The 60,948-nt window shown below is 36.9% G+C and overlaps 1 long non-coding RNA gene across 3 annotated transcripts; it reads left to right on the forward strand.

Moving 5' to 3' along the window:
* The first annotated feature begins 17,444 nt into the window (after positions 1–17,444).
* LOC107974074 (uncharacterized) lies at positions 17,445–59,724 on the forward strand. Of its 3 annotated transcripts, XR_010156531.1 has the most exons (5): positions 17,445–17,536; positions 21,716–21,878; positions 49,918–49,994; positions 51,377–51,490; positions 58,834–59,724. It is a non-coding gene; the product is annotated as an uncharacterized LOC107974074 (long non-coding RNA). The 3 variants fall into 3 exon arrangements; XR_010156530.1 differs by lacking the exon at positions 58,834–59,724 and having other exon boundaries at positions 51,377–51,673; XR_001716619.3 differs by lacking the exon at positions 58,834–59,724 and having other exon boundaries at positions 17,456–17,536; positions 21,826–21,878; positions 51,377–51,673.
* The last annotated feature ends 1,224 nt before the right edge of the window (positions 59,725–60,948 follow it).

Below are 60,948 nucleotides of genomic sequence, written 5' to 3' on the forward strand. Positions count from 1 at the left end.
TTTATCTTTGTTATTTGCTATCTATCTACATTTTTTTCTGAACTACTAGGAACAAATTACATACAACATGACCCTTTACCTATCAATGCTTAAGTGTGTATTTCCTGAGAATTAGAATATTCTCTTGCATAACTACATCGCTTTTAACATTTAAGAATCTACTGACACTATTGTAATTTTATCAACTGAACAAAGACCTGTGTAGCTTTTGCTTTGTTCTGTTTTGTTTTTCAGTACTTTCAGTATAGGATCCACTCTAGGATCACACAGTACATTTAATTTTCAGGCTTCTTGAATCTTTAATCTGGAAGAGTTTCTCAGCTTTTACTTTTTATAACATTTTTGAAGAACATTTCCTTCCAGTTAATAAAAGGATCATCACTTGGAGTTTTCCTAATGTTTCCTCAGAACTAGATTCATGTTAACATTCTTAGCAGGCATATTGATTTGCATACTCTTAGCAAGAGTGCTACACAAGTCGTTTTATGGTCTTCTTAGGATATCATATGTGGAGACATATCATGTTCATCTATTTTCCGTGTTAATATAAATTTTGATCACCTGACCAAGGTACAGTCCAGCTACTCCAGTGTGTAGTTTTTTATTCTCTTGCAATAGATAAGCAATCCATATGGAGATACTTCAAGACTGTGCAATATCCTGCTCTACATAAAAATTTTCCCCTGTGATTTATCACTCATCCGTGATTCTTGCATGAACTGATCTTCATTGTGATGGTTGCACAATGATGACTTTCATACTCCAGCATGCCCTGCACATTCATCAGTCATCACTCACCTTCTACAATGACCAAGAGCCCTCCCTTCTCCCCAGTTATTTACTCACATATTTATAATCAGCATGTACTTATGGATTCCTATTTGTGCAAAGTTTCTGAATTTATTACTATATTTACTTATTTTGATTCTCAAACTTACCAATGCTTGGCCTGTGAGCTCCTGGGTCTTTGTGACTTATCCCAGATTGTATATACTCCTTAATGTAATGCATGGTAGGACCATGAAAACCAATGTTTCTCAATGTCTGGTCTCTCTTTGTCCTGCATATATCACCCAGGGTGCTTACAAATGCAGATAACGTCTTCGTACTCAAACCTACTGGACCAGACTTTTTGGGGATGGGCAAACTCAGATGATTTTTATGAACAATAAAAATCAAAGTCGATGACATAGATAAGGACAGAGAAATCTTACACCAGATGGAGTTACCAGGCAAAGAACACTTTTCCAAGACGAATGCAGTAGGGGTCAAAACTATTGTTACAAAGGATAGAGATTAAACTCAACTCTGCTGAAACAAAAGGAGGCAGGAATTTTAAATGCTAGGGTGAGCTTACGGAAAAGTACTGAAGGATTTTAAGAAGGAAGTTGGTCAAAGTGATTAGATGGTTTCTATTCTCTAATTGGCACTTATCCTAGTTAGGTTCCTATCCTCCCATAGAGACTCAGAGATGGGCCCTATTTTTCTTGATTACGCTTAAAAGGAAGGTGCCCAGATCCTCGAGAAAGACATTACTGGGTTGGAAAAGATTTATATCTCAAAGGAGCAAACAAATAATTTACAATCAGAAGTTTTCTAGTAAGTTCTCTAAAAAAGGGAACTTAGGGGCCCACAGTCAGGAAGAATTCTGTCTAAAGTTTAGCCAAACTGGGTGGAATGGTAAGGCTCTCTTGGCCAGTCTCCACAAAAGCAGAGACTAAGACTATCTTGTTCATCTCTGGATTTCCTGTGGCTAGCTCAGTTTCTACCCTGTTGTAAGCTCTCATTAAATACATATGAAATGAATGAATAGATTAATTGTTCATTTTATGATCAGAGTCATCAGGGAAATTGTATTTTATTTGCAGAAATTTACTTAAACTCTGTAGGTGTCCCTCGGTTTCTTTAGGCAATATTTCTCAACCTGTTCAAACTCTAAAAATCTCCTGGAGGGCTTCATAAGAATCAGGTTCCAGAGCTGTACCTAAGATTTCACTAAATTAAAATGTCAGGAAGTAGAGAGGTAAGTATCTGTATTTTAATGCAATTTAAAAATGCTACCGGAGAGATGATTTAAGCATCCATTTCCTTAACATCTCAGCACCATAGGATCATATTTTAAAAGCCTCAACCTGTATTTATTTCAATAAGATGTCAGGTGACTCTATTCAGCTCAAATTTAAAGAAAGGATTCAGTTGCCATTTCCAAGCATGAGGGTGCCTGTGGTGTTATTGAGAACTGGTCTTAATCATACCCTCTTCTGCTGTAGCCTCCGGTTTTATGGGAAGCATAAGATCAAGTCCTGCTGAGATTTTAAATGCAGCCTCCGCTACTGCTGTGTTCTGAAACCTAGAGGCGTTGAGCTAGTAGCATTTGTATCAATTACTATTAAAGTAAAAGTTTGGCACAACCACATCTCTTGAGTAAGCATGTAATGAAAAAAAAAATCACAAAATGCTTTTCTCTGAACACATTCTAGATTCTATCCCCAGGATGGTGGGCAACATTTCATCCTCGAGAGGCTATGGCACATGTCCCTTGTTTGTACCCCTTGAAAACTAGTTGGAGAAATTGCCTATATAATTATTTCGACTGGGATTAAAAAGAAAAAATACCTGCTAATCAGTATCAATAATATAACTCTTACAGAATTGATAAGAAAACCTCTAAATCTTGCATTACTGTGAAAATTAAAGTTTTATTCAAAAGCTGTAGGGATTATAATAAGAATAATTTCCACTGCTGGTTAAGAGCTTACTAATTTCCAAGCATGCCTCTAAGTAGTCCTTATGCATCATCTTATTTAATAATCATAATGGCCACATAAGGTAGATAATTATTATGCTCGTTTTACAGATAAAGACACTGAGTCTCAAAGAGCTTAATTAGCTAGCTCAAGGCCATATTGCTGGTATTAGGTTGGTGCAAAAGTAACTGTGGTATTTGCCATTTTAAAAAAAAGTAATGGCAAAAACCACAATTACTTTTGCACCAATGTAATACATGCGGAAGCAGAGCTTCAAATGCTAGGAGCTGTCTTCAGAGTTAGCACCAACGTAATATTTTTAAATGGTGGTTCTCAATCAGAGATAATTTTGTCCCAGAAGACATTAGCAAAGTCTGCAAGCTTTTTGTTTGTCAAAGGGAGAGTTAGAGGGTGTGTGTGCTATTGGCGTCATGTGGGTAGAGGCCACGGATGCTGCTAACCACCCTGTAGTACACAGAACAGCCTCCACAACAAGTAATTATCCAGCCCAACATATCAATAGTACCAACACTTAAAAAACCTGGCACATTGGAAAATAAAGCCTTTTGAGGTTGATATTTTATGAAGTATACGTTATATATACATATATGTATATATTATATAGAGTTTCCTGAGAATTGTTCATGCCGTTAAAGAGGAAAAGCTATACTGTCGATTTCAAGCTCTATGTAGTAATAGAAACCTGGAGAGAATGCTGAAAAACTAGATTCCTGTGGAACATTAAAAATCTTTAATTTAGTTAAGTATTTCATCAAACAGCTTTCCAGAACCGTTGATTAGAAAGGTGTCTGTTTCCACAGAGAATCTCTGAGTCAACTCTACCAGATGTTTTATTTCATGAATAATTGTTTTCCCCAGAGATATTTTTATTTCAGAGCAAGACACATTGAAATGTTAATTTCGGTAAAATTGAGCTAATTTAGGTAACATATCTTCAGTGTTATATTCCTTTAGAGCTAAGATTCTATATAATTTCAATTAAGATGATTCCTCTGATTTAGAATTAAATAGGTAAAAGTAAGCAATTCGGATAGGGCAAAATCTTAAGATGTTATTAAAATCAACATAACTTTATATTTCCTTGCTTGATTTTTTTTTGAAGTCATGAATTGAAATATATTCTAATTGGAAAAGCAATAAGAGTGAATGAGGCTCTGTCGGAAATTAAATTTAATCTTTCTTTTTAATGATGCAGCCAACAAACTTCGGGACAATGTCAAAGAAATATTTTATGCTTACTTAAATCAATGGACTAAATGAATACTTCTTTCTTCAGTTGTATCTTAAAGTCAATATACCTAAGCCACAAGCATTTAATATATATTATAAAAGAGTGATTCCTTTCTAAACCATCATCATTAGAGTCTTTGGAAAAAATGACGATAAAATAAAATTCTTCTGATAGCTAAATCTTTTTGTGTGGAACCCAAATATTTTAAAATATACCATCGCAGTTATCAGTTGCTAACAATATTCCTGTCAAATGTAAAATGCTGCATGTAAAATATTTTTCAAATTTTAAGTGGTTATGCATGAGCAATCAATGTGCACTTTCATTTGTCAAGAGTAAGAAGTTATTACCAAGCAAAGCAATTTTAGAGCAAGAAGAGCTTTAAAAGTTTGCCCAGTACATCTTGTTCCTTTTAGAGCTGAGAACACTGATGTCAGAGAGGATGACTTTTCCAAAGTAGTAGAGAATATGGCTAGGACTGGCTGTTAAGCCACTGATTCCATGCAGCCTCTTCTACTACATTGTGCCATTATTCCCAAGAAGTAAAAATTAGTTTTTTCCCCTTTCAATACTTAGAATGCCAAGTATAGTGTAACGTACCAAACTAGCTGTTATGGTCAGCAGATGCCAAAGAGCTTAAAATCTTTTGGGAAAGGAATAAATGAAAAAGATAAGAAATGGTAATACAAGGCACAAACTCTGGTAGAGAAGAGACATTTCCAGTTGGGATGAAAACAGTCATCTTTAAGGGGAATGGTTTATCTGAGTCAGCTCTTCAAGTAGAAATGGGATTTCAAGAGAAAGAGTAAAAGGACAGGAGCTTTCTGAGTGGGGAGATCTATGTGAACAAATATGCAGACGTAGGAAATTATAGGCATAGCTGGGAAAAAATGAAAAGACTTGTTGTTCTGGGGTATGTGATTTGCATAAAGAATGTGATAATAAATTTAGGAAAGATAAGTTGGAACCTGATGACTCTGGTGCCTTGCAAGCTCCTGGTGATTGTAGAGAGTCCTAATTGCAGGCCGGGCGCAGTGGCTCACATCTGTAATCCTAGCACTTTGGGAGGCCAAGGCGGGTGGATCACCTGAGGTCAGGAGTTCGAGATCAGTCTGGCCAACATGCTGAAACCCCGTCTCTACTAAAAATACAAAAATTAGTCGGGTGTGGTGGCACACTGCTTAATCCCAGCTACTCAGGAGGCTGAGGCAGGGGTATCGCTTGGACCCGGAGGGTGGAGGTTGCAGTGAGCTGAGATTACACCACTGCACTCCAGCCTGGGCAACAGAGCGAGCCTCCGCCTCAAAAAAAAAAAAAAAAAAAGAAAGAGTCCTCATTGCAGCTAGAAGCGAATGATGAGCAGAATTCACAAGAATGGCTGCTTGAATGTGACCCTGTCAAAGGCTATTTTGTCACTAGAGCCTAAGTGAATAATATATAATATGAAGGAAATTTTTGTTTGTGTTTCTAGGATTTATTTTATTTTTGTGGTCAGCAATTATGCAAACCAGGTAACATGATGAAACTTTGGGAAGCTACTAAAACTGCTGTACATGAATGTTGCAACTGAAGTTTTTAAAGTTTCTGATGATTCATGATACCAAATTCATTGTATTTCTGACATTTGTAGGTCAGATTGGAAACTACAAAAGTAATGAATTATGGATGTAGTTCTGCTTAAAGTTGTTAAAACATTTGGAGTTTACCAATTTTTTTGTGATAGAGAAAAAATGACAATTAAATGGTCTAGAACATAAATAATTAATTAAAAAAGAATTTTAAATAAAAATCTGAAAGAATGTATTTGCCATTGTTTGACTTTTTATTCATGTTTTTATGAGAATCCAGGGATACTATTACTGTGAAGTTTAGGTGCTTCCTGGGAAAGATTTTAAGATTTCTTCTTCTTACTAGAAATTATTCTTTTAAAGAGATGCTGGCAAGGAGAATCATGTGGGTCAGTACACTTTTAAGCCGATTCTAGGATGCTTGAGGCAAGAGTACAAACATGAAAATAAAATGAAGATTTTTCAAGTTTGAAGGAAATATTTCAATTGGAAACCGTGGTTTCCTATGACAATATAAAACATGGAGTTTCAAAATTAATGATAGCTAATGTTTATTTAGCACTGGGAATTAAATGTTATTCTAAGAGGCTTATATGTACTAAGACAAATACCCAATCAGGTATTTTATAGAGAGGGAAACGGAAGCACAGCGAGATTGAGTAGCCTGCCAATGGTGAAGCTGGAAAATAAATGTAGGCAGTCTGACTCCGGAAAACATTCTCTTAACTATTGTGCCATGTTGTTTCTTAGGACATGGGGAGATATCCAGCTCCAGGAAAAAGTGGAAAGAGCGTGGAAAGGACTATTAGATTAATTAATCCTCCTATCAAAGTAAGGTCAAAAGAACCCTATCTTTAGTAAAGATAGAAGTAGATTAAAATTCATAACATTAGAATTTTTTTTATAATTCCTTCTGAGAAGAACCAGAACTCAGTAAGAGTAGCTGACTCTACTTGAGGCAGAAAATATCGAGGTCAGCCTGTACATTTTGTTACTGCAAGAAAACATGGATACTTTTAAAGGTGACTGTGGCTGAACTAAAGAATTTAGACCCAATGGGCTTTCGTTGTCTGTACTGTCACAACTAGAGCCCCGGGTTATGTTGTGAGAGAATCTAACAATGACTTTAATTATTAGAACCAGTTGACAGCCAGGCACGGTGGCTCATGCTTGTAATCCCAGCACTTTGGGAGGCCGAGGTGGGTGGATCACAAAGTCAGGAGTTCGAGACCAGCCTGGCCAACATAGTGAAACCCCATCTCTACTAAAAGTACAAAAATTAGCCAGGTGTGATGGCACGTGCCTGTAGTCCCAGCTACTCAGGAGGCTGAGGTGGGAGAATCACTTGAACCTGTGAAGTGGAGGTTGCAGAGAGCCCAGGCCATGCCATTGCACTCCAGCCTGGTGACAGAGTGAGACTCCATCTGAAAAAACAAACAAACAAACAAAAAACTGACATGGAGAAAACCTATTAATTGATGATGATGCTCAATATGAGCAAACAATATATAGCATGTCTCATGGACTGAATGTGTCTCCCTAAAGTTCATATGTTGAAACCTGAACTTTCAAAGTAGGTGGCAACAGGGCCTTTGGAAGATAATTAGAGTCATGAGAGTAGAGCCCTAATTATACTTGCGATTAGCATCCTTATAAGAAGAGGCATGAGACTGATGGTGTCTTTCTCCACCATGTGAGGATAAAGCAAGAATATGTCCATCTGCAACCCAGGAAGAGGACCTTCACCAAATGTCGAATTAGCGGGCACTTTATCTTGGACTTAACCAGCCTCCAGATCTGTTAGAAATAGATTTCTGTTGCTTAAGTCATCATGTCCATGATATTTTTGTTCTAGCAGCTTGAACTAAGACAGTATCCTAGATAAAAATCATATGTGAGTTATTTTATGGGTACAAAATTGTCAACAACACAAATATATGACCAATGGTGCTACAGAAATGACCATACAGCCTCCCCATCAAGATTCAGGTGTGAACTACAGTGAAATTACTGTGTGAACATGGTCCCCGTATTCAGTATCAGAAACATCCCTAATAAGAGAATTAAATCAAAGCAGGAGACTGGCTGCAGGCAAATAGATTTTCTATGAGGATATGACCTTGTTGATTCATGTAGAAAGCAACATCTTGGATATGTGTAAATATACTTGATTAAAAGTGTAGCTTGTTTGCTTTTTTCCTAAGTTCTCTCTGACTACTGATATATACCCTGATGACAAAAGGCCTGGGAATGGCAAAAATGGATTTCTCATACCCAAAAGACCCCTTCCCTGCTCAAACAGCATCACAAGCACTATCCGCACCTATTAGATATTGTGCAGGCCAAGAAGGTGGTGCTGTGATACATGCATCTGCTTCTTCTCCAAGGGGTCAACCCATACCCAATACTTTTTTTGCATTCTTGTTTAATTAAATTGGAAATGTAATCAAATATGTCAATGAGTATATTTTCAGTATATTCTTTCCCATTTGTAGGGTTATCTGAAATAATACAACCTTTAATATAAGTTTTCTAAGTTCTGTTAGACTTATATATCGGCCATATTACTCAACCTTTTGTACCATTTATTTGATTGATGGGTAATTGTATTCTGATTATATGTTTACAATAATACCAAATTTATAGGATTGTTGGAGATGATGCCTAGCACATCGGAAGGTCCCCAAAAAATGTAGTCTTTTATTACTACTACTTCAAAGTTGACAAAGAGAGTCAACTTTATACTCCTAGAGCCCCTTAAGAATATAGCATAATGGTCACCAACATGAACATTGTGGGCAGCACAGTGTACCCCTGCTCACAGTCCTAGGAAATCCTTGTACTCCAGTGTGCTAGAGTTTCTCCGACACTGGAAAACTGTTGCCTTTATTCAATTTGTCTCAGTAGTTCTCAACCTCATGAAGAAAAAGTCAGTGTTAGGAGAGAAGAAAGAGATCAAAGAGAAGCATTTGGGCAGAGATTACGGGAACGATGTAACTACTGCAAGATGGTCAGAGAAGGGTTTATATTTTGAAATAATGTTCAAATATTGATCATGACCCAGAACTTTTCCTTTTGTTCTGGGATACAGTGAGATGAAGGAGAGTACATTTTGCATTCTCATTTGCCCTTCCTTTGTATATTCTTTTGTAACACCTATCATTAAATAGAACTTCCACCGGTACTCAAGCCACCCCAATGTGGTATCAGTCATTTAATTTATAATATACATGTGCTAAAAGTTCTGAGCTTTTCCGAAACCTAAAATCTCTCTCAGTCCAGGTTCTGAAAGGACAGTAAGAAAAGGCACTTTACAACCATTACTGAACATCTAGGTGGTTAGAGAGACCAGACAAATCACAGAAGCACTGTGCACACCCATAGTAAAGGGAATTAGGAAGAACAGGTGACTGCAGCTTTTCATATTTAAAGGTTGTCTGGAAATCAGAAACAGCATATTTGACTACTCTAGTAAACTCCAAAGTATATAGTGACTCAGACAGGGTAAGTTTATTCTCATATATTTAAATTTCAAATAGATAGTTTTATTCTGCCAGTAGCTCTTCTCCAATAAGTGATTCAGGGACTTGGGCCCGTTGATTCATGTGTCTCTGTGATCTTCAAGTCCTGATTTCCCAGGTTACCAAGTTTGTCTGTCTCAGTCCTGAAGAAGAAAGAGCATGGTGGGTCTAGCACCCATGGGCAATATGTTACATTCAAGCCTGAGAATAGCACATCTCACTTTCACTCACAGCCCATTGGCAAATATTCAGTAACTGCAAAGGATACTGGCAAATGCAGTCTAGCTGTGTGCCCAGAAAGAAGAGTAAGTAGATTTAGTTAACTGTTAGCCACACACCTGTGGGAAAAATGCTAATAAAAAATCATACTTTAAAATTTTAACTGAGAATAACACACCTCACTTTCACTCACAGTCCATTGGCAAGTATTCAGTAACTGCAAAGGATACTGGGAAATATAGTCTGGCTGTATGCCCAGAACGAAGAGTAAGTAGATTTAGTCAACTGTTAGCTACACACCTGTTGGAAAAATGCTAATAAAAAATCATACTTTAAAATTTTAACTGAGAATAGCACACCTCACTTTCACTCACAGTCCATTGGTAAGTATTCAGTAACTGTGAAGGATACTGGGAAATGTAGTCTGGCTGTGTGCCCAGAATGAAGAGTAAGTAGATTTAGTCAACTGTTAGCCACACATCTGTTGGAAAAACGCTAATAAAAAAATCAAACTTTAAAATTTTAACTGTCTCTTTGAGAAGCATTTTGCCTTTTAAAATTATATAAAATATAACTGTATTCATATTTTATATATAGGTATATATTTATAATTCTCACAAACAGTTCATATTGAAAGAGTCAATCTAAGAATTCATCATTGACCCCACCTGGGCTTGAAATAAAACTCATTACTAGCTGGACAATCCTATCAGATATCATTTATTTGGACAGGCTCTGTACAGTAATTCTCTAGTATTCCAGTGTACTGTTTGGTATAACTTATAGTATAAGCGGAGTGGCTCTTAACTTGTATCATCTTGTTCATTTCATTAGAACTTAACTAATAGATGGATTGTGTCTGTAATCCCAGCACTCTGGGGGGCTGAGGTGGGAGGATCACTTGAGACCAGGAGTTTGACACCATCCTGGGCAACACAGGGAGACCCTGTCTCTAAAAAATAAAAATAAATTAGCCAGGCATGGTGTCGCACACCTGTAGTCCCAGCTACTCTGTAAAGCTGAAGCAGGAGGGTCACTTGAGCCTAGGATGTCGAGGCTGCAGTGAGGTATGATCATACCATTGCACTCCAGCCTGAGCAAGAGAGCAAGAACCCCATCTCTGAAAAATAAAAAAAAAAGAACTTAACTAATAGACATTAGCAAGGCCCCCACTACAGACTGTTCACACCTATGTTTATAACTGACACTAAAGCTGCAACAAGGGCTGCATGGACAGAATTCCAGGTGTTTAGAATTGCAAAGTGAATTGCTGTTTTAATTAATGCTTGAAAGTAAATTGCAGTTTTCATGCATATAATACATTATTATTAACTATAGTCACCATGCTGTCCTTTAGGTCTCCAAAACTTATTTATCTTATAATCAAATATTTGTACCTTTTGACTAATATCTCTCCATTTCTTCCACCCTGACCCTGGGTAACCACAATTCTACTTTATTTCTGTGACTTTTTTTTAGATTCCACATATAAGTGAGATAAGGAGGTATTTGTCTTTCCGTGTCTGGCTTATTTCACTTGAAATTTGTTAAGAGAGAAGATTTTAAGTATTATAAGCACACAGTAAAAGGGGGGTAATTTTCTGAAGTGATGCCTATGTTGATAGTCATTTCATAATGTATACATATATCAAAACATCATGTTGTACACCTTGAATATATACAATTTTTGTTTGTCAATTATACCTCAATAAAGTTGATAAAAGATCAATTGTATTAACAGAACATACATTAAAAAGACAAAATCATCCATCACAATAATGTTTTCCATATTTTCATAGTATGCACAGTCTAAACAAGGACCTTCAACAGATTTTAATTTTGTATTTGTTGGTACCATTCAAACAGTTTTCATCTGGGTATTATAATACCAAGTATGCATGTAGTGCTCACTGGAAAAAAAAATGAATGATTTTTGATCCACTGTCATTACAACCTTTTTCATGAAGTAACTGGAAAATTGCATATATTATCCTGTCACCCCCAATTTTATAGTCCTGATGCCTTTTATAAATCTATGGCTAAGGGAGACCTAGAGAATCAGAAAATTCCCTCGGAGTGGGTCTGGGCTTGGGAACAACCCAAGTAGCCTAGGGAAGCTATTACTGAAAGTGGTTTCTCCCCAGCTGAGAAATGTTTCAAATTTAAAGATTTAAAGTCTCCCAACCAATTCACATGACATGTCAGATGAGTGTGTTAAAGAGCTCAAAACAATTTCTTTAAAATTCTAACTTCATCTCTATAGGGAAAGAAATAAGTTGGGATGTTGTTTCTTAATTGGCACACTCATTGAGTGTCTCTCCATGAAGGGCAATCAGTTAGTTTCTATGAAGCAAAGACCAGTAAGCTCTGGCCTCTGCATTAACAAGTGATCATTTAGTAAGAGTCACAGGAAAGCAGAATTAAGGATAAGGACAAAATCTCAGGTGGAAATGTGGGGGAAAGGTGTGCTGAGTAATTTCTTTCTCATGTTATAGAGAAAGATGAGCAAGAATATAGACAAAGATCGAATAGGAATGTGTCTGCCTAGACTGTGTTAGACTATAAAAATTAGCTTCATTGATATGTGCTTAAAAGCAGGAGTAGGATTCAAAATATTTACCAACTGGTATGGTTTGGGCACCAACCCTTCAGTACAGCTCCTGAGTCAAAGCAACCGATCGGGCAATGAGTACCAGCAGTGGGCGCCCTACTGAAGAGGCCAATTGAGCACTCAGTGTGGCAAGAGAAAGTTGGAGGAAAACAGGGGCTACTGCATGGACAGACTATTTGATGAGAAAACAACACTCAAAGATGATTTCTGTCTTTGCTGTGCATGGCCAACCCTGATGTCTCATCAGGAGATGCAGGCCAGGTGAAATAAAGCCACTCAGGGCTATTGAGATCCTGTAATGCTGTGATTTATCAGAGTCAGCCAGAGGACTCATGTCATCTCTTGGTGTATATCCAAAACGCTGGCGTTTGCTGGACTACTAGACTGCTAGAATGCTGACAAAATGATTGTAATGGCTTCCTCCCTAACTTCTCTCCAATCTCTAATTGTCTGTATTTTTTCCATAATGAATATCATCATCTGAACTTGCATTATTTGTTCACTTTTCTCCCTCACTTAAAATATAAGCTTCATGAGAGTAGAGCTTTGTTTTATTATTGTTGTTGTTCACTGCTGTATCCCTAGTGCCTAAGACCGTGTCTGGTACATAGTAGACTCTCAATAAATACTGGTGTATTTATGAATAAGTAATAACAGTAACTGTCACCTAGTAAGGGCTTAATCTATTTCAGAAGTAGGCTCTTTAATTGCATTACCTGATTCTTTGTAGCCTTAATGTCCTTATAAGTTTTTGCACAGTAATGGAGTGACATTAACAATAGAAATCTAAATATCCCCTGCCTCCACTCTTGGATTTCCATAGGGTGCCTCCCATCTCAGCACAAACTGACCGCAAGCTCAAATCACCCTGAGGCAAACTTTTCTAATATTTTTGTTCATTATGTCTCTTTTTCATATGGTCAGCCCCCGTTGCCCTGTAAGCCATAGGAATGTGCCTCCCACTGCCACAGTGGAAAGTGTTATCAAAACAAAAATTGGCACAGGACAAAGTTAAACAAAGAAATTTTTATTCAAAGCTATTGCACTAAGGGAGAGAGGCCAGAACTAAGTCTGAACTTAACTCCACTGAGCTGAAAGGGAAAACTCAAGCTATCTATGTTTGCTAATTGGCAATATTCAAAGAGGGGAAACTCAAGGTGTCCGTGTTTGTTAATTGGCTTTACCCAAAGGAAAAGTAAATGTGCACTTATCTTCATGTCAATAGGCAGTTTTACAATGTGGAGCAAGATGCCCACAAAAGCCAGGCATCTGTCTCACCACAGAGACTGAGCGAGAGGGATTCTATCTTCCTTGATGATAGGATAGCCATCAAAGGGATGGCTCCCAGGTCCTTGAGAAAGATACTCGTAGATTATAAATGCTGGCCAGAAGCCTTTAAAATGATATATATCTCAAAGGAGCAGAGAAGGAATTTGAAATTACAGGCTTTCTAAAGTAAATGTTCTAAGAAAAGCGAGGTCAGGGCCCTGGAGTGTCTAAAGTTTCATCATGCTGAAGGCTGCCTTCGTCAGTGTTCACCGTGGGAACACCCAGTGCAGGGCTGTCTCTTGCTACTCTCAGAGCCAAGGGTCATTAAGATGCCACAGCAGCACTGTGGTCCATGAAAAAGGAGAATGCCCTTCTCTCCCAAAGGGTACCATGCGGTAACTTGAACCTTTAAGTAGCACTTTCTGTGTAATTCTAGTTCCCATCTCTCTGTCCACTGGATCCAATATCAAACTAAAGGACTAGAACATGGCACAGAGTATGGCATCCTCTCCCTCTCCCTCATCCAACTTACCTTTCCCTCTGACTGCTTAATTGTCAATCCTGAAAACTAGTTTTCTCTACTTTTAGCAAAACCAAACCTCATGCATATGAGTCACCAACTCACTAGCTCCATAAACACTATATTCTGGATCTGACTTTGAATTTTTCTCAGACACCTTAATACATTACAACAACGCTGTTAGGTAGGCATTGTTATTCCCATATTACAGATAAGGAATTTGACATTTATTCAGTTAGAGTAACTTTAGGCGAGTTAATCTACACAAAACTAGAACTTGGCGAAAGATGGAAGCAAAATTCAACTCAGAATGTTTAACCCCAAGTCTGTGCTCAGAACAGCTAAACCATAACTGATTAAAATAAAAATTCTGAGCAGCTCTACTTTTTTCATCAAAACACTAATATATTAAGAAGGAAGTAAATTTACTCTAAGAGGGCTGGAAGAGAGATGTTAAGAAACCAGATGAACAAGGTTCATAACGAACATGGGATAAATTACAATCATTTCTATTGAAATTTTAGCTTTGCTCCCAGGCATTCATCAGTCTCTGAGGCAGTTACCAAGACAAGAGGACCAACCTCTACCTACGATGCTTTGAGGGCTCTGCCCCCTTAGCCCCTCATGCAGCCTTCTACCTATTTAAAACATTTGGTCTTATTGTCAGCCCAACTCAAAGCTGTTGTACCTCACTATGTTAAAAACCTGAGAATAAAGGCCTAATGATTTCCTAGATTGTTGTTAATTCAATTCTACAAGCCATGTAATCAGGTCCTTTGAAAGTGTGGAACTGACTAATGATTAGTGAATAAAAGGAGCTAAAGCAAAATCTGTGAAGATGTTAATCTAATCGGAATAAATAGTTGGACTTCAGCTCAGAGAGGCAGCCCTTCTCCATCCATATAAAAGTAGAGGGGACGTTGAGGTATTGCATACACTTACACATTCTAGAGTTCTAACATAGTACTTGCAATCGTTACAAATGTTTTTAATTAACTTAGAACCAACCATCTCATCCATCTTTCTGCCAGTGAAAGATGGTCTCTGGGTTATAGTTATTTTTGTTTAATATTTTTTAATTTCTCAAATTATGGACAGTTTAGCAGTTTCTTTAGAAATTAAATTAAAATAAAAAAGAAGAAAGTGGGTAAAATAATAATTAAGCTTAACTCCAATCCAGTTCTTCATAAGCCTTCTAAAATACCTTGCAAACGTTTTATTTCAGGCAAATTTAGAAAGCTACTTGTACAAGTGCATATTAAAAGAGTATCAAGGGAAAAATGCAAATTTGCATGCCTGAGGCAAAGACTGTGCCAGAATGCATGGAGGATACAGAGAAATCGGATGCTAGATTGGGCACATTAGCTTACAGTGTCTCCCATGTGCAGGGGACAGAAGAGCGGGGAATTGGGAGTGGGACTTTTCTTTTACCATTTAGTGACTAAGTCTCCATTTTCCTTCCTCTGCCCCCTTGTCATCCCTTTGCTGACTTCTGATTCACTACCATCCACTTCTCCTTTCTCTTCCTCCCCTTGCTTTCCGCTTCCTTCTCTCAGTCCACAAAATGTCACCAGGGCAGCTAGCAAGGGAAAAAGATAAAGGGATTCAAGTCCCATTTCCACCTCAAACCCAGAGCAGAACCCAGGACTAGGATGAGGCTGAAAAATGAAGGTGCAGATGGAAATAAAACTAATTATATGGGCAATATTTATACTTTATTTCTTAGCCCTCTCCATGAAGGTTTGCCTTTTCGTTTCCAAAAATGATCAATAAGAATACTATCCAAGGCTTTCAAAGTAAATGAAATCATATAAAAATGTACAATCAAATCATACACAAATTTCTCAGCCTTCTTGGATATAGGCTTTGTGACATGAAATATTTTTAGATTTTAATGTTATCAATGAAGATTTATGCATCCATTAGCAACTTAACCAATAGCCTCAAAATGGGGCCTTGACAACAATTAGAGGGCCTTCCCAGGGCCAGGCACTGGGTGTTGGGCATGTGTTGTCTTATTTAGTTCATACACCAACCTTGTAACTTACGATCTTTTCTATCCTCAATTTATAGTTGAGAAAACTGGATCCTAGAAAGATTAACTAATTTATTGAAAGTCAGATAATCTATGTCAGATCTGGGATTCAAAACTTCATCTGTTTGAATACATAGCCTAAACTTTTAAAAGCAGTACTCATCCAAAACTGACCTGATCATCCTTCTATGGCTGTCCAATCATTTTCTCCACTTCTAACACCTCAGAGTTACCAAGCATCCAGTCCAAATGAATCTCTGTCTTCTGCCTCCTCTTTCATCTAAACATTTTACTGTCTAGTCCCCTGTTATAACCCACTCTGTGAGAAACAGACATAGCCATCAAGGGCCCTGCCCAAGACAAGAGGTCTCATGAGTCCAGTCTCTTAAAGTGGTTCTGGGGCATGATCCAGAGTTTCTATCAAAAGTCAAGCCCCCTCAGTTCCTGCAGCTGTAATCAGCCTCTATGCAAAAAATAGGTAGACACATTAGATACATGTAATCAAGTGACCAACGGGAAGAATGATCAATGCAGACAGTTGGAGATATACAGTGGTCCGTCCAGCTGCCATTCAACAGAGACAAGAAATAAGTGAGTTTTGGGAATAAAAAAGAAAAGAAAACATCTGACTAATGGAGGTATGAAGTTCACTTTTAGGAATTGCAATAGTAGATACATGGACCTGAGATGAGAAGTCTTCTTCTTCCGATAGAAGGTTTTTCTTGATCGAAGGGTTTGTGATCTCACGGGAGGAATGAAGCTGTGGACCACAGTGGCGAGTGTTACCGCTCAATTAGAGAAACACGCAGACCCAAAGAGTGTGCAGTGGCAAGATTTATTAAAGCGAAAGTGAAAGTAAAACAGAAGCAAAACTAAAGCTTCCATGTGGTGGAAGGGGACCCTGAAGGGTTGCTATTTCTGGTTGGGTGTCTTATGCTTATAGCCCCTTATGACCCCTCCCCATTTCCTTTTTCTGCCCTATAGAATTAGCTTATTTTCTATCCACTTGTGGGCTAGCGGGCTTGATTGGTTAAAAACATCAGGCTGTAGCTAGAGCTTAAACTCCCTATATGATTGGTTGAAGTTTCAATCCCTTAGCTTGCAGCTATGACTCATTTGGGCTTAGGGAAAAGTCCACTTTGATTGGTTGAAGTTTCAATCCCTTAGCTTGCAGCTATGACCCATTTCGGCTTAGGGGAAAGTCCCCTTAGGGAAGTCCCTATTGACCCAGGAAGTCCAGCCAACTTAGCCACTTAGTCCCTCAGCCCTGGCTTGTGGAAGCAGAGATTCCTAATACGGCCCTCACTTCTCCACTTTCTCCACTGGGGTTGGAAGCAGTAGGAGTAGCTATAGAGGATGTATTAACACCAATTTACAGAGATCCTATTGAATTTACATCTCTCCAGCAGGTGTGATGCAAGGAAAACAAAGCTAATACCCAAAGTCTTTGGTAAGGACTAGCTCCAGGCACTGCATGATGTGGATATTTAAAGAATTGCTGACCCAAAAATCCTGGTATTAACCCAAGAAATCCTGGCGTAACCCAAGAAAATATCTTGGGTGCCATGGAGGACGAATAATGGAGTTTAGAGCTAAGTCCATTAGAAAGAAGCTCTATGTGAGCTGAGTCCCTGGTATCAGGGTATCAGATTGGAACAGGATAATAAAGTAACCTTAATACTGGAAGAGCAAGAATTCTTACAGTTGAGAACCGTTACTTGACTGGTACCTCCAGCCCACCAGCAGGCAATGATGGCATCAGACTAGAGGATCACCAGTAAATCATTGTAAACAGTGAGCAGACTTTCCAATGTTCTCTACTAGTGATAGGAGCCAACACAGAAACTTTGTATCAAGAGGTCCAAGATTTATGAAGTTGTCAAACTAAAAAGACCTCTCTCAGAAAAGAAAAACTGTTTTTGCAATTGCATTTTGTAATTTAGGAGCCAGTGTCATACAAATTGCATATTAGAAATGAATAATGGGCCAGGAGCAGTGGTTCACACCTTTAATCCTAGCACTTCGGGAAGCCAAGGCAGGTGGATCACTTGATGCCAGGAGTTCGAGACCAGCCTGGCCAACATGGTGAAACCCAATCTCTACTAAAAATACAAAAATTAGCTGGGCTTGGTGGTGCACACCTGTACTCACAGCTACTCAGGAGGTTGAAGCGGGAGAATCGCTTGAACCCAGGAGGCAGAGGTTGCAGTGAGCCAAGATCACGCCACTGCACTCCAGCCTGGGTGACAGAGTGAGATCCTGTCTTAAAAAAAAAAAAAAAAAAAAAAAAGGAATAATAGAGTGAGACCCTGTCTCAAAATAAAAAAATGAATAATGATTCATTTTGTATACTCCAAACTAAAGAAACTCACATACACACACACTTACCCAAAACTATCTTAGCGTTTCCAAGGTCCCATCTGCAAGTCTATCTTTATTTATAGCAGACATCATGGATACAGAAGGGCTTGGTTCAGAGGTGTCTTCGTAAGCCTACTTTGTTTAGTTTTTCTTTCCCAACTGCAGCCAAGGTGTTCATAAGCAGAAGGTCTCTCCGTTACTGTCCAAGATGTGTCTTTTTACTTTGCTGGAACATGAGAGATGCTGAGTCAATGCTTTGCTTTCTACTAGCTGAGAACCTCAACTGGGCTTTCCTGGGGCTCATTTTGTCCCCCAGTAGCTGATGTCAGTACAGCAACATTGGGGCTGCCACTTCCACCTCACCTCAGGATTCCCTAGTTGCTTAAACCATGTATATACAGAAGGTCTCACAGCCCATAAGGCTGAACAAATGCCACATTTACATGCTTGATTTAAAATCCTGAAAGATAAAGCTTTTAGACACTGGCTAATAATAAATAATAAACCAATTAATTTGTTAACTTAGACTTCATAGAAGTAGAGGTCCAAGTACCAGCATGAAACTGAGAAGATGCACCTCCTTCCTGGAAATGGTCAAGTCCCGTTTTCTAGATGAAACTCTGCCACTTAATAATTGTACTTCTTTTAGACAGTCACTCTCATTTTTTTTCTGTAAAATTAGAATAGTAATAGGAGTATTACTCAACCCTACAATATTTCTTAGAATTGTTATGAAGATTAAACCAATTGATACATATAAAGTGCTGATCACAGTGAGAACCTATGACATTGATGAAGAGAGGCTAAGGGACCTGCCCGAGAACCCACAATGCCTATCTGTGTGGGCAAATGGAAGGGAAGGCCCACGTGGATGCATGACTTCTTGTCTCCCACTGAGAACCAGGTCCCTTTAGCTAGCCTGGCTCACAGGTGGGAATGGTTCAAATGATGAGAAAGAGAAGTTAAAACCCAAGCAAAGAGACCTGGCTCCATCAATTTTCTTCCTTTCACTCCCCTTACAAGAATAAATATAGTGCCTGAAGCCACTGCAGTGACACAGAGGTCTCTTTATTTTAAAGTTGACAAAAGGGAAAAGATCCTTTTCTGAATTTTGCTTATTGGTCAAAATAAAAATAACCCGGTTCTGCCACGGCTAAATTTGGATGACTTTTTCTATCCTGCCTCTCTCCCTGGTATATCCCAGTTTCCTTGTCCATCCTTCAGCTCCTTCTTCAATTCCATGGAGACTTACACTTTCACTTTAAAACTGAACTTTGACATTATTTGGAAGCAGAATCAGAGCTGATGTGAGCACTGTCAAACATAGGAGAGAGGATGAACAGTTAGGAACAGAGTTGGGCAGGGTTCTGGGACCCTTGCCAAGTCCCTAGCCTAGTATCTGGCACATTAAAGATACCTGGAAAAAAAATTAGCTGCCTTCTTTAGTAAGTTTGCTTAAGAATCTTTAATCTGATTTTTCTATCATCAATGCACTCACAGTGCATAGGAAATGCCTTCACATAAATAAGTAATGGGCAATTAGAAGGGAGAGACCACTGCCACACTAATAAGGCACTTTAATACAAATAAGGTAAAAAAAAAAAAAAAACCCTGCTAAGGTTCATGCAGCACCGTGCCAGGGCCTATGGCTTAGGTTGCATAACATAAGCTTCATTTCAGATCCCACTTGCTCCGTTAGCCCCAGACACCTTTGTGCAGAGAAAACAAAACAAAACAAAAAACATCACTTTACCCATCAGTGCTGGTGCTCAGTAAATGTCTCCATATGATACACTTCCTCATTGACCTTTTTAATCCAATTTTGTTTATGTGACAAGTGGTTAGTAACAAGAATCTCAATGAACTCTTGAGTGGGATGGGGCCACAATTTTATAACTACAATTACAAGGTCAGGTAGCTACAGCAAAAACATAATAGAGTGCAGGGAACAGAAAAATCATGGTTCATTTTCTCTGAACATCTACTGGCATGGTTGTTAAGGGCTTTCTATGTACTGTCACATTTAATATTCACAAGAATCTGTCAGGTACATTTCCATCTTACAAGTGAGAAAACATTAAATGAGAGAAGTTTGTTAACTGGAAATTGCTGAAGCAAAGATGTGACCCCACTTCAGTCTAACTATTATTTCCCAAAGTACTAGACTGATAGAATATGAAATATTTTAGGTTTGACTTGACACTCAGGTACAACAATAAGCACCATGGATTCACCTGATAAACTGTAATTCTCTTTCCATTTTTTTCTCAATAGTTCTTGAATATGAGTCAGTCTGGTATGAACATACCTCTAACAGCCTCACATACACACTTGCTGATCTCCCCCTTACAAGCAACAGAAAACAGGTCTTGACCCAGAGCCTTCAACAAACAGTATCTAGATAAATCATCACAATTTTAATCACAGTTGTTATCTTCTATTTATGCCAAATGATAACAGTTTTCCACTTTCCACCTATGATGCAAAGTTTCCATTTTAAATAAAATCAAGTTATAAAGAAAAAATATTAAGGAAATAACAATATGATATGTTCAGCATGGTAGAAATGATTAGAGTGGTAGTCAAAAGTGCTCAGATATGGAAAATATCAGGTATATGTTAAGCCAACAACTAAGAATTGGGAAATAGTACCTTATACCACTAGCCATTTGCACAGGCCTTGGTGTCAAGAAATATACAAGCTTATATCCCAGTTTTGCTGGTTACTAGCTGTGTGACCTTGGAAAATCATTCAGTCTCTCAGCCTCAGTTTTCTCTTCCAAAAATAGTTTATAGTAATGACTTTCAAGGTATCTTTATGATAGGTAAGTGAAATAATTTTGGTTACTACACCTTAACTGCTTGGCACATAGTAGGTGCTCAATAAATATTAGTGTCTTCTACTCTCTCCCTTCTTCCTAGTTAACAGAGTTGGTAGAAGAAGGATTAATTCTCATTGTCTTACCAAGAACTCTTTTTTAACTTTTTTCTTTTTTAAAATTTTTTATTAAAAATTGAGTAAAGTATTTATAAATATATATTTGGCAGAAATCAAAACAAGTCAACTAACAAAAAATTCATCTATGCCATTACTTTTGTAGTTCTTACATGTCCCTTTCTTTCCCCTTCCCACTAAGAGCAAACCAGTGTTCTAAGTTTTGGGTTTCCTTTTCCTTGTTGTCTTTATAGTTTTATGGTCCCTGATGACCATTTGAAAGCATCACCTTCCTGATGACTCCTCTTAGCACTATTACATCACAGAATAATGACCCAGAACCATAGTAGTGGCCTTGAATTTTCGTTAAGCTTTGTGTTTGGGCTTACAGCAATTTGAGTTTAATTCTAAATAATATACCTTTCTCATTTTCCAAAACAATATCATAAAACACAGAATGTGGCTTAAAAATTTATACAGCATCGGTAACTTGCATATGGAAACTGTCCTAGGTAGAATCAGAGTCTCACAATTAGAGTGGGGAGGTTCTGATTCACACGGTCATTCAGGGAGCAAGTGTATACCCATATTTCTGTTGCATTCCCATCCCCTAGGACATTTTTCTTGTCTGTATGATCAAAGTTGGGTCCTGGACACAACCATATAATATCTTGCAGAGCATGGAAAGAGAGAAAGTCCACTTTAAGTGATGGAAAATCAGCCCCAATTCTGAAGGAACAACCATGAACAGATGATTTAAGGAGAATCAATTCTTTGCACTTTGCAGGAGGAGCCAACAGAGTGAGATGAAGGGGACAACTTCAGATACTCAGGCAGAAGGTAGGCTACAGTGATGTAAGTCCAGCATCTTTATTTATTTTTATTTATTTTTTCATTTTTTTATTTTCATAGGTTTTGAGGAATGGTAATATTTGGTTACATGAGTAAATTCTTTAGTGGTGAGTTGTAAGATTTTGGTGCACCTATAACCTGAGCAGTACACTGAACCCAATTTGTAGTCTTTTATCCCTCACCGCCTTCCCATCCTTTTCCCTAGAGTCCCAAAGTCTATTGTATCATTCTTATGCTTTTGCATCCTCATAGCTTAGCTCCCAATTATGGGAAATCCAGCATCTTTAAATGATGCCTTGAGACCATATTCTCCTGTGCTTCCCCTGTGAACAAGTAAGTAATGATGGATCTAGTAGTTACTACCATGATGTAATGCATGACAGTCCACCACAATCATGTTTCCTAGCCATGCATAACTACAGGAAAAATGACAGATAAGTAAATGTACCAATCTAGGCCTAAGGATAAGCATTTGGTTCTACTATTGCCTTTTTGTCCACCTAACCCAATTAGGCAGCTTCATATTTTTTAAAAGTTCAGTGCCTATCTGTAAGTCCCATGAGTATATGATCCTAGAATTTAGAAATTGTTTTATAATTCGTATTTAATTTACATGGATTAGAATGTTATTAACTACCCTTGGTGCTCATGAAGCATCTTTTCCCCTAATATATCTTCCGCAGTGCAACTTAATAGTGAGTCCCCATAGATAGAAAAAGCTATTTGAAGAAAATATTTTAGCAGTTTCTCCCATGAACAGTTTTTCATTTGTTTGTTTGTTTTTGCCCCCAGCTTCAGTAAAACAAGTTGTAAATAACTTTATAGGCAAAACTTTGGTCCCTGATTAATCATGAGATTTTTTTTTTCTTTGAAGGCTAGTAATGATATTGATGAGGAAGAGCAGCTCGCTCTACAAAGTTATTTAGGGGCCCAGATGTGTTCCATCTTGCTCTGCCATGCCCTCCTGTGCTATAACTCTTCTGTTTATATGGTAGTCCTTACACAAATGGTTGCAGCTGTATTGTCAACACGACATATATACCTGAGAGGGGAGAAAAAATTCCATGGCAAGCATTTATCTTTTGAGACACTGCAATTTGAGACAGTTACAGTGATATTATATACATTACTCCCATTGTTTAGAACTAGTAACATCAGCTTGCCAGCTACAAAGGAGAGAGGAAAATGTAGTCTCTAGTTTCCCATTCAAGGCCTAGGTAAAATGCTATTAAGATGGAAAAGGAATATAAAATGGGGAAAGACTACAAAATCTACTGCAGGCAATAAACAAGTATACAATAAAATACATAGTATGGCAGATAATGAACAGTACTATGGAAACTGTCTATATATATATGTATATATATATGAAAACGAGTGAGAGGTTAATATCATTTATTTTAAATAAGGTGTTCAGGAAAATGCCTTCTGGACATGTTAGTAAAATGATGGCAGAAGGACCTCCAAAAACGATCTCCTCCACAAAAGTAATGAGAAAATTGACCAAAAAAAAAAAAAAGGTCAGAATCATTTCTTCAAAATACTGGAAAAAATAACAAAAATCTTGAAGTAACACAGGGAGGATTTATTCAAGAAAAATAAATGATCTCAGCAATAACAGTGAGTGTCCTAATCTTATCTCCTGCTCTACAGCTCTGCAGTACCATTGAGAAAAAACAGCCCACATTTCCACTGTAGCCCAGAAGCCATCAAAGGGAGTACAAAGGAGCTGCAACTTTTTAAAAAGCTTCATTCCAAAATAATTGTCATTATTTGAGCAGTCTGGTGGTTCTCTGAAATATATCAGTTACAAGGCCACCTGTACTTGGCCTGTTTAGGAGCTCATCTAGTGCAAAAATTATTTTCCCTGAAGAATATTTATCAAAAACAATTACTGGAAAGTGTTTTAACTTTGTGGTTGTCTTAGGCAGTGGGTAACAGGAGAAACAATGACTGAAAATTTAAAAGGAAAAGCTGAGAAATGACATGTCAATACAGTCTTTGAAAAAATCTTCAACATAATTTTTGTTATTTAGAAAGTCATATACATGCATAGGATTGTGCACATGCTCAGGGGTGTGGTAATGCTCAGGAAATCCTTAAGAAGTCCCATATTACCACCTCTGGCTGACCATAGGGACCTGTGCAATGAGAAAGTGAGAGCTAAGGCAGAGTTGTCAATTGCCTAACTGAATGTTGAGGGCCTGCTTTGCAACAAGCACACAAAGCCCCTCAGCAAAAGCTGGAAGATGTATTGGTTCCAGACTTTTAAGGAAATTATCCAATCATTAGCTGAGCACTAAGGTAATAGAGTAATCTAAAAGACCACATGTGACAATAAATATGGACTTTACCAAATTAACTCAGAAAATTACTAAACAAACATACAAGACTACTACAGCAAACAGCAGCATCAAATCCTGGAGAAGGGGGAGAATTTTATTTCTAGAATTGTCATATTAGATTATTTTAAATGTCCAGTTTCAAACAAAAGATTATGAGATGCAAATACCTAAGAAAGTGTGACCCATGCATAAGAAAAAAAGCAATAGCAGCTATTCCCAAGGAAGCCCAAAAGTTGACTTACTAGATAAATATTTTTCTACCAGCTATATGAAATATGTTCAAAGACCTCAAGGACATGATAGCTAAAGAACTAAAAAAAGGTATGAAAACAATGACTTAACAAATATGGAATATCAATAGAGATAATCTTTGACAAACTTGACAAAAACAAGCAATGCGGAAAGGATTCCCTATTTAATAAATGGTGCTGGGAAAACTGGCTAGCCATATGCAGAAAACTGAAACTGGACCACTTCCTTACACCTTATACAAAAATTAACTCAAGATGGATTAAAGACTTAAATGTATACCCTAAAATCTAAAAACCCTAGAAGAAAATCTAGGGGATACCATTCAGAACATAGGCATGGGCAAAGACTTCATGACTAAAACACCAAAAGCAATTGCAACAAAAGCCAAAATTGAGAAATGGGATCTAATTAAACTAAAGAGCTTCTGGACAGCAAAAGAAACTATCATCAGAGTCAACAGGCAACCTACAGAATGGGAGAAAATTTTTGCAATCTATTCATCTGAAAAAGGTCTAATATCCAGAATCTACAAGGAACTTAAACAAATTTACAAGAAAAAAACAAACAACCCCATTAAAAAGTGGGCAAAGGATATGAACAGATGCTTCCCAAAAGAAGACATTTACGTGGCCAACAAACATATGAAAAAAAGCTCATCATCACTGTTCATTAGAGAAATGTAAATCAAAACAACAATGAGATAACATCTCATGTCAGTTAGAATGACGAACATTAAAAAGTCAGGAAACAACAGATACTGGAGAGGATGTAGGGAAATAGGAATGCTTTTACACTGTTGGTGGGAGTGTAAATTAGTTCAACAATTGTGGAAGACAATATGGTGATTCCTCAAGGATCTAGAACCAGAAATACCATTTGACCCAGCAATCCCATTACTGGTTATATACCCAAAGGATCATAAATAATTCTACTATAAAGACACATACACACATATGTTTATTGCAGCACTATTCACAGTAGCAAAGACTTGGAACCAACCCAAATGCCCATCAATGTTAGACTGGATAAAGAAAATGTGGCACATACACACCATGGAATACTATGCAGCCATAAACAAGAATGAGTTCATGTCCTTTGCAGGGACATGGATGAAGCTGGAAACCATCATTCTCAGCAAACTAACGCAGGAACAGAAAATCAAACACCATATGTTCTCACTCATAAGTGGAAGTCGAACAATGAGAACACACGGACACAGAATGGGGAACATCACACACCAGAGCCTGTGGGGGGTGAAAGGCAAGGGGAGGGGGAGCATTAGGACAAATACCTAATGCATGAGGGGCTTAGAACCTAGATGACGGGTTGATGGGTGCAGCAAACCACCATGGCACTTGTATACCTATGTAACAAACCTGCATGTTCTGCACATGTATCCCAGAACTTAAAGTATAAAAAATAAAAAAATATATATTCTGGAATTGAAAATAAAAAACTAAAATAAAAATTTACTAGAGTGGTTCAACAGCAAATTTGAGAGGGCAGAAGAAAGTATCAGCAAACATAGAGAGAAATGGATTGAAATGATTCAGTCTCAGAAACAGAAAGATAAAGAACAATAATAACAAATTAGCAGTCTTAGAGAGCTGTTACAGATAACATCACCTGTACCAATATATGCATTATGGGAGTCCAGGAGGGGAGGAAAGAAAAAAGGGACAGAAAGAAAATTTGAAAAAAAGGACAGGAAACATAACAAATTTTATTTCAAAAGTTACATTAATCTATACATCAAAGAAGCTCAGTGAACTCCAGATAGTTTAAACTCAATAAGGATTATACTCAGATGAGTCATAAACTGTCAAAGACAAAGAAAGAAAGAATCTTCAAAGCAGCCAGAAAGAAGTGATACATCATGTAAAAGGAATCCTCACTAAGATAAACAGCAAGTGTACAATTAGAAACTATTGAGGCCAGGGACAATGGAATGACATATTCAAGTTGCTAAAAGAAAAACAAAAATTTCAGTCAATAATTCTAAATCCGCAAACTTATCTTCTAAAAATTAAAACGAAATTAAGATATCGCCAAACAAAAACTGAGATCATTGTCACTGACAAAACAGTTTTATGAGAAATGTTAAATGTAGTACTTCAGACTGACCTGAAAAGACACTAGACAGTAACATGAATCTACATGAAGAAATAAAAGATACTGGTAAAAGTAATTATACAGGTAGATGTAAAAGAGAGTATAAATGTATTTGAAATTTGTGATTACTCTTTTTTTCGTATCTGATTTAAAAGACAACTACATAAAGCAATAATTATATATGTGTGTTCATTTATATTACATGCAATGTACAAAGACATATTATGTCTTTGTACATTGCATGTAATATAAATGAACACACATATATAATGATAGCACAAAGGAGAGCAAAAGAAGTGGTGCAATATTGGAGCAAAGTTTTTGTACACTATGGAAATTAATTGGCATAAATCTGAAATAGACTCTTGTAAATAATAGTGTTAATCATAATTAATCAGGGAACAATTAAGAAAATAACATAGTAAAAGGAATGGTAAAGGAATTACATGGTACACTAGAAAATATCTATTTAGCCCAAAGAAAGCAGGAATGGAATAATAGAGGAATGAAAAGACATTGAAAACAACTAGAAACATGACAGACATAAATCCTACCTTATCAGTGATTATAGTAAATTTGAAGGGATTAAACATTTCAATCAAAAAGGAAGCAATTAGTAGAATGGATAAAATGCTATGCTGTGACTATATTCCCTCTACAGAAGATACACTATGTTAAAAGACACAATTGATTGAAACTAAATGGATGGAAAAAGACATACCATGTATACAGCAACCAAAGTGCTATAGTAACTTTCCTAATAGAAGACAAAATATACTTTGGAGGAAAACTATTACTAGAGACAAAAAGTACAATTTATAATGCTGAACAGGTCAGTCCATCAAGGAGATATAATTATAAAACTGTATTTCCCTAACAACAGAGACCCAAAATACATGAAGCAGAACTAGAAGAAATAGACAATTCAACAGTAATAGTTGGAGATTTCAGCACCTGACTTTCAATGATGAATAAAATAAGAAGATAGAAGATTAGCAAGGAAATAGAATATACAAATATGAACTCAAGATAGGTAAGAGACGGCTGGGCACGGTGGCTCATGCCTGTAATCCCAGCACCTTGGGAGGCCGAGGCGGGCGGATCACGAGGTCAGGAGATCGAGACCATCCTGGCTAACATGGTGAAACCCCGTCTCTACTAAAAATACAAAAAATTAGCCGGGTGTGGTGGCGGGCTCCTGTAGTCCCAGCTACTGGGGAGGCTGAGGCAGGAGAATGGTGCGAACCCAGGAGGCGGAGCTTGCAGTGAGCTGAGATCGCACCACTGCACTCCAGCCTGGGTGACAGAGCAAGACTCCACCTCAAAAAAAAAAAAGATAGGTAAGAGACAAAAATGTAAGAGAAAAAAAGGATAAAACTCATAGTAGAAAACACAGGTATAAATCTTTGTGGCCTTGGATTAGGCAAAAGTTTCTTAGACAAGACACCTAAAACATAAGCAACCAGAAAAAAAAAAAAAAATATATATATATATACTGCACTTCATTGAATTAAAAACATTTGTGCATCAAAGGACACTTTCAATAAAATTTAAAGGCAACGTACAGAATAGCCTACCATACTTACAAGCCATGCATTTGATAAGATTTTAGATCCAGAACATATTTTTAAAACTCTTAAAGTTCAATAATAAAAAGACAACTCAGTGAGAAAAAAATGGGTCAAGTATTTGAATAGCTATTACTACATAGGAGATATATAAAGTTCACAAAACACATGAAAAGATTATCTAAATCATTAGGTATTAGGTAAATGCAACCAAACCATAATGAGATACCCTTTCACACCGACTAAGATAGCTATAACAAAAAAGATGAACAATAGCAAGTGTTGGCAAAGATGTGGAGAAATTGGAAACATACATTGTCAATATAAAATAGTGCAGCTACTTTGGTGAACATTTTGAAGGTTCGTCAAAAAGTTAAACATAAATTTACTATATGACCCAGCCATGCCACTTTTAGGCACATACAAAAGAAATGAAAACATATATTCACTCAAAAACTTGAACACAAATGTTAATAAGAGAATTATTCATACCATCTAAAAAGGTGGGAGCAACCTAAATGCCTATCAACTAATGAATGGATACACAAAGTGTAGTATAACCACACAATGAAATATTATTCAGACATAAAAGGGAATAAAGTTCTGATACATGCTACAACATGAATGAACTTTGAAAACATTATGTCAAGTGAAAAAAAGCCAGACATAGAATCATACACATATGGTACAATTCTACTTGCACAAAAGGTCAAGAATATGCAAACTCTCAGAGACAGAAAGCTTAGTGGTGGCCAGGAGCCGGCAGGGGGCTGGGGAAGAGAAGAGATTGAGGAGTGACTGATCTATGAGGATAGGGCTTCTTTGGGAAGGTTACAAAAATGTTCTAGAATTAGTGGTAATGGTTTCATAAGCTTTTAATATACTGAAACACACTGAATTGTATGATTTTAAATGGCAAAGTTTATTATATGTGAATTATATTTCAATACAATAAAAGAAGGGTAAAAAAGAAATCCTTTTTTAGAAAGCAGCATTTGGAGAGAAATTTGAAGAAAGATAAGGAGTAATCTACCAGATATCCAGGAGAAAAAGAACACCAAATGATATTCAACAACAATTTATTCAAAAGTTTAATAATTAATATTCCTCTTTTGATTTTTAAGTCTTTGTTACTGTCATGGCACAGTTTAATGTAGTCATATTTTGCGGAAAGAATGAGGAGAGTAAATAAAAAGGTAGGAGACTTAGAAAGAGGAGATTTAATTTTTGAATCATGAAAAAAGGAAAGTGGGAATTTTTGAAAATATAAGAAAAATTAGAGTAAACTTAAAAGAGCTGCAACGAGGAAAAAATATGAGAAGCATTGATATAGTGATAACAAAATTAAGCACTAAAATCAGACAGATACGGACTATATCTCACCTCTACATCAGCTAGCCTTTTCTCTAGAAAAGTTTCCTTACCCTGTGTTCTTCAGTTTCCCATGACCTATACAGAAAACTGAGGAATAATTTCAAGAAAATAATATGGGAATAAGGCGAGAAAAATAACTACCTTACTGGCTTGCTGTGAGAGATGAGCAAGATGACTTAAGTAACCCCCTGAATTTGACACCTGGTGGATTCTCAATATATAATAATTATTCACAATAATCATCTGAATGGACGCTACATGAGTTCTGAGGGGTCTTAAGTTTTAAGAAGTAAAATTATCTATTTAGATATGTGTTTTTAAAATTTGTAAGATATATGGAACATATTCAAAAAGACTTCACATTTTAATTATTTAAATATTAATTTAATTTTGGACATTTTAATTTTAATATAAGCATAGAAGACTAATGCAGAGGCTTTGCCTATATTTTTAAGGTGATAATTGGTTACAAATTGACCTTTGTTGGAGAGATAAAAATGTATTTGGAGACTAAATTTAAAAAAATGCTTTCCACATGAACTCAATATTTTTAGAAAACAAGCATGTTATCCTTAAAACTATTTTGAGAATAACACTGTGGTGAAAAATGCTACCAAAAAAATTACTTTGCTAATTAAAGCCTATGAAACCAAATAACTGTTTTTAGACATTGATTTTGCTGGTTCGCATCCTAAAGAGAAGTACTTCTCATGTTTCTTTCAAGTGAGATAAAGTTAGTGAAAAATCTGGCTAAGGGAGGATGAGAAGGAGTTTACGTATTTGAACATTTTTGCAGGCATATGCCAGAATATTTTTATAAACAATGCTAGGGAGATTGAAGTCTTCTGGGGATTAAAGGAAACCACGAAATAGAGAAAGAGCATGTCAGGGAAAGGGGCCATGTCCGTCCTCTGAACAGTCTCCAGCCAAAAGATCTTGGCCAGTTAACACCTTTGTTTCTCTTTTTCTAATTTTCTAAAATGAGAGGCTTTTACTTAATGGAATACGTAATCCGTCTTGATTCTAATTTTGTATGGTTCTGTGCAATATTTTCTCTTCTAGAAAAAAAAAATGCCAAGGCTTAATTCAGACTTTTCCTCTTTAGGTATTATTAAAAGGTAGCTGTAAATTCCGGAGGTTGGGTCAAATTTGCCTTGGTGGATTATATGATGTTTCTCTCTTCAGTTTCTTTCTTTCTTTTCTTTTTTCTTTGCTGTTGTGGTTCCTTCTGCCATTAAGAGAAGGCAACTAGAATTTCTGCTATAGGTCTCATTATACCTAATGCCAGAGGGATATTCAAAACACACAGCAACCAGTACAGCAAAGGTATGAAACAGCAAAAGACATTGGCCATGTAGACATACATCAGCCCTGCCAAAGCTAGAGGCAAAACCTGATTGATTTAGGTGAAGCTCAGAAACATTTGTGTATGTGTTGATGAACATATACGTATATCAACCTAAATAACAAGCATAGAGAGATTCTGTAAAAGAAAATGATATTTATTCAGAAATAAGGCATTGCAATGGGACTACACATGCCATTGCAAACTATGTGCATATTCAGGAAGGTAAGGGAAGACAAAAATGTTTAAAGGAAAAATGCAGGAGGGTTACATAATTGTTTTCAGATACTTTCCCTTGGCCACAAGGCTCAATAGCAAAGGAGACACCAGTCTGAGATTGGACAGGTAGTTGCTGGGCCTATGTTCTCATGATAGTACTTTTTGTGTGAGGTTGCAATGACCTTTGTGCGAGGTAGTTTTTACCAAACCTTTTGTTACAGTTCTGATATCAGGCATACCAGGGTAAGAAACCCTTTCTTTACAGCCTTCCCTGGCTCTATTTGCCTTTTTTTTCTTTTTTCACAAGTGATTTCATTTTGATTCTGATAACTCTTACACATACATTTGATAAATTAGAATTGTATCAATTTCAAAACATTTATTTTGTAAATGGAATTATTTTAATGTTTAAAATGCCCAAAGAGATAAATGAAGGAATAATATTCACTAAAACTGAACAGAAGTTATCTTTATCCAACCATCCATTGACCCTTAGGTTGATTACATGACTTTGTTATTGTGAATGGTGCTGTGATAAACATACAAGTGCAGGTATCTTTTTAGCATAATGATGTCTTTTCCCTTATGTAGGTAGTAGTGGGATTGCTGAATCAAATGAGAGTTCTATTTTTAGCTCTTTCAGAAATCTCCATATTGTTATTCATAGACTTTGTTCTAATTTATATCCCAAACAACAGTACATAAGCATTCCATTTTCTATGCATCCTCACCAACGTGTGTTGAACTTGACTTTTTAATAAAAGCCATTCTGGTTGGTGTAAGATGGTATCCCATGGGGTTTTAAGTTGCATTTCTCTAATGACTAACGATGCTGAGCAGTTTTATATGTTTGTGACCAGTTGTACATATTCTTTTGAAAAATGGCTGTTCATGTCCTTTGTCCGCTTTTTAATAGGGTTATATGCTTTTTCTTGAGTTGTTTGACTTCCTTTTAGATCCTGGATATTAGTCCTTTGTTGGATACATAGTTTACAAATATTTTCTCCTTTTCTGTACATCATTTTGTCTACTCTGTTGATTATTTCTTTTGCTGCCCAGAAGCTTTTTTAGTTTACCTAGGTACCATTTGTATATTTTTGTTTTTGTTGCATTTGCTTTTGAGGACTTACTCATAAGTGCTTTGCTTTGCCCAATGTCCAGAAGAGTTTTTCCTAATTTTTCTTCTAGAATTTTTATAGTTTCATGTCTAACATGTAAGTCTTTAATTTATCCTTAGTTAATTGTTGTATATGGTGGGAGATATGGGTCCAGTTTCACTCACAGCTATCCAATTTTCCCAGCATCATTTATTAATTATTGTGTCTTTTCTCCAGGGTAGTTTAAAAAAATTTTTTTAAGAAGAAAACCTACTGATGCATTCATCCAGGGTAGGTTTTTTTGACTTTGTTGAAAATAATTCAGCTGTAAATATAGAGGTTTTAAATCTGGATTCTCTACTCTGTTTCATTGATTTATGTGTCTATTTTTATATCAGTACCATGCTGTTTTTGTTACTATAGCCTTGCAGTTTAATTTGAAATTGGATAAAATGACGCCTCCAGCTTTATTCACTTTGCTTGTGATTACTTTGTCTATGTGGGCTATCTTTTGGTTTCATATGAATTTTAGGATTATTCTTTTCTAATTCTGTGAAAAATGACAGTGGCAATTTCATAGGAATTGCACTGAATCTGTAGATTACATTGAGCAATATGGTCATTTTAATAATACTAAGTCTTCCAATCAATGAATATGCCATGTTTTTTCATTTGTTTGTGTCATCCACAATTTCTTTCATCAATGTTTTTTAGTTCTCCTTGCAGAGATCTTTCACCTCCTTGAGTAAATGTATTCCAATAATTTTTTTTTGGTAGTTACTATACATGGGATTGAGTTCTTATTTGGTGCTCAGCTGGATCATTACTAGTGTGTAAAAATGCTACTAATTTTTATACTTTAATTTTGTACCCTGAAACTTTACTGACATTACTTATAAAATCTAGGAGTCTTTTGGAGGAGTCTTTAGGGTTTTCTAGGTATAAGATCATATAATATGAAAATACAGATAATTTGGCTTCCTCTTTTCCAATTTGAATGCCTTTTATTTCTTTCTCTTGCCTGATTGCTCTAGGTAGGACTTCCAGGACTGTGTTGAATAGGGGTAGGGAAAGTGAGCATTCTTGTCTTCTTAAAATCCTCAGGGGGAAATGCTTTTAACTTTTCCCCATTCAGTATGATGTTGACTATGGGTTTCTTGTGTATGGTTTTTGTTATTTTGAGATTTTTTTCAATGTCTAGTTTGTATCCTGAAATTGTACTGACATTACTTACTTATAAAATCTAGGGATCTTTTTTCATGAAGAGATGCCTAATTTTATCAAATGATTCAAATGCTTTTTCTGAATCTATTGAGATGATCAGATTTTTTTTGCTTTTCTGTTTATGTTGTGAATCACATTTATTAATTTGTGTGTGTTGAACCATTCATGAATCCCTGGAATAAAACCCAGTTGATAGTTGTTTATTTCTTTTAGATGAGCTGTTGGATTTGGTTTGCTAGCACCTTGTTGAGGATTTTTGCACTATATTCACCAGGGATATTGGCCTGTAGCTTTTTGTTGTTCTTTCCTTCCCTGGCTTTGATATCAGGGTAATACTGGGTTCGTGGAATGAGTTAGAGGGGATTTCTGGTTCCTCAATTATTTTGGAGTAGTTTCTATAAGATTGGTAAAAGTTCTTCTGTGTATGTCTGGCATAATTCAGCTGTGAATCCGTCTGGTCCTGAGCTTTTTTTGGTTGGGAGATGTTTCATTACTTATTTAATCTCACTACTCCTTATTGGTCTATTCAGGATTTCTAGTCATTCCTGGTTCATGTTGGGAGGCTGTATGTTTCCAGGAATTTGCCTGTTTCCTTTAGGTTTTCTAGCTTGTGAGTGTAGATATGTTCATTGAAATCTCTGACGATCATTTGTATTACTGTGGTATCAGTTGTAATGTCTCCTTTTCATTTCTGATTATGCTTATTTGAATCTTCTCTCTTTTTGTCTTAGTTAATCTAGCTAGTGGTCTATCAACTTTGTTTATTTTTCCAAAAGAGAAACTTTACATTTCATTGATCCTTTGCATTTTTTATCTCTATTTCATTTAGTTCTGTTCAGATCTTTGTTATTTCTTTTCTTCTGCTAGCTTTGGGCTTGGTGTGTTCTTGTTTTTCTAGTTCCAAAGATGTGATGTTAGGTGGTTAATTTGTAATCTTTCTATTGTTTGATGTAGGCCTTTCATTGCTCCCTCTTAGCACTGCTTTTGCTATATGTTGCCTCTATTTTCATTCAATTCAAAAAAAGTGTTGACTTTCACTTTAATCTAATTATTGACCAAATATAAGTCAAAACACATGGTTTGATTTCCACATATTAGCATAGTTTTGATTTCTAGTTTTCTTCCACTATGATCTGAGAATAATATACTTGATATAATTTTGATTTTTTTTAAGTTTATCAAGACTTATTTTGTGGCATAACATATGGCCTATTTTTAAAAACGATGCATGCACTAATAAGACTGTATATTCTGCAGTTGTTGGGTAGAATGTCTGTTAGGTTCATTTGGTCTAGAGTTCAATTTAAGTCTAGTGTTGCTTTGTTGATCTTCTGCCTTGATGATCTATCTAGTGCTTTCAGTGGGGTGTTGAAATCTTCAACTATTATTATGTTGCTGTTTATCTCTTTCCTTAGGTCTCTTAGTATTTATTTTATAAATCTGGATACTCTGATGTTGGGTGCATATATGTATGTACATATGTATATATGAATAATTATTATATTCTCGTGTTGAATTGATCCCTTTATCATTATATGACCTTCTTTGTCTTTTTTTTTACTATTGTTGATTTAAGGTCTGTTTTATCTGATATGAGCATAGCTACTCCTGCTTGCTTTTGGTTTCCATTGCATGGAATGTATTTTTCCACCCACTTATCTTGAGTCCATAAGTGTCATTACCAGTTAGGTGGGTTTTCTTTCATCAGCATGTAATTTCATCCTGTTTTTGTATCCATGTCATCAATGTATATCATTTAAGTGGAGCACTTAGTCAATTTACATTTGAGGTTAATATTGGTGTGTGAGATTTTATTTCTGTTATAATGTTAATTGTTCCCTATTTACTTTGTAGTCTCAGTTGTGTAATTGTTTTATAAGACCTGTGAGTTATATACCTCTGTGTCCTTTTGTGATGGTGATTATTAACCTTTGGTTTCCATGTTTAGAATTTCTTTGAGTATTTCTCCCAGGAGTAGTCTACTGGTGACAAATTCCCTTAATGTTTGCTTGTCTGGGGAAGACTTTATTTCTCTTTTATGTATGATACTTGGTTTAGTAGGATAAAAAAAAAATTCTTGGCTGACACTTTTTTCTTTAAGAAGACCAAAAATAGGACTCCAATCTATTCTAGCTTGCAGGATTTCTGCTGAGATCTGCTGTTAGTGTGATAAAATTTCCTTTATTGTTAATTACATGCTTTTCTCTTGCTGCCTTTCAGATTTTTTTCCTTCCTGATCACTTTAAATAGTCTGACGACTATATGCCTTGGTGGTCTGTCTTGAAAAAGTATCTTAAAGGAGTTTTCAAAGCTTCTTGTAGGTATAAATCTATAACTAGAATAGGAAAGCTTTCCTCAATTATTTCCTCAATTAGGTTTGTTAAACTTTCTATCTTTTCTTTTTCTCTCTCAGGAATACATATGACTTGTAGGTTTGAATGTTTTACATAATCTCATATTTTTCAAAGGGTTTGTTCCCTTTTTATTTTTTTTATAAAATTTTTGTCTTACTATGTTAATTTGAAGATCTGTTCAAACTCTAAAATTCTTTTCTCTACTTGGTCTAGTCTACAGTTAAGGCTTTCAACTGTATTTTGTAATTCCTTCATGACTTTTTTGTTTCCAGAAGTTCGGAGTGTTTTTCTTTTTTAATCTATCTCTCTAGTGAACTTTTCATTTGTACCCTCCTGGGGCTCATGACTCTCAATTCAGATAGACACTGCTGTTTATCCCCTGGCCACAACGTAGCTAAGAGTCATAGAAAATAATTGTTCTATGGAACTCTGCCAAATGGCTTTGACTTGGAACCTCTTCCCTCAGTCTAAAACAGATAGCTTTGAGACCTGCCTGTTTTCCACTGCAAGAATGCTGCTGCTCCATGTGTAGAGGGAGAGGGGCTCTGCCTTTCACGCATTCCCAACCCAGTGGACACTCAACAGTGGAGGAGGTGCAGCTGCTCTTATTAGCCCTGGAATGGCCATCCACAGGTATGTCCATGCCTCTTCCCTGTGGGAGCAGCCATGTCTGTGTTTGCAGCAATGAGCAGGGTGAGGAGAAGTTCCCTTCTCCACATCCATGTCTAAGCAATGGAGCTGCCTAGATTCTAGGACAGAACACACTCCTCCCCCACAGAACTGAACACAGTGTCTGTGTATCCACTAGGAAAGGGGAAGTCACCTTCAGCCCACAAGTGTGGCACTCTGGAGGCACAGCAGAGCACATGTTCTTGTCTCCTTTGTTCCAAGGGGGCTTTGTTGGTGTGCTACACTCTCTCTTCCCCTAGGAGCAGCATGGCCCAAGGGCCAGATCACTAGGAATTCTGCAGCTTCCCTGGGTTCAGTCAGCCCTGTCTGGCTACCTTAATTTGAGCAGGTGCTTTGGAATGTTTGCAGGGGATCCAATGATGTGGCAACAAAAGGGCTGAGATTCCCTAGGCAGGACAGTCCCACAATGGGTATGCATCAACCCACCACTGCTCAGGTGTGGCAGAAGAGTGAGCAACCTTGCATAAACTGGCAGCCCAGTGCAATGCCCTCAAGAAGTTCCCACATCACCACTCACACCAGTGCCTGGGCTCATGATGGCAGAGGGGCTCTCCAACAGTTCAGCAATCAGCAGCCTACTGCAAGGGTGACAGGAGCCAGAAAACCCCGCCTACCCTATTCACCAGACACAAAGTCCCTTGAAGCTCAATCTCTGCCAAACCCTTGCTTGTTTTTTTTGTTGTTGTTTTTTGTTGTTGTTGTTGTTCTGTGCTCTAGCTTGTCTGGTAGGCTCTGGCACTCTTCTCTTAATATTCTATTCAAGTTATGATTATTCATCTGTAACTTTGGTTCTTCTTTCTGAGGAGAACTGGCCTCTGACATCTCTAGTCAGGCATCTTGGAAAAAATCTCTATTTTTATTTTAAGGGGAAAAATATTAAGTAGGACATTTCAATTTAAAAATTCTTAACCAATTTACAATTTTTATAAAATGAAACTAAGACACAGCAATATGTGTATATGCAAAAGTAACAAATTATAATAGTAAGATATGAAATGCTGAAAACATTGCTTCCTGATTATCAATTATTAAATAATATGGTTGTTAACAAACAATACCTTTATATCCAATGACGTCATCTCGAATCTGCTCCTAATTAAGTTTCCTCTGGTCCTGTTAGTTCTTGTTTCAGGAATAATATGTGAATTGAGGGGAATTCTCATGACCTCTTGCTGAAGTTGGTGGAGGTTGAGTGGGGCTTTAAAATTCAAACCTTCTACTTCATCTACTAGGTCATTTGCTCATATGCTCATTGTTTTAACAATGGCTGTGTGTTTCTTTTCCTACTAGGCATCGCACTCTGTTTCAGGAGCTGTTTGAGTACAGGCAAAGATAGTTGTTGTTTAGCTATCAAGTGTGAAGAGAGGACAAAGGAGCAAAGGAGTATTGCAAGAGCATCTTTATAGTGACAAATATTAAGTCTTCTTTGGCAAAGAGGGAAGTGAACAAAAAAGAAGGTTGATGGACAGGAATGCACTGGGGGACACAGACTCTGGGAAGGAGTAGTTTAAATGGTACTTTAAAAAATATTCAACCTTTTTTCTATGTCTCGGGAATTAAGGTATGGGTGACAGCATTGGAGGATAAGCTTACTCAAGAATAAATTATTTGAATTGGTGCTATATTTGCTTTCAGTAGAAATGTTGCAGTTGATTAATCCATAAATCAATAAAATGTTAAGAAGGATGAAAATCACATTGGAAGTAAATTAATTAGAAGACTTTAGATAGTCTAAAAACTGAATCATGATGAGGTGGCAGGTTGTCATTTCTCATTAAGCCTTTTCACGATAATAAATAAAAGAGTGTATTTTTGGAGACAAGAATGTGCTGCTAGAATTCAGTGCTTCAAGATATGAGGGCATGAAAGAGAGCAGCCGAAAAGAAAATGAAATAAATAAATGTTTTCTCTCTTTAATCTGCCCGAAATGCAGTCATGTAATGATGGATGGCTCAATTTATTTAGCGTACTCTGCACAGCAAACGGCAGGTTGGTTTCCCTAGGTATTTGCATAGTTAGAAATCTTTGTTCCATTACTTGACTTAAAGAAGTAACATGTCATCAAATATTTATTTCTCATACGGTGATGTAGCTTCTCAGTGGTGTCATATGATATGAAAGGGAAAAATGAATATAGAATAAAGTAAAACAGATCCTAAAACTTTTCATAATAAAGATTTCTAAACATAAGGCACATGAATATCTGAACAATAGTTTTAAATATCAATGATTGCATCCCACACACTTTCAATCTCTTTCCAAGGCATTTCCTCAGACCACCTGGCCCTTCCTTATTCAAACTAGATTGGTATATTCTTGCCACAGGAGAGAATATATAGCCAAACTCAGGTCACAAGGGAGTCCTCTCCATGAAAATCTAAAGTCTCTTGAAATTTATGGCAGAGGCATTAGCTTGAAGAAAAGATGTTTTGAGAATCAAACCAAAGGTCCTAAAGGATTCGAGACATAAAGTTTATGCCATAAAAAATACATTTGAGAGAATGATGAAGGCCAGGATAACCTTGTCCCCTGAATAAGAATTCTATAAAGTAGCCAGGGAGCATGAGTTGCCAAGGGAAGAAAGAGAAAACATACTTCAGTGCATCCCGGATGAGGAGCCTGTGTCTTACGCCCTCACCCGAGGTCCAGAAGCAATTGAGGAGTTTTGCAAAAGTGTGTGTAAATTGCCTTTGATTCTGATTATATGTTATATGCACTAGGAGAGGTAAATTTTTTAAAGTACCCATGCAGATTTGAAGAATTGAAAGCAGAGTTTCCAAATCTGTAGGTGAAGAAAAAAAAACAAAAAACATTGCTCCCCATGACTAGGGAGAAGCCAAGGGAAAATGGCTATGGCATGTAATTACGCAGACACACCTCAAGCAGCCTTAGAGAGTTCTCATGCTTTCCAGTGTGGCACAGGAAGCAGTAGAACTTTTCCTCATGTGGCATAGAATGGTGAGGGCGTGACTCAGAGAGCTGAGATCCTGGAAAGTCCTAGTGGTTGAGATGATGGGGACACTGAAGTCATCTGTATGACCAAAAAGCAGACAACAGAGAATGCTGAGGGTGTCTTAAAGGAACATCAGCATGGATGCCTGAGACTAGATGTTCCCTACTTCCACCGTGCCACATCCTCATTCTCACACCTTGGCACTAGTTCAGACTCTGAAGAACTTAGGAAAAATATTGACATCGTTGGGAGTAAAGCTAATGATTAACCAGTAAATTTGGGCTGGGCACAGTAGCTCACACTCTTAATCCCGGCACTTAGGGAGGCCAAGGCAGGAGGATTGCTTGAGTTCAGGAGTTTGAGACCAGTCTGGGGAACATAACAACACCCCATTTTTACAATACAATTGTTTTAAAAAGAAAATATTAGGTACATGTGGTGGCACATGCCTGTAATCCCAGCTACTCGGCAGACTAAGACAGGAGGACTGCTTGAGGCCAGGAATTCAGGGCTACAGTGATTACAGCCTAGGAAACAGCAAAGCCCTATCTCCTAGGAAAAAAAAAGAAAATCGGAAATTGACTAACAATACCCAGAAGGAACTTCATCAAGAGGCATGGGGGAACATGAGAAAAAAAATTAAAATTTTTCTTAGCAAAAATATAAAGTTAGATGTTTTTGTTTTCCATTCAGGAGTTTGTGCTTGGGAAGTCAACAGCATCTTTGAGTACACACAAAATCCAGATCAATAAACAGATACACTATGGGGTGAATATTCCTTTTGTAAAAGTGTTCTTCACTATGGAATAATGTACCAGAGGATGCTTTTAAAAATCCAATACTCTTTTAGTGCATATAACACATAATTGGAATTACAGAAATGCAGTTTACATAAACTTGTAAGAAGATAATCAAATGTCTAAAACAAAGCCATTTAAAACCTGCCATTTCTTTGGAGTGTTTAACAAAATTCAGGTATCCATCATTCTGTAGGGCTTAAGAAACTGGTGCCTGTTTTAGTCACAATCCAGTAAGAAACAGATGATATTAACATGAATGAGCAAAGGGACAGGCCTATGGGTATCAGAAAGAGGGGACAACCTGCTGAGATGTGACGGCAGGGCCTGAGACCTCAGTTATGGCATCTAGAAAGAAATTCAGGCCATTATCCTTAGCAAACCAACACAGGAACAGGAAACCAAATACCACATATTCTCACTTACAAGTCAGAGCTAAATGGTGAGAACACATGGACACATAAAGGGAAACAAAACACAAGAGAACCTTTTGGAGGGTGGAGAGGGGAGGAGGGAAAGGAAAATAACTAATAACTCATCGGTACTAGGCATAATACCTGAGTAAGGAAATAATCTGTAAGACAAACCCCCATGACATAAGTTTGCCTGTGTAACAAACCTGCACTCGTACCCCTGAACTTAAATAAAAGTTAAAATAAAAAAGAAATTCAATTGATTCCTTTTTCCAATGAACATATGAGAAACACAATAATTAGGGACACATGCACACAACCTTGGCACTAGGACAAAAAAAAACTAAACAAATAAATTCTGTAGGAAGTTGAAGAGGGCTGAATAGGAATCACTATAGGTTAGTGAATAGAATCAGCCCCTCTCAAGTCCATATTTATGGAATTCATATTTCTCCTACCTATAGCTTGAACACAGGAGTCAGAAAACTCTTCCATTTGATTACTCTGTAAGTTGCAGGAGACAACATATGATCTGGGGGAAAATGATGTTTATGGCTCCCTTTGAACTCCACCAATTAGCCTCATTATACTCCTCTTACAGTACTCCTGTAAGATGCTCAGGGCTTCACCTACTGATCTGGGTTCTTTTTCCCAGGGCATAAAATGTGCCAACAAATATTCAAAGATCATCCCATCCTGTAAGTCAGAAGCCAGGTTAAAGCAGAATATCTGGGTTGGCAGAATCTGAAATGAAAAGAGGATTTCCTTTTTCTCTTGCTTCCAGGCATGTACACTCACAGTTCTTATTCAGGACACCCCAAGGCTGCAGAATATACAGGGCAATGAAGTAATCACACTTGAGACTCTTACTACAGTATACTGAAAAATGCATTTATATAGCAGTATATGGCAAATTTCTGTTATTTATGGTAATAGTGTCCTAAAAGTCACCAAGAACACTGAATTAGTGAATACTAGACTATTGCTTCTAGGGGAAAACGGTTAGGTTCCTATATGCCCCTAGTCATGCCATTTTCATCAACCAATCAATAAGTAACCTTGTTTTATGTATGTTTCTATTTAAAGACACCGTATTTAATATATATTGCTGATTAATATTGAACTTTAGGCTAATATCACTTTAACTCATGCCTGGATGGAGCTTATCTTATATAAGCTCTCTAAAGAACATCAAGGTTCCTTCCCCTTAAAAACACTAGATAGTACTTCAGCACTGCCTTTGGGGCCAGTTAAAGCAGCAAAATAACCAACAAAAAAAGGAGAAACAATGCAAAAAAAATGGCACTAAATAGACCACAAAAAGGACACATTTACAGTATGAGAGCTGAAATAAGAAGGTGGTACATCACCTTACCTGACCTTAGCTGGGAACTACACATTGGGAAGCTCAAATTTTTATCAGTCTTTGCATGTCATAGTCTGCAAATTACCATGAAAGTGACATGAATATTGATTTGGGGGTTAGAGATACATTTTAGTAAGAAGGCAAATTTTCCAATATGGAATCTGAATAATGAGGATCGACCGTATTTAAGAAGCATGAATGTTAACTTGCTAGTGGGTACAAATCAGGCAAATGATTTTTCATCAATGAAAGAGTGCATGGTTGAAAAGTTTTCTTTATTCTTATTTGTATTTGGCTTTAGGAATTCTGCAGGTTCTTGCAGGACTCTACATATTGTCTATCACAGCATATTGCAGACAGGTTCCCAGGAAGCAGATTCTGAGTTGGTGATTTGCATGCAGGAAGTTTACGGAGAATTGTTTCTGAAATCAGCTCCTGTGGGGAAATGAAGACAGCAGGACTGGGCAAAAGGAAACATTGAACTGGGATGAGATCACAAAGAAGGCATCAGGGAGGGCTGGAGCCAGACTGGGACTTCAGAGTGGTCCCACATTGAAGAAAAGAAGCTTGGTTTTTAAACTCACACTCTCTCCCCAACCAGGACAAGTTATGCAGGTGGTCCCCCAGAAGAAACTGTGACTTTGGAGTTGGTGGCATTTTTCAGCAAATGGCAATTCCCAAAAAGGGATCCAGCTGCATGCAGTTGCTGTCAATGCTCTCAGCAGCTGAGGGAATGAGTGCCTGCGTCATGGAGAGGAATGCAGGTGGTACGCCCCGACACTCACTACACTGTCAAGCACAAGAGGGCATTTCTAGCAACTCAGTTGGAAACGCTCTCAATGATGTTTAACAAAAGGATAGAATTACTTATGGTGGCAGAATAATGGCCCCTGAAGATATCTATGCTGTGATTCCCAAAGCCTGTGACTATGTTACATTACATGGCAAAAGGCCTTTGCAGATGTGTTTAAGGTTAATGACCTTGAGACGGGTTGATTATCCTGGATTATAGAGGTAGGTCCAATGTAATCACATAAATCCTTGAAAGTGGAGGACCTATCCAGGCTTCAAAGAACCAGAGAGATTTCAATGTGGGAAGGACTCACCTAGCTGTTGCTGACTATGAAGGTGGAGGAAGGGGGGCCATGAGGCAAGGAATACAGGCAGCCTCTAGAAACTGGAAAAGGCTAAGAACTGGATTCTCTCCTAGAGCCTTCAGAAAGGAATGCAGCCTTCAACTTAACCCTAGTGAGACCCATCCTGGACTTCTGTCCATAGAATTAAAAGATAACAAATGCATATTATTTCAGCCATTAAGTTTATGGTAATTTGTTGCAGCAGTCACAGTAAACTAATACACTGCCTGTCCAAATAGTGAACTTGGCTCCATGCATTGATGGAGAAGAAAGACACCCGAGGGCTCCATTCTGCAGGATGAATCTGCAGGGATCTCCTTGCCAGCTATGGAAGTCAGTATGACAGCTTCAGCTACCTACAGTCCACTTGCCAGGTGATTATTATTATTATTATTATTATTAATTTGCACTATCGCATCCCAGTGTGTGCCTCCAGAGCCATCTATTTTCTTTATTTTTTCACTGCCTAAACTGCTTATAACTGAGAGTCACAACTGCAGAGCTATTATCAATTAATTTGCTAGCAGCAAAAGTTGGTGTGACTCACAATCAGGCAGCCCTGCCCAACCTAACAGCTGTGGCTTCAGAAAGGCAGGAGTGCCAAAACACCTTTCTTCTTGCCCTTCATACTATTGGTCTTCCCTGAAAGGAAACACTTCCCAAAGTTCACTGATAAGATACTAAAGTACAGTTTTGTTACTCGCCTAAGAGCACTCCTACCTACTCTGTGCTGTGCAGGAGAAAAAATGGTGAACAAGAAAGACACAATCCTTACCTCTAAAGAACTTCAGATTGGTGATGATGATAGACAAGATTTAGTTTGGATAGAGTGTCTGTGTTTTTTGATAGGAAAAAAGCAGACTTCTCTATTACCATGTTGGAGAAGGACCGAACCCAACTTTAGATGGTCAGGGAAGAATTCCCCTAAGAAACAGCACTGAAACTGAGACTTGAAGAATGCATAGAAATTATCTAGACAAAAAGAGTAATGGCAAAGACTGTTCCAAGCAAATGGAATGTGGACAACTGCAGAGGCAACAGTAATAATCACTAATATTTATAATATTTATTAAGTATTTACAATATGTTAGGCCCTGTGCTAAGTGCTGTACACACATGGTCTTGTTTCATCCTCACAACAACCTGATGAGGTATGCACTGCTATTGATTCCATTTTCCAGATAGGAAAGCTGAGGAACAGTGAGTTTGTACATCTTGCCCAACATGACACAGCTTGTAAGTAGTTGAGTATAGAATTGAACCCAAGCATTCTGGCTCTAGAATCCTCTTGCTTAACTGTTCTTCTGCACTACCTCTTACTGAGTCTCAAGCAAGAGATCCAATGGCTCATCCAAGGAACTGAAGTAAATTCCAGGTGCTTGGAGCTGAGACAAGTGGGGGCAGGGAATTAGATTCAGCAATAGCAAGAGATGATGCAAAAGTGAGTATTTATAACATATTATAATCATATCTATCCAGTACTCAAGATTACATCAATCTTTAATGAGGACTTGGAATCTGCGGGATACAGTGGGAAGGGCAGAGGCTTTGGTGTCAGACAGACGTTAGTTCTGATCTTCCCACTAATGCGTAGAAGCTGAGGAATTTAACTTAAGCAAGTTCTTTAAACTCCCCCTATACTCCCATCTGTGCCTTGGAGATTATAATAGCTACATCAAAGAGTTGTTGTGAGGACTACATGGTAAAAAGTACCAAAGTGTCTGGCATATAGTGAGTAGGCACTCAAATGTTCAGTTTCTCCCCTTCCTTTCCCTTATTGAAAGCAGCAGAGCAGACTGTCTAAATATCTCTGCACACTTCAACCAACACAGAAAAAGAACTTGAACAAAACTGAACATTGATTCCCCCAATTTAAAAAAAAATGCAATTGATTTGGGGCTCAGACCTCAGATATTGTTGAACAAAAAATTAAACACCAAAACCAGTGTGGTTTTGAGGAAGGCCACATGGGTTAGAAATCAGGACATGCAAATGCTAGTGTCAGCTCCACCACAAGTAACTGTGATGCTTTCTTCTCTGAGCATCAGCTTCCTCATCCAAGACAAGAGCTGGTTGAACTTGGTGGCCTCCAGGGACCACTCAGATCTAACTTTGAGCTCACTCAATGCCTTGAACATCTGATTAGAAACAGAACTGGAAAATCAAATTGATCTCCGAATTAAGACAAGATTCTGAGGTTAAACAAACAACAAAACAAAAGAGATCTAATAACCTTCTTGGGAGTTGCAGAGAATCTATGTAGGAAGATAAGAGGTGGAGTCTTTGAAGGAGATAGACATTACAGTCTCATTTCCTCTTTGTTCTTTGCTAGATCTGTCACCCAAAGTAAATCATTCTCTGTTTAAACTTGTTTCCTTACCTATCAAATGAAAATGATAACCTTCTTTTATAGACTTGTATTCAAATTAAAGAATATGTATGGCCGGCCAGGCGTGGTGGCTCATGCCTGTAATCCCAGAACTCTGGGAGGCTGAGGTGGATGAATCATGAGGTCAGGAGTTTGAGACCAGCCTGGCCAACATGGTAAAACCCCGTCTCTACTAAAAATACAAAAATTAGCCGGGCGTGCTGGCGAGCACCTGTAATCCCAGCTACTCCGGAGGCTGAGACAGGATAATTGCTTAAACCTGGGGGGCAGAGGGTGCAGTGAGCTGAGATTGCACCACTGTACTCCAGCCTGTGCGACACAGCGTGACTCTGTCTCTGGGACAAAAAAAAAAGAAAGAATATTTACAATTTTCAGTGTACTCTTTATCCTCCAAGAGAAAAAATAAAATCATTAATCACAGGCCTCCAAGAAAGGTTAAACTCTCCTCCTTTTTGCTCCCATCACTTAGGGTCCACCCTGTGCATCATCAGAACATTCACCTTGCTGCCTCCTATGTAAACATTTCCTCCATTTTGAGCTCCCTCAGGGCAGACACTTTCATATTCACATTTATATCTAAATAGGGCCTAGAATTTCTCCCTGTGCATAGTAGTTTTTAATGAATGTTGGTTGTTGAAACTAATAAAAAAGAAAGTAAAAACAATGAGATTGCATTTTTATCTAGTAAATTAGTCAAGATTTCCAAAAACATACACATTTAATCCAGGCAAGTGCACATGAGCTGATGGAAGTTTTCTTGAAATCCATTTAGTAAATATGTTTCAAGACTTTAAAAAGTGTCTATACACTCCCATCCAGTAACTCCACTCGCAGGACTTCATCCAATGGAGATAATAGGTTATTTGCCATGTAATAAAAGCAATGCATGGGGAAAAAATTACTGTAAGTAAAAACACCAAAATATTAATAGTAGCCATTTCTCAGTAGAAGGATTAAAGGTGATTTTCATTCTCTATTTAATTCCTTTCTGTATTTTCCAAAATTTATTTAGTGATCACGTAAAATGTTTCCAGCAGGATTATATAGAACTTATTCATTACATGGAAGATTTGAAAAGTTTAAATGTAATAATTTAAACTTATACTAATTCTGAACATGTTTAAATAATTCTGAATATATTTAAAGCATGTTAAAGTTTCTCAAATGACTAAACTTTTAAAATTTATCCCAATACCCAATATAGTCCCTTGCATGTTGGAGGCACTCTGTAAATTCATATATACAGTTGGCCCTTCATATCAATGGGTTCCACATCTGTGGATTCAATCAAACATAAGTCAAAAATATTTGAAAAAAAGTGAATCTTTGTGTCTGTACTAAGCATATACAGATTTCTTTTTTCATGTCATTATTCACTCTTCAATACAGTATGACAATTTCCATAGCATTTACATTATATTAGATATTATAAATAATCTAGAGATGATTTCAAGTATACAGGAGGATGTACATACATTATATGCAAATAGTGCACCACCTTACATAAGGGACTTGCATCCGTGGATTCTGTCACCCTTGGGGATTCCTGGAACCAATCCCCTACAGATACTGAGGAATGACTATACAATTTTACATGAGTGTATCTACTTGGGTCTTTAATTTCTCTTTCTTTATTCTCTACATTTAGAAGTGTCACTTATATTTTTCTTCCAGTCATTTGATTTCCAGAGACATGCAAGAGTCAGCAGATTTATTTTTCTCCAAAACAGGTTAATGCTCCACTTAACTGCTGTCCAGATAGTTTTTATTAAAAAGTAGCACAGTTCTCCCTGTGAGATTTCAACATCACATGCTAGGAAGAACTGAGAAGTTAACTAGGTTATAAGGATTTGTTAGATTGTCTAATCATTGCTGTGCTGTTACTCAGGTAAACACAAATGAAGTTCTTAAGTAAAAAATCATGATTGTGACTCTTTTTTGTTAATGGAATTCTTTTAGGTTAAAAAAAATGCTGTAATTCTTTTTTTCTGTAGAAAAGCCACTGTTAACTTGGTCAAATTTATTTTCACTGCATGAAAATTTTATCTTTCAAGAGAATTAGCCATCATTGCATCTTTTAAATAACATTAGCCATTATTGCATCTTTTTAAAGTTTTTAAACTTTTTCCCTGTCTCTTCAAGGCTTCCTGCTTAGGTTTGTAACATCAAATACCAAACTTCTTGTATTTTCATGAGATTTCCACTATATTCTTCCTCTCCTCTGGCCTCAACATGATAAAGTCTTCCCTCCTACATTAAAAATATGTCCTTCCCTATTATTCCTTTAAGCTCTGAATCTGTTTCTCTCATTCCCTGAAGTATTGATGTTTTGAAAAGATAGTTCACACTCAGCTGAACAAATTTAAGTTCTTTAACCTTCTCTTACTCCAATTTCTTATTTCCACTCTTGCTGAAATATTTTCTTGAAAGTCACCAATCAACTCTTATAACCACAGCAATGGCTCATTTCTTTAATGTCCTCAACTTCTCTACATTTAATGTTACTTGTTCTTCTATCTTACTGAAACTCACCTCTGCTCACTTAGACTCAAAGGGTAAGAATGTCAATGATCAAGGAACTGGGATTTCACCTTTGACTCAAAATTCTCTACCAAGCAATAGTTTGAAAGTGGCTATAATTTTGTAAAACATTTCCACAAGTTAAACATAGGTATGTTTTTACTGTAACGTGAAGAATAAAACATGTGTCTATGGAATTCTGTCTTCATACATTGTTATCAACCTCAACTCATTCTACTCATTCTGTGGTAACTATTTTTAATAACTTGGTATTTTTCAGCCCTTTTTCTATGTAGCCATGTTAATATACTGGTATGTATACAAAAATAGAATTTTTACAAACATAAATATATACCTATAGTTTTAGGTAACAAATGAGATCATGTATGTATTTTTTCTTAAACCTGTTTATTGCTTTAAAACTAAAAAGAAGAGATACTAAGTAAGGGTAAGAAGGAAAATAGCATGAAGAGTGGGGAGACACGAAGATGGGCAGATGGCTTGCGTTTATGCTTAAAATACCTTATGAATACATAGGCATATTTCATGTCCATGCCACACAAAGCTTCTTAAATTTAGCAGTGGAAGATTAAGTGTAGGATTTTGGATTTTGATTTCTTTTTTATAGTGTTTTTGTTGCTAATATTAAAAATGAAACCACAGACAGCTTGGTTTGAGGGGCATTGACTAAATTGTCTTTCCATTTTTATTAGGCAATTGACAACAAGGACTTATTTCTTTGTGACTTTATTATAATGGTTGGCTTTGATTTGCAAAAAGTGTGAAGTCGAAGATAGCTTTAGACAAGGAATAGAAAGAAGGTATCTTAATTTTAGTATCCTTTTCACATTCTGTCTGTGCTGTCCAAGGTGATTAGATTTTACAGCCCACTCATGCTGTAAATATCTTTACATGTGGTAAGTCTTACCCTAGCACTTTAGTAACATGCCTCAAAGTATTAAAAGCTTTGAACAAGATGGCATCTAAGTATGATGAGGTTTACTAGTTTTTTAAAAAAATGAAACACCTTTTGAAGTGATTTTCAGAAGAAGAAAGATTTGTACTACACAGGAGAGGATTTCAGTGCTGAGTTTAAAAAGAAACTCAGGTTGGAAAGACTTTAGAGGATTTTTCTATGAACTAAGAGATTAGAGATTGATATCTTGTCAAGCACTTTGTAGAAAAAAGGAAAGGTTATAGAAAGGCAGATAATAGACTGGGCAAGGGGATTAAAAGATGAGGCTAAGCAACATTTCTTTTATTATACACATAGTCATTAACAAAGAACTAGAGTTCTCGTGAATTATGTCACATTGAAAAAAATTAACAGTTGATTAAGATAAGATCATTACCTATTACCTGTAGAGATCAGAAAAAAGATTTAAATAAAACATGTTACAAAAAATCCAAAATTTAAAAATATTTTGGCATTTAGAGACTATTAAAAAAGAGATAAAGGATACTTTAATACATGTTTAATGAAGGGTTGAGGAAATTGGTATCTTTTCCTAAGGACTTTAAGATTTATGATGGCCTAACCCTCAGATGTGTGCAGCGAAAATATTACTTCAGCAGGACAGCATTGACTGATATTTTTCTCTCCTTCATTCTCATAAATGTGGCTAGAGAGACCTTAATAATTGATACCCTCAACATCGACAGTTCTCATTTTACTTATTAATGTTGATCATCATACATACCAGGAGCATTAAAAATGCAATAAACAATTGATTTGAGCTTTTTAAATAATTTCGACTTTTATTTTACATAAAGAGGATACATATGCAGGTTGTTACATGGGGGTATTGCATGATGCTGTGTTGTCTGCAAGGTTTTACAAAACAAATACTTGGTGGCTGTTTATTTCTTCCAGCATAAGTCCCCACCTGCTGACCTGCTGCCTGCTATCTTAACACGAATTCTTCATCTGAATCGATGAGCTTTTCACAGGTACGGTTACCTAAATAAGGAATGTGATACACATTTTTTTATTTAAAATGAAAGATAATATAATTTAAACCAAGAAGCTTTACATTTACTAATCATGTACTGCTATTCAAATGCCTAAATACAGAGAGGTATCTTTTAAAACTCTAGATTCTACCCTTTTATTGTCTCACCCACTCCCATCCAAGATTCTTTATTCCATCCATGCAGGGCTTCATGCATGTGAGTGTACACATCCATTCTCCTCCAGGTGATTTTGACATGAATGTAGCCCATCAACACAACCAAATGAAATCTACTGCTTCAATGCTTCAGTAAAGAGTAATCAAAAGAAAAGAGAAATCAAAATATCTGTTTACGATCTTAACTTAGTTCAAACCATTTTTTCACCCTTCTAAAGCAAGAGTCCTTCTTTCCAGAGACAATCTCTTTTTTGTACTTTGTAGGGGCTGAATCCTGTCTTTTATTTAATCTTCTTTCCTTGGGCACACGAGTGGTTGGTCATATGATCCAGCCCTATCAAATCTGCTTATCCTACCCCTCTGACCACAAACTCAAAATAAGCCAGTGAGAGTGAGTACTCCCAAGGATTTTCTGCCAGAGTTCTGAGGAAAGAGAAAGTCTCCTTTTTCCACTGAGGATGTTAAGCTGATAAGATACATCTGGAGCTGAGCAGTTCTATATCTGCCATATTTAGCCAGTTTGTTTGAGATCTACAGCTCCTAGGTTCAAACATTTCAGAATTTTCTGTTATGCTTATGCTGGTTTGAGCTGGGTTTCTATCATGGGCAAAAGAAAAGGGGCAACAAATGCATCACACTATATTGGGTAATTACTTAAACTCTGGCTCATTGTCCTCACCTGTAAAATTTGGATAATGGCATCTACCATGCCTACGCACCAGAAAGGCAGTGATGGTCAGACCTAACGATTTAGGTGCAAATGATATATTCATCCAGTAATAGGTTATTCAAATGATAAACTTTATATATATGCCAACAGGATAAATATTTAATTCAGACAATAATATTAACCCAAACGGATTATTCAGTATTATGTAAAAATATCTTGTGTTATATTCTCAATCCTTAGTTATTTTGTTGTCATATAAATATTGCTCATGAGCAGACAAAGCTAAAACTTCAACCTATTCATATGCCAATAATTAATAGCAATGAATTATTCTTTGTTGGCTTACTTAATAGTTCAATGATTTAATAGTTATAATAGTTAATAGCTCTTTCCTCCTATATTGAAATTAAGTTTTAGACTTCCAGTCTCCTAGCACAATATGTATCAATGCCTGTCAAGCTTGCCAAACACTTGGAGTTCATGTTGCATGGCAGACACAACTGAAACCAATAACTTCACTTATTTGTGTTCAGAGTTCCAAACTAAGGAATCCAGGAGTGGCCAATCCAGAGATTCATTCCTTATCTTTGACGAACATCTGAACTCCTGGCTCATCCTGTGGAATTCAGGCCATACAGGAGATCAAGGTCATTTGCTTTGGGTTAAATGAATGTTGCCAGGTGGAGGTTGCTAGAGGGAGGGTGCTATGTGAAAGTGCTGTATAAACTGCTTGCTTTTCACAAACAGTAGTGATTCTTTATCCTGTCCAGCCTGCCACAACTGGACCATCCTGTATGTAAGTCCCCTTAATAAATCCTGTGTCTCATTCACTGGCTTCAAGTCTCTTCCTGGGCCTCTTGAACGTGGTGCCACCTGTATTGAAGTCAACAGAAGTTCAGCACAACACAGGTCAAAATGAAGATTCTGACTCAGTAGGTCAGGATGTTCTAACGAGCTCTAGCTGACATGATACGTCAGGGCTGCAGACTAGCTTTGAGCAACAAGGGGCTAGAGAAATACCTATAGAACAACAGAGATGCAAGACAAATGAGTTGGAAGTTAAAAGATTTAAATTCTTGTCTTAGTTTTCTCATTAAAGAAAAGCTGTGTGACTATGAAAAAAATGGCTCTCTGAGACTTTTGTTTGCTCATCCAGGATGAAAATATTGAAATGTATTATACAATAAACATTGCAAACAGTGGGTATGTAATAAATTACTAACACTGGAAAATACCATAGAATTCACGTGTTAGGATTTTTAAGGCCCTACTGTTCTAAAGTGGAAAAAATTGGCACTTACTATCAGGTAACTGTGGTAGAGCTTTCAGATTTCTATTTAATTTTCACTTTCATGTAATAGTCAATTTGACAAATATATATATAAGATCCTGTCACTTTCAATAAACAAGTGAGCCTATAATTCAATGTGGTTCACAGCTGGGTGACCTAAAGTTCATGCTGAAAAGACAAGTTGAAATGGTAGGTGAGTGATGAGACACAGTTCTCATCAAGTGGCTTCATGAAAATATATGGTGCAGTGTGGCTGTCAGTCAAGGTAGCCTCTTAAAGGCAGCCTGAATTAGAATGGTGTATGAATTTACTTTCTATCCCTTGCAGTTCCTCTGCAGAATAGCAAACATATAATTTTAATATAAAACAGACATTCTAGTTCAGAAGTTGTAAGACATAGGTGACCTTTTGAGCCAGAAGACACTGATGTGTACAGAGAGGCAAAATTACTTCACCAAGAAATGCACAAAATTTATCAGATTTCAGCCAGGAAATTTTATTCTTTCTTAGTACAAAAGATGTTTGACGTTCTCTTTTGAAGAGACTTATACAATGGGAGTGACTTAGTGTATCTCAGACAATGTTGGGGCTATCGATGGATGGGTTTCCTTGTCCCAAGGTAGAATAGCAAGTGTTCAGTTGAATTGTTGGCGGATCAATCTGATCCAGCCTTAAGGATATGTCTGAAAACCAAAATAATAAGATAGCATTTTTCAGGTGATTTTTTTTTTTTTTTTTTTTTAATGATCAACTAAGTCTATTTTGGCTTTTTTTTTTTTTAACTCTTCAATGTTCCACTAATGCTTGTTACAACAATTCAAAAAGACTTAATAAAGCCTCAGAAAAGTCAATTTGGTTAATTTTCCCCCACAAATAAGTAAATGTGATCAAATGTATTTTCACTTAGTGAAACCTGAGGTGGTTTAAACTTTTCAGTTTATGGGCTGTTTTGTTTTGTTTTGTTTTGTTTTTTATTTGTTTGTTTGTTTGTTTTTTGAGACAAAGTCTTGCTCTGTCACCCAGGCTGGAGTGCAGTGGCATGATCTCGGCTCACTGCAACCTCTGCCTCCCCAGTTCGAGTGATTCTCCTGCCTCAGCCTCCCAAGTAGCTGGGAATACAGGTGCATGCCACCACACCAGGCTAATTTTTGTATTTTTAGTAAAGACAGGTTTCACCATGTTGGTCAGGCTGGTCTCGAACTCCTGACCTCATGATCTACCCGCTTCAGCCTCCCAAAGTGCTGGGATTACAGGCATGACAGTGCCCGGCCTGTTTTTGTTTTTGATTGTTGTGAACCTGAGAATTTTAAGCTAACAGCAACATTTCCATGAAATATATCTCTAAACAAAATAAACATATGACAGTGGATTTAAGATCATTACACCATGCTAAGTTTAACACAAATTCTAGCACAACATCATATGTGTTTAGATGGATAGAGATGGCCAGCCTAGAGACAACTGCCACATGACTCTGGCAAGGACTTATCCATTTAGCTTTGATGGGCCCTTTAATGCTCACAGAAATCATTCTTCTCCCGCTGGTAGTTTTAGAGAGAGAGGGAAAATATGCAATTTTCAAAATGTAAGTAGCAATCCAGAGAAGGATTATTAACTGTTACATAGCACAAGTATTTGTGACGTTTTCAAGAATCCTCTTAGTTCTGCTATAGATTGTTTCTTAATCACAATTTTGAAAGTGGGCTATTGAGTCAAAATGGAAGAAATGCTGAAGGAATGAATTTATGATCTATGTGGAAACAGCTCTTACATAGCTTAGCATGTGTCAACATATAGAATGCATATATTAATAATTTGATTTAAAATAAATATAAGTAATGTTATTGAAGTACAAGGATAAATGATGCATATTACCATAATTCTCAGTCCATAAAAATCCAACCCTTTACAGTATTAAAAGCAGCTATATAAAACATTTTTATGTCCTTTTCTCTACCCTTTTCCTGGAGAGTTATGTTACCTCAAGATTTGAACAGTTTTCCGAAGCATTTGGAAATTTCTTAGTTGAGATAATCCCACTTGGATTTTGCCACTTTATCATTATCTTGGGTGGGAAGTAAACATAAGGCAGATAATATGTGAGGCACTTAGCATGATACCTGGCACACGGCCTCCATTGAGCAGTTACAGAATTATTTATGGTATGTTACATAATTTCTAAACTCAATATTACAAAATCAGAGACATTTTCATGCATCATAAGATGTCTTTAATCACTAACTTAGAAAAATAGGTCTTTAGGCCAAACTTCAGAATGGTTGCTAAATATTTAGATTTTTTTAAAAAAACACTAATGAAGAAGCTCAGTCTTTTCCCCTTTTAGCAGACGTGAGTAATTTTCAAGACAGCTCTAGTGGTAAGAACTGGGGCCTCACTCCTTCAATGCACATGTGCTGAAATGTTCTGTTTCCCAGCTTTATAATTACAGATTATTTCACAATGATTTTCAGTGCAGATAAAATTTAGCTCACTGAAGATATGACAGCCATCATCTCTTATTTTCATTAAACATGCTCTAGAGCGGGTAGTTATAGAAATAAGATAAGAATTAGCATCTGAAAATTTAAAGATGATTGCAAAATCTTTTCCTTAAAAAATTATGGGTTTCCCTTGGCTTAGCTTTCCAATATAAATCAGCATTGCTCCAAGTGACAGCCTCTGGCACCTGATATCTCACATTTTTGAGTGTTTATCTATGTTCATGAAAAAGAAGTCTGATTTCAGTTGTTCCGAAATGTAAGATGTGTCTCACTTTGGGGATTTAGGGACAATTGGCTAAGTGTGCTTTCAAAGCCCAGGTGCCCCCTACACAACTGACCCATTTTTCCTTCTCTGTGTCTCAGCATATACGTATCTCCTTCACCACACATGCTCTTCAATGACAACAGTTTCCTGCATCTCTTACCAATCTTTTGCAGTAAAATAAAAACATTTTCAGAAACCGTTTCTAATTCCATTTAAAAAATAAATAAAACCTTATTGATGTGGGATCATCAAACAAACCAAGTTATTTTCTTTGATATCCACTTACCAAGAAAATAGGTTGATCCATGTTGACTGGCTTCCATGTTCCTTAGTGGCCCTGTCAGCATTCAGAGACTGTGACAGATTTTGGCTTAGTTTTCTTGGAGCCAAGCACTGATGCTCTTCCAAAAGAAGGCCTAAGAAGCAAAGGAGGTGCTCTGGAAAGGAAAAGCCTCCAAGATGTAGGTCTACTTTTTATCTGAATTGTTTCCATCTCATTGCTGTGATATGCAAGGCTATTCCACGCACATTCCTACCAGGCATGCTTCTGATACGAGTGATCACTAAAGGGAGCTTAAAAATAGAAATGATCCTACATTTCATTTGAGTGTCACAATTCCTTCTACTGTCTTCTGGAAAACCAAAAGTATAATCATAGAAACAAAGACATCCCTTTCACTATCTTCTTCCTCATTAATTTCAGGATAAGGGGTTGCTGAATTGTCCACTAACTTTCCTTTCTCACTTAGAAAATTTATGACTTAGTAGCAGTGTTACTTGGCATTAGACAAGCCAATCTGAAGGTCATGTGGAGTCAGGGGTGAGTTGGCACAGGTAAGACAAGACAATGAAGTGCAGAGAGAAGCAAATAAAGCAAATGAGTCAGAAAGACAAAGACAGGAGGCCGTTTTGCCCCCAGCAAATAGAGAATGTAAGCTTGGTCGCTGACTTTCTAGTTCCCACTTCTAGCAGCTAATGAGACTTCGCTGTTTCCTGTCCTGGTAGTCTACAAGATACCACTGCTTCCTTCCAATTGATTCTTCCAAGAATTCATCCAACACATATGAATTGAGTCTGTACTATGTGTTCAGCATTGTAGCAGGTACTAAGTACATAACAGAGTAATGAAATAGACATGGTAACTAACCATCATCATAGATTTTAGATTGACATGAAAGAGAATCATTGACTAGGTAATTACACCAAAAAACACATTGTGAAAAGGAAAATACAATGTGCTATGAAAGCATGTAGTTTGGGTAGCATAGATCATTATCCCAGTCAGAGGGAGAGATGGTTGCTTGTTAGTGGGGATCTCTTTGAGACAGCGCTGTGTCAGCTGATACCTGAAGGATGACGGGCAATTGACTAGCTAAAGAGGGAGGGGTGGGTGAAAACATTCCAAGCAACAGTAAGAGCTGTGTGAAACTGAGGATTAAAAAATTGGCATTTTGAGGAAATGCCAATATAAGGAAATCTAATATGACCCCCCTGCCAAAAAAAAAATGAAGAGGGGTCAAAAAAAATGAAGTAAGGGTCAAAACTTGGAAATGTTTTTAAGGATTTTTGATTTTATTCTAAAGGCATGGATAAGTTAAATAAGGTTTTGTTTTTTTTTTTTAAAAAGGTGGTGACATAATTAGGTTTACATTTTGCATCATTTACAAGAAACCAAGTCTGTTGCATTAATGAGTGAGAGAGATGATATTGGCTGGGACTAAAGCAGTGGTTCTCACCTGGGAGCAGTATTGCTTCCCAGTGGATATCTGGTAACGTTTGCAGACATTTCTGATTGTCGTAATTCTAGGGGGAGGGCGGGAAGGTTACTATTGGCATCTGGTGGATAGAGGGCAGTGATGGTGCTAAACATTCTATGATGCATATGACAGCCTACCACAACAAAGAATTCTCTGATCCAAAATGCCAATGGTGCTAAGGTTGAGAAACCATGGAGTAGATTGAAGGTAGTAAAAATGAAGAGAAGCAGCATACTAGAAAGATAGTTTGGAAATAACATTTGTGATATTTAGTGATTAGACAGAGTGGTCAGGCATAAAGAGCAAAAAAATTTGACTCTTGGATTTCTAGCTTGAGCAATTGTTGATTGGTGGTACCATGAACTGATTTAGAGAACAATGTTGGAAGAACAAGGCTGGAAGAAGTAGAGTAGAATAAAGAAGATGAAGAGTGCCATTTTGAATATTGTGCCTTTGAGATACTTTTAAGAGAGTCAAGAGAATTTTCTAACATACGTTTACATAAGCAATCCAAGGATTTAGCAGAAAGCACAGGGTGGAGTTAAGTACGTAAGAGTTGTTATGAGGCATAAATTAGATACTTCCTATGAAGAGTTTAGTGTGGTGCCTGGCACATTGTAATTTTTCAATAAATGGTCTTGCTATGTTATTGAGAGTGTTGGGGAGTAGACTGTAATTGAAGCCAAGAAAGTAAATAAGACTGCCTCAGGAGAAGATGTAAAGTGAAAGAAAAAAGGATGGATCCCTACACAATACCGAAAGAGAAGCAGCAGGCAGAAGAAGAGCTAGGAACTACAACTGTGCAGTCAGATATGGGGGAAAACAAGGAGTGTGTGTGTGTATCTCATGAAACAAGGGGAGGGGAGGGTTTCAAGAGGAGTGAGTGATCAATCATATTAAATGCTGCTCTGAGTTCAAGTAGATTGAGAATTATTTTTTTTCCAAGTAAATTTAGAGATGAGAAAGTCATTGGCGATCTTGGAAAATACTGATTTGGTATAGCAGAGGGAAGAGTAGGAGTGGGTTGGAGAATGAAGAGAAGAAATTGTAACTTTTCACCAACCTTTGTGAAAGTGCTGGCTGCAAAGGAGAAGAGAGTAGAGCTATAACTGGAGCAATATATGGGTGGTTTATCATTATTATCATTGTTGTCCAAGATAGGAGACATTTGGCATGTTTAAATGTTAATGCATGACTAAATGTAAACAGAAGAAGGTTGAAGATAAAGAATATAAAGAAAATAATTTGGGGGGCAAGATTTCCAGGAAGGAAGAAGGAGAATATGGCAAATAATATGACTGTCATAGCCCACATAAACACCTTACTGATTTGTTAATTTATTACTTTGTGTAAAGACAGTTGATAAAGACTAAAATGTGAAGACCCTAAGGAATTAGAAGTGAGAGCATCTCGCTAAAGAGAATGCTTGTGTGTTTGCTTTTCTAGGTTTAATAGTATTTGAGTATTAAAGGACATTAGAAGTCTTTTTAGGACTCTCTTCACAGCCAATTTTTGCTTTTATTCACTTTATTAACTTAGGGCATAATAATGTGTTCTAAATCAATACCTTTCCTATGGGCCTAAGACTGAGAAATAATGAATCCTACTTGTAATTATGAATACATTCACAAATTTATTTGGTAGTTAGGAGGAACATGACTTTGAAACTTTTCATAATGCAATCAAGAGCTTTATGAGAGTATGTGACACGTGTAAGTAAAGAGAATAGAAAAATCATGGATTAAGATCTTCACATTCTATGGTAACCTGTGGCTTAGCTGTGGGGGAGAGAGATGGAGTATTGGGAGTGGATCCCAGCCATGCCACTGACAAGCCATGTGACCTTGAGCAAGTTGCCTAATGTCTCTATGTCTCAGTTTCCTGGTCTGAATAAAGGGAATCATAATAGTTTTACATTTATAGTGCTCATCCAGAGGATTAAATGAGATAATGCATGCAACAGTCCACAAGTGATGATTTAATACTATTTTTAGAGTGGACTATTTCTTTGCCAGGTCAGTGAGCTGAACATTCTATTTATTTTTATACTCACTGTTTAAATACTCCTAGATTTAATTCATTCTCTTGAATATCTAATATCAATTTAAAATCATGACAATTGGCTTTAATACCTAGAGTAATTGAGCAATAAAGCATTCTTCGTCTTGTTTCACAGGGCATTGTCTACCTAAAAGCATCAACCTAAATCCTAAAGATGAGAGGAAAATCAAGTAAGAAGAGATAGAAACTGTCTTTGCCTGTCTATTTGGAGTCCTTCCGTTATCGGTTCTGGTGCTCTGACCTCTCATTTATTACATTTTTTCCAATAAGAAAGCACAGAGATGAAGAAATAAAAGTGCTCTCAATGGAAATATTTTACAAGAAGAAAACCTTAGCTTGGTTCTCTTTGCCATACATTGAATAGCCACTATCTTCCTGTCACTCATCTTGGCATTTTATGCTTTTGAGAAAGAAACACGCAGAAGAAAAATGTCAGAAGCAGCAATTATGCAATTGAGCTGATCCACATTTCAAAGGGCCTGGACAGGGCAAATGCCATGACTCTTCATTGCTCCAGAACCAAAAACTAATTGAGTCAGCTTCACCTCTTTGCTTTGAACATGCCTTGGCTGAAGGTTAATCACATTAATTTCTGTGAGTCAATGTTTTGCCCTGTCCTGGAAAAAAAAAAAAAAAAAACTATCAGCCATTTCAATAGTTAGATCCCCATGTGATGATTTTCAAAATTTCCTGAACCACCAGAATCCTGGCAACTTTGTAGGTATGTTTTGGGTTCTTTTTTCTATGCAACAAATATCGGGCTGTTGAGAGTCTAGAAACTATTGCCTTTGCAAATCAGGGTTTCTTAATTGAATTATAGGGAGGACAAGAGAAAATGGGTATTCGAATTGTGAATTAGAATTGTGAATGAATGCTTTTGCCAACCAGCAGTCACTGAAGTCCAAAATAAAATGAGACCCTAAGCCTTTCTCCCATTTTCCTCTCAAACTAACTTTTTACCTAAAAAAAAATCTGGGCTCACATGTGGTCAGCTCATCACTAGACCAAAAATATACAAACAAATGCATGCTTTACATGAGATAAAATTTTAACTCATTACAATGCTTAATTACTAAAATGATGACAGAGACAAGTACTTCTTAAATTGTAATGTCCATACAAATCACTGGAGATCTTCTTAAATTGCATATGCTGATTCAGTAAACTTGGAATGGGGCCCAATATTCTGATTTTAAACAACTAATTCTATTACCTTTGGATTCAAGTTTTGTACATTGCATTAATTAGTTCGCAATAAAATCACTTCTAATAATTTATCTCATTATTGCCTAATCTACTCAAAATTTTGTGCTTCAGAATCCAGTTCACAATTTCAGTCCATCAGAGTCATCATAAAAGCAAGTTTTAAAAAGCACATTGATGCTCAGCTAATTTTCAACTGACCACGAAGATTATTTGGAGGTATCCAATTACCCAAGTCTTAATTATTAAAAGTTTGCTGAGATGGGTCATTATGATATGTACATAATTTTATATTTGACTCTTTGCTTTTGATTGTCCTCAGGTGTAAATTTTAACTTTTTAGACTGCAAAATAAAATTTGAGATATAAATTTAGGGTCTGTTCATATACTACAACATACACCTTTTTTATTATGAAGTGATATAAATGATATAAAAGAAACCTGAAAGTCATCATTAGTATAACCTTGCAACCGAGGTGGAGTAAATATGTAGGCCCGAGTGAAAGCACTGAAGAATCTGAGGCATTGCTTTTGGACAAAATCTCTGGAACTAATGGCATTAAGAATAGATAAACAGCAAAGTCCTAGTTCAAAATATGCCTAGCATCTAACAGTTTAACATACACTACTTCTTAGAGTATTGAACTTAGCTAAATTGCAAGGCTCTGCTCTATTCACCAAAATTCTTTGCCAGAGGAGACCGGTAAGAAAAATACTGCCATCGCAGAGCTTTTTAATATGCAGAATATATTTCCCAAAGCGTTTTTCTCTGTAGAATATTATAGCCATCCTCACTCTCCATTTTCACTTTGTCCTCCTGTTATACCTGATAAATCCTAACCTTAGATAAACCCAACAGTCTGTCTTCTCAGTGCCTGCACTCCAGTAGCTGAGACCCTCAAGAGCAAATCACATCACCAGGTTGACTGATAGCACTTTCAATTTCTCATTACAGGTCTCAACTGAGCTCTAGACATCCCTTATGATCTTAATACATTGTTCCAATCATTCTGCCCTTCCTTCATA

This window comes from Pan troglodytes, chromosome 3, assembly GCF_028858775.2.
Source record: "Pan troglodytes isolate AG18354 chromosome 3, NHGRI_mPanTro3-v2.0_pri, whole genome shotgun sequence".
Classification (NCBI taxonomy): domain Eukaryota; kingdom Metazoa; phylum Chordata; class Mammalia; order Primates; family Hominidae; genus Pan; species Pan troglodytes.